Source organism: Lepidochelys kempii, chromosome 4 (genome assembly GCF_965140265.1).
Source record: "Lepidochelys kempii isolate rLepKem1 chromosome 4, rLepKem1.hap2, whole genome shotgun sequence".
Lineage (NCBI taxonomy): Eukaryota > Metazoa > Chordata > Testudines > Cheloniidae > Lepidochelys > Lepidochelys kempii.
In genome coordinates this window covers 132,799,393-132,871,481 of record NC_133259.1, presented here as the reverse complement: position 1 = coordinate 132,871,481, position 72,089 = coordinate 132,799,393, and positions in this window count along the sequence as shown.

The following is a 72,089-nucleotide window of genomic DNA, read 5'->3' as shown; positions in this document are numbered from 1 at the left end:
GGTTGCCCTGTGGTCGTGTGAGGCTGTCACCCCGCATGGGCATTTACTGCAGAGAAATAGGCGCGACACCTTCTCCAAATCAAATCCCAGAAGGGAGGGAGATAAGGGGCGCTGAGGTTGCCATTTTGCCCGAGAGGGTCCCTGACAGGCAACAACAGCAGGAAATCGAGACAACGGAGCTCCAGCACCTGGCACCATCAGAACAAATGGGCTTGCCGCCCCCGAAAGCTGCAGTGCTTATGTTTCAGGGGAGCTGTAGCGGTCCACGCCTCAGTGCAGGGCACCTGAGAGGCTAACTGAACAGGGCTAGCAAGTTTAAATTAACGTTGGTTATAAATATTTGTAATTGGGTGTGTTATATTAATGGTGGGTTTTAAGTGTTATTGCTATTACGTTTTGGCTTGACAGGGAAGCTGTGGTATTGGGATCTGTACCTTAAGGGCTGAACTTCCCAGCCTGAGAGTCTGAGTGGGGCACTGTGAACCTCTTGTTTTGCATCGCCAGTGGGAGTTCACTGAACAGAGTGAACTCTTGCAAGTACCCAAGTGGTAAATGATTCCGGAGTACCGCAGCATGTTAGAAAATAACAACAGAGCTTTTAGTAAGAGCCAAACTGAACTGCAGGTGGTGGAAATGTTCTCCCTGAGTTGGGGGTACTATCAGAAGAGAATCATGCCCACATCCCCTCTTCTTTGTATTCTCCCGGATTCCCCCCACAGGACAACAGACTGGTTCTCTGGAGCCAGTCCCGGCTCTGCCTCTCTTTTGCTGGGGTTGGCGTTGTTTGCTGCCTCAGCAGGTTGTTGGTGGTAGGTGGGAGATGCCGAGAGCATGTGTTATTTTTTCCCTTGCTCCCCATGCTGAGCTTTGAATAGATGCTGGAAGCAGAGACACTAACCTGCCACCCGGAGATCACGCCTAATACCTCTTTATTAGAGCCTGACAACCCTGGATGCGCAATTAAAGCATTTTTTTTGAAAGCGAAAACAAATCAGTATCTGCCTTAACCAACTTTGACAGTCAGTAAATTGTAGCCTTGGGATAGCGTGTGCTGACGCTCAGCATTTAAGGGAAACAACAGGCTGGAGCTGTTTCCCTCGCAGCATGGCATTCTCTGCTCTTTTCAGATAGCGAAATTACAGCCCCACATCAGAGGAGACGGCGCCCTAAACTCCAATCCATTTAGCCGTTGCTCTCCCTTGCACACCGGCCGCTTTCTCTGACGCAAATGTTAATGGGGTGTCTTAATAACGCCAGGCTGCATAATTTATGGTACTCGGGATTTGACCGACAGGAGAGAGTAGCATCTCTGCTGGCAGGTAATTTGGCAATTCGGACTGGATGTCTTTGTCAAATTACATTCTGTGGCAGGGGATGGGATAGAGGGATAGGAAACTGGTCTCAAGACTTTGATCCTACTGGTCTTCCATACAGTGCAGGGTGGTGGTGGTAGGGGGTGTGGAGATGGTTGTTATGCTCCTGCACAAATAGAAGCCATGGGGTAGGATACATGGCCTGCTGTGTCTCTTTTGTGCTACTTCTCGGCACCACGGGAATAGATTGTGGCCCCAACTCTCCTGCTAGACTACCTCCAGTGTTGGGCAGGGGTCTCCAAAAGGCATACAACTAGCATGGGCAGCTCCTACAACACCATTCCTGCAGGCACCAGTGCAGAGGGCGAGGGAGAGATTTACTTGGTGTTGGTCCTGCTTTGAGCAGGGGGTTGGACTAGATGACCTCCTGAGGTCCCTTCCAACCCTGATATTCTATGATTCCATGAGAGTAGCTGGAACACATTACATGTAGCCCTTAAGGACAGCGACCAGCTGGTGCAAGTTAGGGCAGGCCCCAGGGTTGTCCTAATGCGGTGGTGCCCAAACTTGTCCGTTCTTACCAATAATGGAATCTTTCCGAGCCCCCCTCTCCCATTACTGCACAGTTGGCTCAGCAGAGGAGCTTGGGCTGAAGGTGGAGCTGGGGGCAGAACTGGGAACGGGGGAGGAGCAGGAGTGGAGTGGAGCTGTGGCTGGGGGCAGAGCTGGGCTGGGTGTTGCTCCATCCTCACTCCCCGTGGGGGCTAGCCCGGGCTCCACCACATGTCCCCTCTGAAAGCTCCTCCATCCCCACCCCGGGGGGTGCGCCCCAAAGTTTGGGGCCACTGCTCTACTGTCAGGTTTCAGAGTAACAGCCGTGTTAGTCTGTATTCGCAAAAAGACAAGGAGGACTTGTGGCACCTTAGAGACTAACCAATTTATTTGAGCATAAGCTTTTGTGAGCTACAGCTCACTTCCCGGATGCATCCGATGAAGTGAGCTGTAGCTCACAAAAGCTTATGCTCAAATAAATTGGTTCGTCTCTAAGGTGCCACAAGTCCTCTTTTTCTTTTTGCTCTATTGTGTATTGCAGTCAGGGATGGGGAAGAGATTCAGGGAGCTGTAAGCAATTCTCTAGTTTTTTCCCCCTCTTCCCCCTCAGCAGTGCCCAGAGAATCTAGCCCTGTGTGTGGGCATAAGGCCCAGGATGATGCACCAAGCAGGAGTAATTCTCAGGCCCTTTGTGTGCTCTTTCCCGTATTCACAACTGCGCAGAGTATAAAAGGGCTGGGAAGTAGGTGGAGAGTAGGTGTGCTGACAGAGGCAGGTATCCAGACCAATCCTCCATTGACTCAATGGGGCAATGTGGATTCCCACCAGCTGAAGGTCGGGCCCATTATGTCAATTCAACGAGGGTCAGAGGAATTCTAAGAGGATGACTTTACAGCAGGGGGAAATGTCTCATCAAATGGAATCCACAGATCAAAATATAACATGGTTTTATCATTCTTTTGACAGGTAATTTTCTCCACAGCGTGACTAGCCCAAATCTTTGTGAACCACCAATCTCTTTGGGCTGCAGCAGTTAATCTTGCTGCAAGAACAACGAGGAGTCCTTGTGGCACCTTAGAGACTAACAAATTTATTTGGACATAAGCTTTCCTGGGTTAAAACCCACTTCATCAGATGGATGGAGTGAAAAATACAGTAAACAGTATATATAAGAAAAGATGGGAATTGCCTTACCACGTGGGGGGTCAGTGCTAACAAGGGCAATGTAGTCAAGGTGGACGTCACCCATTTCCAACAGTTTACATGAAGGTGTGAATATTGGCAGATGGAAAATTACCTTTTGTAGTGACCCATCCACTCCCAGTCTTTATTCAGGCCTAATTTGATGGTGTCCAGTTTGCAAATTAATTCCAGTTCTGCAGTTTCTCGTTGAAGTCTGTTTTTGAAGTTTTTTTGTTGAAGCATGGCCATTTTAAAGTCTGTTATTGAGTGTCCAGGGAGATTGAAGTGCTCTCCTACTGGTTTTTGAATGTTACAATTCTTGATGTCTGATCTGCATGGCAAAAGGAATCAACTGTTAAGAATAGGCCACTTCCACCTTAATTGAATTGGCGTCATTAGCACTGACCCCCTCCCGCTTGGTAAGGCAACTCCCATCTTTTCATATATATACTGCTTGCTGTATTTTTCACTCCATGCCTCTGATGAAGTGGGTTTTAGCCCAGGAAAGCTTATGCCCAAATAAATGTGTCAGTCTCTAAGGTGCCACAAGGACTCCTCGTTGTTCTTGCTGATACAGACTCACACGGTGACCCCTCTGAAACTTGCTGCTCTGAGAATGGCTCTCAGCATTTTCCTACCCAAATGGCTCTGCACGTGCAGGGACTGTGATGCGGGAAAATGAAGGGTAACAAGTGGTGATCAGTAGGGAATGCGGGGTACCCGATCCTGCATTCAAGGTGAGCTCATGGCCACATGGCTGCCAAATTAGGTGGAGTGCATAGCTGATCAACAGGATGAGCCTCACATGAAAGCCCATTAGTCAGGTCCTCAATTGGTGTAAATCAGCATAGCTCTATTGAAGTCGGTGCAGCTATGCCAGTTCAGACCAGCTCCAGATCCTGACATAAGTCTCCTCAGCAACTCATCCTTCACCCTATTTTTACCTTGCAGTCCTGAGTAAGTGAGCAGCTGTGCAAGGTGTTGGAGCCCCAGTTTTCCTCAGGGCTGAGGACTATGCCTAGCTCTCAGCCTCCCCCGTGCTCAGGCATAACATCCACTTGTGACTTTGTGATGGAGAACCAACACTGTGCGTGCTGTGGGCGTAAGTGTGTGGGCTGAAGGGAGGTGTGCACGGTGCCATGCATCATGCCAAAACAAGACTAGAAGTTGAACTACTTTATTGGATCCCCAATAAAGATTGTTCAAAAATACCCATGCACGGCTTGAAGTGTCAGTCTTCACCTACATATTGTGTGTGTTTGAATCAGATTATCTAGGTCACATTTTGTGCTGATTTGCACTTCATGCAATCGGCTTGACTTCATTGGAGTTTCCTGAGTTGGCACAGAATTCGGTCCACTGTCTCTGATTCAGAACATAGGCCCCTTAGAGCAGGGACTTTATCCTTCTCAGTTGCAAAACGCTGAGCACTAGGGCTAGTCAACAGTTTTCAGCAGAAACCAGGTTTTTGATGGAATATTAAGTTTTTTGACTAGCAACATTTTTTTGAGAAAAGTTTCTGTTTTTTGTGGAAAATTTCAGTTTTTCATAAACAAAAACCCAAATACCAAAAACACAAAACATTTCAGATTGGATATCCTGCCATAATGTCTCCTGGGAGTTGTAGTTCGGCTTCCTCATGTCCCTATTTTTCTCTATAGTCTGGGCTCACCAGTCACACTATATCGCCCATGATGCTCCGTGGTCAGGGACTCCCATGATGAAACTGCCTCCCTTCTCTATGAGGGGTGACCATGGCATATCATGGGAGATGTAGTCTGACCATGGAACCAGGCCCATAGAGGAGAATGCGACCATGAGCTACCTCAACTACAACCCCCCTGAAGCACTGCAGCAGCAGACAGGCCTGTAACTAGAGCTGATCCAGAGAATAGGAGGGTGTGCTATCTTCCAGGTGCTAAGATACGGGATGTGGATCTGAGGGTGAAGAGGATCCTAAAGGGAGCGGGAAAGAATCCACTGATCGTCCTTCATGTGGGAACAAATGATAAGAGTAGATTCTCACTGGAACGTATCAAGGGAGACTATGCCAGGCTGGGGAAGACGCTTAAGGAAATCGAGGCTCAGGTGATCTTCAGTGGGATTCTGCCTGTTGCTAGAGAAGGGAAATAAAGGTGTGACAAAATTATGACTATCAACAGACAGCTTAGGCAGTGGTGCTATAAGGCGGGCTTTGGGATGTATGGCCACTGGGAGGCATTCATGAACAGACGACAGTTCTCTCGGGATGGACTTCATCTGAGTAGGGAAGGAAATAGACTTCTAGGATGGAGGCTGGCACAACTGATCAAGAGAGCTTTAAACTAGGAATTTGGGGGAGATGGTTGGGAGATGTCCAGGTAATCGCCACCCTGGATTTTAGCATTGAGAGGGAAGAAAACCAAGTAAGAAGGATACAGCCGTGGGTAGGAGAATGGACATAAGGAGGAAGGGCAGTGTGGATACCAGTCTAATAGGTTATACTGGCTGTAGAATGACCGTGCCTAATCGGGTACAGAATGTGAGTGAGGCCAAACAGCAAAAATTAAGATATTTGTACACCAGTGCGAGGAGCCTGGGTAACAAAATGGAGGAGCTAGAGCTCCTGGTGCAGGAAGTGAAACCAGATATTATGGGGAGAACAGAGACCTGGCGGAATAGTCGTCATGACTGGAGTACGGGTATTGAAGGGTCTGTGCTGTTTAGGAAAGACAGAAATAAAGGTAAAGGTGGTGGAGTAGCACTGTAGATCAAGGATGAGGTAGAATGTAAAGAAATAAGAAGCGATGGAATGGATCAGACAGAGTCCGTCTGGGCAAAAATCACATTGGGGAAGAAAACTACTAGAGCCTCCCCTGGGATAGTGCTTGGGGTGCGCTATAGACCACCGGGATCTGATTTCGATATGGATAGAGCCCTCTTTAATGTTTTTAATGAAGTAAATACTAATGGAAACTGCGTGATCATGGGAGACTTTAACTTCCCAGATATAGACTGGAGGACGAGTGCTAGTAATAATAATAGGGCTCAGATTTTCCTAGATGCGATAGCTGATGGATTCCTTCAACAAGTAGTTGCTAAACCGACAAGAGGGGATGCCATTTTAGATTTGGATTTGGTGAGTAGTGAGGACCCCATAGAAGAAAAGGTTGTAGGGGACAACCTTGGTTCAAATGATCATGAGCTAATTCAGTTCAAACTGAATGGAAGGATAAACAAAAATAAATCTGCGACTGGGGTTTTGATTTCAGAAGGGCTGACTTTCAAAAATTAAGGAAATTAGTTAGGGAAGTGGATTGGACTGAAGAATTTATGGATCTAAAGGCAGAGGAGGCCTGGGATTACTTCAAGTCAAAGCTGCAGAAGCTATCGGAAGCCTGCATCCCAAGAAAGGGGAAAAATTCATAGGCAGGAGTTGTAGATCAAAGTGATCAAGAAAAAGCAGGAAGCATACAGGGAGTGCAAGATGGGAGGGTTCAGCAAGGAAAGCTACCTTATAGAGGTCAGAACATGTAGGGATAAAGTGAGAAAGGCTAAAAGTCAAGTAGAGTTGGACCTTGCAAAGGGAATTAAAACAAATAGTAAAAGGTTCTATAGCCATATAAATAAGAAGAAAACAAAGAAAGAAGAAGTGGGACCTCTAAACACTGAAGATGGAGTGGAGGTCAAGGATAATCTAGGCATTGCCCAATATCTGAACAGATACTTTTCTTCAGTCTTTAATGAGGCTAATGAGAATCTTAGGGATAATGGTAGCATGACAAATGGGAATGAGGCTATGGAGGTAGATATTACCATATCTGAGGTAGAAGCGAAACTCGAACAGCTTAATGGGACTAAATCGGGGGGCCCAGATAATCTTCATCCAAGAATATTAAAGGAATTGGCACATGAAATTGCAAGCTCATTAGCAAGAATTTTTAATGAATCTGTAAACTCAGGGGTTGTACCGTATGACTGGAGAATTGCTAACATAGTTCCTATTTTTAAGCAAGGGAAAAAAAGTGATGCGGGTAACTACAGGCCTGTTAGTTTAACATCTGTAGTATGCAAGGTCTTGGAAAAAATTCTGAAGGAGAAAGTAGTTAAAGACATGGAGGTCAATGGTAAATGGGACAAAATACAACATGGTTTTACAAAAGGTAGATCATGCCAAACCAACCTGATCTCCTTCTTTGAGAAAGTAACAGATTTTTTAGACAAAGGAAACGCAGTGGATCTAATTTACCTAGATTTCAGTAAGGCGTTTGATACCGTGCCACATGGGGAATAATTAGTTAAATTGGAAAATATGGGGATCAATATGAAAATTGAAAAGTGGATAAGGAACTGGTTAAATGGGAGACTACAGCGGGTCATACTTAAAGGTGAACTGTCAGGCTGGAGGGAAGTTACCAGTGGAGTTCCTCAGAGATCGGTTTTGGGACCAATCTTATTTAATCTTTTTATTTCTGACCTCAGCACAAAAAGTGGGAGTGTGCTAATAATATTTGCAGATGATACAAAGTTGCGCAGTATTGCCAATTTAGAGAAGGACCGGGATATCATATAGGACGATCTGGATGGCCTTGTAAACTGGAGTAATAGTAATAGGATGAAATTTAATAGTGAGACGTGTAAGGTCATGCATTTAGGGATTAATAACAAGAATTTTAGTTATAAGCTAGGGACGCATCAATTAGAAATAACGGAGGGGGAGAAGGACCTTGGAGTATTGGTTGATCACAGGATGACTATGAGCCGCCAATGTGATATGGCTGTGAAAAAAGCTAATGCGGTCTTGGGATGCATCAGGCGAGGTATTTCCAGTAGAGATAAGGAGGTTTTAGTACCATTATACAAGGCACTGGTGAGACCTCATCTAGAATACTGTGTGCAGTTCTGGTCTCCCATGTTTAAGAAGGATGAATTCAAACAGGAACAGGTACAGAGAAGGGCTACTAGGATGATCCAAGGAATGGAAAACCTGTCTGATGAAAGGAGACTCAAGGAGCTTGGCTTGTTTAGCCTAACCAAAAGAAAGCTGAGGGGAGATATGATTGCTCTCTATAAATATATCAGGGGGATAAACACCAGGGAGGGAGAGGAATTATTTAAGCTCAGTGCCAATGTGGATACAAGAACAAATGGATATAAACTGGCCATCGGGAAGTTTAGACTTGAAATTAGACGAAGGTTTCTAACCATCAGAGGAGTGAAGTTCTGGAACAGCCTTCCAAGGGAAGCAGTGGGGGCAAAAGACCTATCTGGCTTCAAGTTTAAACTCGATAAGTTTATGGAGGAGATGGTATGATGGGATAACATGATTTGGGCAATTAATTGATCTTTAACTATTCATGGTAAATAGGCCCAATGGCCTGTGATGGGATGTTATATGGGGTGGGATCTGAGTTACTACAGAGAATTCTTTCCTGGGTATCTGGCTGGTGAATCTTGCCCACATGCTCAGGGTTCAGCTGATCGCCATATTCGGGGTCGGAAAGGAATTTTCCTCCAGGGCAGATTGGCAGAGGCCCTGGGGGTTTTTCGCCTTCCTCTGCAGCATGGGGCATGGGTCACTTGCTGGAGGATTCTCTGCACCTTGAAGTCTTTAAACCATGATTTGAGGACTTCAATAGCTCAGACATAGGTGAGAGGTTTATTGCAGAAGTGGGTGGGTGAGATTCTGTGGCCTGCATTGTGCAGGAGGTCAGACTAGATGATCATAATGGTCCCTTCTGACCTTAATACCTATGAATCTATTTCCACATTGAAATATTTTGGTTTTCAGCCAAAAAAAAAATGGTTTTCAATTTTTTGCCAAAAAGTCAAATTTCTTCTGTGGACAATTTTGCTGAAAACTTTCCCCCCCATTTTCATCAAAATGTTCTGTGAGGGGGAAAAAGCCCATTTTCCAACCAGCTCTATTGGACACACTGTCTGCGCTCAATAAATAATGCACATAAGTGATCTGTTGATCATTCATTATAACTAATGGGACTTCACAACAACATTTGAGGAGATGTACCAGGTGAAGAACACCCAGCCATACTGGTCTAGGTACACACCTGCAGTCCATGTTCACGTGGTGGGAAGGGAGCAACTTCTGATATATGAATGCCAAACTGCATGGGAAATTAAGGGTATGTTTACACTGCCATCAGGACAGCATATATAGACGTACGTGAGCCAGCTGTGATCAAGCTAGCTTGCTAAAAATAGTAGTGTACTACAGCAGTGCAAGGAAAGACCTAGGGTCCCAGGTGGGATTATACTCAGGCAGTTAACCCCTGACGCCATGGCTACACTGCTAGTTTTAGTGAGCTAGCTTGGGTATGCCAATATGTGCCAGAGCTGTGGCTCCCCATTGCAGTGTAGACACACCTATGCTCTTTGTCAGTGCTGAAAACCAGAAGCACCCACAAGGAAACCTCACAAGGTGCTAATGATTCACAATGAGATGCTGTTCTGCAGCTGGATTCTCTTTGTATGGCAGATGTGCCTCCTTGACAGGACACTTCATGCTGAGCATCCATTAGTGAAAGTGCTACGTAAGTGCAAATTATTATGATACAGCGGGCCAGATATTCAGCGGAGGGGAATCAGCATCGCTCTTTGGACATCCATGGAGCTATGTTGATTTACACCAGCAAAGGATCTGGTTCAATGGGCCTAATTCTCTGTCTTTTGCACCAATATTAGTCCAGTGTCATTCTATTTATTTTGATGGGGTCTGTGATAAGTGAAGGGGGAGGGGTAGCTCCCTTATGGACACCCAGCCAGCCAGTTAGCTGTACAATTCCTCTTGGTGTCTGTTGTCTGCTTGCTTTACCTGTAAAGGCTTAACATACCCACAGGTAAAAGAAAAGGAGTGGGCACCTGACCAAAAGAGCCAATGGGAAAGTAGAATTTTTTAAAATTGAAAAAGAAACTTTCCCTTTGTCTGTTTTCTCTGGGCTGCAGGAACATGGAGCAGAAATGCTATAAGCGGGAATGCTGTGCAAGGTTTGAACCAGGTATGAAAAAGTATTTTCCATAACTAGAAGAAATAATTTGGATAGAGAATGTTTAGATAGACACTATCAGGTTTATTTCTTATTTTGGCTTGTGGATTCCTCTGTGCTAACCCCAAATGTTTTTGTTTTGCTTGTAACCTTTAAGCTGGACCTCAAGAAGGTTATTCTTGATGTTTAATTTTTGTAAGTGGGTTTTTTAAATCTAGCAAAAGCCTAAGTTCCAGATGTATTTTCTTTCTTTTTGCTTTTAATAAAATTTACCTTTTTTAAGAACAGGATTGAATTTTTGGTGTCCTAAGAGGTTTGTGCATATTGTTTAATTAGCTGGGGCAACAGCTAATTTCCTTTGTTTTTTTTCTCAGCTCTTCCCCAGAGTGGGAGTGAAAGGGCTTGAGGGTACCCCATAGGGAGGAATTCCCAAGTGCTCCTTCCTGGGTCCAAAGGGATTTTTTTGCATTTGGGTGGTGGCAGCGTTTACTAAGCCAAGATCAGAGAGAAGCTGGAACCTTGGGAGTTTAATACAAGCCTGGAGTGGCCAGTATTAATTTTAAAAATCCTTGCGGGCCCCCACTTCCTGCACTCGGAGTGACCGAGTGGGGATTTGGCTTGAAAGGGCCACTTCTGATTTGTTAAGCAAGGGGAAAATCAGGCCTATTCTGTTTGAAAATGCTTATTCAGCTGCACTTTGGCTTTTTGTCTGCAGACTTTTCTCTGTATAAATCCAGAATGAAACACGTTCCTCAAAGTTAAGACTCCAGGAAGGGGTCTGTAGGAATTTATTCGCAATAAACAGCACATCATCTGCATACAAAACTAATTCCACCCATGACACCAGGGCCCCGAGATCCCTTTCATTAAATTATCTTGTCTCATTAACTGTGCCAAGGATTCAGTGTCGAACAAAACTGATCACACAGGCAAAGGTCAACCTTGTCTTGTTTCCCCATGCTTGAATCAAAACTGCTTAGGGTGATGTTCATAACTGGACCAGCTGCTGTCGGGAAATGTGTGGGGAAAGAGCATCTGCCTAACAAAAACCGTGTGTATTTTGGGGATTTATTTAGCATCTCAATTAGTTGCCATTTAGTGCCATTTAATGCTTCTCAGACTGTTTCATCCCCTGATTCTTTTCTTACGTACACTACTTTCACTTCATTTTAATCATTCAGCTGGCTTCTGTGCAGTTTTATTTATTATTCCAATCACCATAGCACCTACAGCCCTGAGCCAAGATCAGGGCCCCTTGTGCTAGGCGCTGTACATATACAGTAAGGAAGAATCCCTGTCCCCAAGATCTCATTGTCTATACAGACAAGACAGGCAAAGGGGGGATGGAAAGGAAGTATTATTATCATCCCCATTTTTCAGATGAGAGATTGACAGATTAGATGACTCATCCATGATCACGCATCAGGTCGGTGGCAGAGCTGGGAATTGAAACCAGATCTCCCAAGTCTAAGCATGATGCCACACACACAAGACTGACAGGAAGTTACCCTGGACCTTCTCTGTGGTGGAGGGCAACTACTATGATCACACAGCACACTTAACGCTTTAGGTTAGTTAAAGCTTGATAGAAAGGAAAGTGCTGAAAGGGTCAGCATGCAAACTGAAAGGAGATGGCTGTTGCTTTCTGCATGGATAGCTCCAATCACTCAGCTGACTTTGCAAACCATGCACCTTTCCTCTGAGAAAGTAAACATGGATTTGTTCGTCCTTGTCACTAAGGGCATGGAACTTTCCCTCTTATGTCGATGATGAAAGTGCGGTTCACTACTGTTTACAGCTAGTCGTTGTGCCATAGAATGCCATTCATTGCATTAACACAGTGTAGTATTAACCGGGGAGTTATTCTTTCTGGCAGCCAACAGTGTTTGAGACTAAAAATATCACACATAGTAAAATCTTTAAATTGTCATTTTATTCAGTTCATTTTATAAAACCGTACGTTTAGTGGCTTGAGTGTATATATGCTAACTTGTGGGGTTTCAATCTGTCTTCACAAATTTGCACTGGTGTCATAATGAAGTGATTCTCAACCTTTCCAGACTACTGTACCCCTTTCGGGAGTCTGATTTGTCTTGTGTACCCCAAGTTTCATGTCACTTAAAAACTACTTCCTTACAAAATCAGACAGAGAAATACTGACGTGTGACAGCACGCTATTATTGAAAAATGGCTGACTTTCTCATTTTTTACCATAGAATTATAAAACAAATCAATTGGACTATAAATATTGTACTTTCATTTCAGCATATAGTATATACAGTGGTATAAACTAGTCATTGTTTATATGACATTTTAGTTTCACTAGTGCTTTTTATGTAGCCTGTTGTAAAACTAGGCAAATGTCTAGATGAGTTGATGTATCCCCTGGAAAACCAACGCATACCCCCAGGAGTATGCACACCCCTGATTGAGAGCCACTGTTATAATGAAACCTTTTAAAATTTGGGGTACTACTACCTCCCCCCACACAGCTGTTTTGTTAGATACATACAAACAGACATTGTCTTATAACTATTTAAAATTAAAGTGCCCAAATGCAATTTTGTATGGTACTGTACAAAATACAGTTGTGGCTAGCAGAATAGCTGCAAGTACATCACTATTCAGTTCTCAGCCTGACGAAAACATGTATTTTCTTAACACTTAAATTGTTTAAGTGGATATACTGTAAAGACAGTGTTTGTCGTCACATATGTAGTCTTCAAATAGAGGTTATTTAGGGACAAAGAGCTATTAGCAATTTTCAGTCAAGTGTTTATAAAATATCATGGTAAAAGAAAGCAATTGTCTGTTTTTTTCTTTGATGGCTTTCATGCGTGGTGTATTGCCTTCAGGTAAACGGTCGTACAAAAGGTTTCCCCTGGGTTTGAGTATGTTCAATATACCCTTTCCCATGGGCAGGTTTGGTTTAGATGAATCAGCATTTTCCAGTTAAAAATGTTTAATCAGAAAATTTCCAACCAGCTCTACTATTAATTCGTGCAACTGTCTTCCGAGTCGAAGTCTGATCACCAAAGACATTTAAAACAAGATCAAACTGAGCACTAGAAAATGCTATGTATGGACGGCAAGGGTTGGACTGGAGGGTTTTATTTTATATTATTATTTATTATTATTTATGTAGCACCCAGCAGACTTAATCATGGGCCAGAACCTCACTGAGGGATGTTCTATGCAGCCACAGTGCAGAAGACATATCTCTAATTTCCATGAGTGTATGATCGTTAACTGAGATTATATCAGAAAATAGTTATTTACACAGTACCATAAATGAGTCTGGTGCTTTCTGGACAAATAGATAACAGACTGGATCCTCAGCTGGTGTAAATGGGCTGCACTGATTTACACCAGCTGAGGATCTGATCCCAGGTCCCTGCCTTAACATGTTTACAATCAAGATTTAGAGATGGCTGAAAATATTCAGAGCTGTGTGTGTTGGGGGAAGGGAGAGAGGGGATGAGGGAGGACAAGGATTGCGGCCATATGGTCATTTGGTTGCTCTGGTGAGTAATTCAATAATTCAACTATCTTGACAATCTTAAAGACATTGAAGGAAAGATTAGGGCTTATTGACCCCATAGAAGAAGACGTTTTAAAGGGCTTGGAGGGGAGGTGGTAGATATGCACAGTAGGATGGGGAGGTGGCCCCAGGAACAGTGGGTAACCTAGAAGGGGACACAGAAAGGAGGGTGGGAAAGGAGACGAAGATGTGTGTGTGTTAGGCATATGCTAAACTATCACTGGGAATGGGCAGTGGAAAGAGACAAAAACAAATTTAGGAAGGTGCTAAACTGTGCAAGGTTTTGAAGGATGGGACAAGGAGCATGAATTTGATGTGAAAGTCGAGAAGAGGGCAGTGAAGGGTGATGAAGAAGAGGCTCGGGCTCTGAAGCATGGTGAGCATCAGGCAGGTGGATATGGTTGCTGGAGCATATACATGCATAGACTTCTCCAAGAAGCTGGTGTGTTAATGACCCAGCATGCTGCTGTGATCTGCTGCTCGAGGGAGGAACGTGCTTGTGCTGTTGAAAACGTACAAAGGCTAAATGGAAATTGGAATGGGAACTCTGGCGTGACAAGAATAGCAGGTGCTGTGGGATGCTTTTGGGGGGACAGTGGCTGTGGTGCCTGCATGTCTGAGAATCAGGGTCTTGAAGTGCTGCTTATTCAGAGAAAAGGGAAACTCATTACAGTTTAGAACAAATGGAGCTGCCTTTTAGCTTCATTGGAAAAACAAATTCCTTGTAGCCAAAGCATCGGGCTACTGCATTCCACTGAACCCGCCCTCAGTGAAGTTATTAACAGTCGCTCCCTGCTGCTGAACTTCAAGGGCCTCTCCTCTGTCATACTCCTAGGTCACTCTGCTGCCTTTGATACTGGAAGATGCACCATTCTCCTGCAGGACCCCTGGGATCCAGGATTTTGTCTGGCCTAGGCAGGCCATTTGTCCAGTTTTAAGCCAGACAGTCCTGTTTTTGTGTGGTTTGTCCCCTGTTCGGTACTGATATAAAACCAGACATAGTTTTGTCCATATCAGGGGCAAAGGACACCATTTTGAAGAGTTCACTGCTCTGCCCCGGTGGTGTGGTGCATTCTTCAAAATGGCTTCTTCCATGCATGCCATGGGGATGGGTTCAGGGAGGCAGGGCAGGCCCACACCATTCCCAGAAGTACCAAAATGTCTGGTGTTCTGGGGATGTGCCAGCGGCCACCCTGGTCTGGCCTCCCTTTTTGATGACTGCAAAATTGCGGGTGCAATTTTATTCCTGCAAGAGAAAAAGCACCAGGCACCCACAAGTGACATCAACTGTGTCCAGAAAAGTTAGGAGAACAGAACTGCGTCTACAGTTGTTCTCACTTGCAGTTTGCTGGAACAACAACAACAACAACAAAATAATAGAAAAAAGAGGCCAGCAGAATCTGGTCCAGCCTATCTCCATCCATGTTATGCTGTCAAGATGTAATATTATTTTTCAAGTAAAATCTAAAGCCCAGTTTTTCCATCTTTTGGGCTAGGATGGCTGAAAAAGGGATGGCTATTCCATTGGTCCAGTGCATAGACTACACTGGTCTGGGTTTGATGTATGCAATGCACTGGGTGGCCAGGAAAATAGGCACACAGATAATGTTATGAAGTAAATAAAATATTCACACAGTCCCTGCACATCTACCCAAGTGGCTGATTCACACAACCTGGAAAGGGTATTTAGGGGCAAGGCTTGGCTTTGTTTCAGTAAATCAGATAATTGTTCCCTGGGTGACAATTCAGCACTTCCCTATTTTGTCTTGCAATATTATCTGCCTCTTAAAGAAATTACCTATTGCCACCGATCTGTTTCTTTTAAGCATTTAAACTAATTAGGACCTGGGCTAAATAATCCCATATTCTCTCAACACCAACCAGTGGTGCTCCCGCTCTCTCTGATTTTACTTATTTGAGAGGCCTTGGGAAAGACAAACAATCTGCTTGTGTTATTACAGTGCTAGAGACAGGTAGGAATAACACCTAGCACTTTATACCGGGAACCAGCATCTGCCAGTGGATAGGACACTGCACTGGGAATTGGGAGACTTGAATTCTATGTTTAGCTCTGCCACTGCTCACTATGAGCCCGACCCTAGGCCTTCAGTGGAAGGACTTCAGTGGGCTTTGGATCAGGCTGTGTGAAACCTTGGATGACTCAGTTTGGGGTGGGGAACAGGCCACTTTTGAAAATTTTGCTTCTAGCCTCTCTGTACATCTGTTTCCCCAGCTGTGGAATTTCCCCATGGCTCCTGCATGCTGACAGATTGGCAGGGCCAACTCCCATACCTGCTGCAGTATCAAACCCCCCCCCCCCATACCCACAGAGGACATCTCAGACATTTTTCCCATCGAGGGGGAATGATTTGGCCCTATACCATTTTATAACAATATTTTGCCTGCTTTCTATAGTGCACTAAAGCTATTTATGTGCTGTCATGAAAAAATACACACCTTTAAAGCTGCCCCACCCACCAAAGTCATTGAGCAAGAAAAGGGGCCACTCTGCATAGTAGATGCAATCACCTAAATACATTCCATTTCTTTGTGTGTTCTTTGCATCAGGGTTAAAAATATCCTTTGCTTCAAAATCTGCAAAGCATTGGAGGTGCTTTTGTTGAGTGCAATCTGCAAAGGACAAATCTAATTTCCGAGAGTAGCAAAGTGCAAAGTGTCTTGTGAGAAGCAAATCCAATCGCACATTTGGGAATGGCACCAATGCAATTTCCCTGGCAGGGCTCCAGCCCTTGCCTGCATGCCATGTACTAACTCAAGTACTGCTGACAATTCTTGTAGATGATTCTGGGGATGTCAGGGTAGAAGCATATGGAGGAGAGGAGGCAAGTTTTGCCCGAGGAAGTGCCGGAAGATTTTACCCAAGTCATGACGTTACAGTGACATACCAAGACACAAAAAAGGATTCTCTGTTTCCCCTTTGCATGCAGAGCTGCTCCCTAAAGGATATTCTCTGGTGAGTTGTCACGGCTAACTTTAAATTACTTGCTGGGGAGACGAATCTGCAGCCTCCTGCTGTAGAGGTCACTGGTAGGAAATGTTCCCAATATTCAGCTGACATTTTCCATCGCTTACTTTTCTCCCAGCACCTTTGAGAATCAAGGCTCTTACCTAACTGCCTCCATGTGGATTTAGGGGGCTACATTTGGAATAAAGCATGTGAAGGGGGAAACACCAAGGAAAGAGAGGAAATGTTTAGTTTCCCAAACAAGGACATCATGTGCTGTGGGGTAAGGGAGGCAGTTGCTCCCCCTGCTCCCCAGACTTTGGTATTCCCCTTCCCCAGACTTTTCCTAGGTCTATATGCTCCACTTTTTGCCTCCTACCTGACTTTGCAGGATATAATATAATCACATGGAATGTTCTGTATGCTAACTCAACATTTTCCATTCCTACCCCAGAATTTTTCTGAAATGGTGACTTTGGCCCCAAAGGGGTAAAGCTGGTAACTGGAAATTTAAGCAGAACATCAGAAAACATTTCTTAGCAGTGAGACCTGTTAGGCTGCAGAACAGACTCCCAATGAGAATGCTGGTGGAGACGTCATCAACTTTAGGAGCATTGCTCTAGACTTAAACTACAGGTGAATATACTTTGGGCAATGGCCTTATTGTTATTATTACTAATAATAATCCTGCCTATGGGCCAACTCCCATAGTGGTGCCTAGGGACTAATCATTGTAGCCCTATTTGCATGCACTGAGTCTGTGTATGAAAGGAGGAAAACTTTTTAGTGGGGAAAGGGAACACAGCATCAATTTGGGAAAACACAGCAACAATATAGCTCTATGAATGATAACTAAAACTCTTCTCCATGGTAACTTTTGCAGTAGTCAGTTAATTCAGTTCCCCACTCACCAGTATGAATATCCACTATGCAAATGTCCCTTTACCACATGACTGCCCCATTTCCTGTCCACCAAACCTCACTCACAGTTTGGTGTCAGTTCTAGATTACTGAGATATACTTGGGCAGACCTCCTTCCAGTCCCTGAAGGTTCTACCACCTGACCCAGCTGTAATGATTTCAGCTTTTAATGACTGGGTAGAATAGACCTCATCAAAATACGCTCTGTTCTATTACTTCCCTCTGCGGCTTTAGCTAAGAGCCTTCTCTGCATCCTCTCTTGCCAAACAGTCATCTCAACACTACCAAATTCTCATAGAAGTGAAGCTGTGGCATGTGGGCTCTCTGAGCTGAATTCTTGAGCAGAACCTCTTTTCCATTCTATCCTCACTTCAGTTCTACTACCCAAGCAATTTTGAGTTTGTGCACTGTTATGGTGACTCCCAAAGTGCCACTGAAGGAATTCTGGGTTGAAAGCTTATGCAAACAAAACTGTCTTTATAACGGTATGTCCCCCAGTTCTCTAACAAATGGAGGAAGAGATCTCCTTCCCCATCTGTCCAGCTGGAGTTCTGGTAAATAGTTTATGCAGATTAAGTAGCTGTATGGCCATTCTTCCTCCTGCTCACCAACAGATGGAAGCAGAGGGCTCCTTAAGCTCTAGGCTTCAGGTCACAGGGTTTACACTAGTGTGATGATAGTAGGAACCAAGGTCACACATAGTGTTGTATGGGGAAAAACGCTATGTAGTGAATCTTATCAGCAGAAGCATGTTGCTTGCATCTGAAGCCAGGCAGGCCAGCAGGCAACCCCTATCTGTACAGTTCTAAGGAACAAGTTAAATAAAATGTTTACTATTACTTGAAAAAGTCTCCAGCATCTTTCTTACGTTATAGTAACATATTGGCAATAGCTATTACATGGTGTCAGATCAAAGCACAAAGAAAGAAAGGAGTAGAACCGACCTGAAAAACAAAATAGACCAACTAAAGCCTCCAGGAAAGTTAGCGTTTGGAGGAAAGGCAGCAGAAAACTGGAGAGAGTGGAAGCGAGGATTTTAGCTGTACAGCATTGTGACTGTTGCAGGTGAAAAAGATGAATGGCTGCAAACAGTATTATTTCTTCATGTGGCCCTGAAGAGGGAAGAGAGATATTTAACACCTTTCAATTTGATGATGAAGCAAATAAAGAAAAAATATAGGTCTTAAAGAATAAGGTTCGAGGCATACTGTGCACCACAAAGAAATGCTACATAAGACAGGCACAATTTTTTCACCTGAAGTCAGACAGATTGGGAAAGTTTAGACCAATACGTGACTGATTTAAAACTGGCAGCACAATCTTGTGAATTTGGAAACCTGTGTGACTCGCTCATTAAATGCCACATCATGTATGGTACTGTGGCAGACTCAGTGTGTGCTCAGTTGTTGAGTGAGACTAATGTAACTCTTGAACATGCTGTGGATATATGTTGGGCAGATGAAATGACTGCAAAACAATTGAACGGTCTGGGTGAACTGGGAAAATATACTGCAGCATAAGTCCACCTTTAGTAAGCACCCAGACATGCAATCATGGACTGGAGGGTTTCCACCTGCTAATAGAAAAGGAGGACTTGTGGCACCTTAGAGACGAACCAATCTACTTGAGCATAAGCTTTCGTGAGCTACAGCTCACTTCATCGGATGCATACTGTGGAAAATACAGAAGATGTTCCACGGTATGCATCCGATGAAGTGAGCTGTAGCTCACGAAAGCTTATCCTCAAATAAATGGGTTAGTCTCTAAGGTGCCACAAGTCCTCCTTTTCTTTTTGCGAATACAGACTAACACGGCTGTTACTCTGAAACCTGTCACCTGCTAATAAAAACCTGCCCAAAATGTGAAACTCTGGAAAAGTCCCAGGGTTATTTAACCTCACAGGAGCACTTGCAAGATGTGATCCTCAGAATGATGAGTACTGACCCTCGCAAGGAAGAGCGGACTGTGGATTTGCTCATTAATGATGATCACGAGATCAAGAGTTTTAAAATCAATACTGTTGCACTGGCCAGTGTGATATCTGTAAAGTTACACAGCACTTTAAGGGCCAAACCACTTCACAGCTCAAGTATCTGGCTGAGAACCTATTCAAGAGGAAAACTGCAAGTATGTGGTAAATGCAACGTGAATGGTCAGTACTGGGATAAGGAAGCACAAAGGCAAACTCACAAGTACCACCTGTAGTTCATATACCACATAAGGTTCCAGTGGCATTAAGGGACAAAGTAGAGAAAGAATTGCACCACCTGAAACAGTTGCAGATAATAACAAAAGCACAAAAGGGCTCAATTCTATAGTAACTGTGGACAAATCAGGTCAAGATGAAAAATACGGCAATACCAAGGAAACATTTTCTGTTGCCTGCTGTAGAGGAAATCGCCAGCAAGTTAGCAAAAGCTGCACTTTTCATTGTCTTAGATGCCAGTAGTAGATTTTGGCAAATACAACTGGATGAGAAAAGTTTTAGGTTTTCTGTAGGTTCAACACATGATTTGGCAGATACAGGTTCACCAGACTTTCTTTTGGCATCTACTCTGCTTCTGAAATGTAGCAAAGAGTGACCCCCAGATATTTGAAGGTCTGGAAGGAGTTGAATGTTATATGGTGTTGTGTTGTATATAGCGTGGCATGGGGAATTACCAGACAAGAACATGATGAGAGGCTCAGGAGAGTTCTAGACAGGTCCTGAGAAAGGAATCTGCGCGTGAGCAAGAACAAATGCAAATAAAATATTTGGGGCATCACTTGACAAAAAAAAGGTGTAAAACCTGACAACTCAAAAACTGCTGCAATAACTGAAATGGCCACACCGGTCTGCATGGCTGAGTGGCAAAGATTTCTTGGAAGGGTTGCTTAACCTGGGAAGTTTATCCCGCACATGTCGACAGCAACAACTCCTTTGAGACAACTGTTGGGGCAAGACATCCAGTTTACCTGCACAACAGTGCAGAAGGTGGCATATGAGCAGTTGAAAGAATTACTTCCAAGGGACCCCATGCTGAATTGCTTTTAATGTCAAAGAACTGGTTACTGTGTCAGTGGATCCACATTCTACTGGAATAGGGGCTGTATTTCTGCAAAACAGGGCTGCTGTTGCTTATACCGCTAAACCACTGACAGCTACACAACAGAGCTATGCCCAAAGAGAAAGAGCAATGCTGGCAATAGCATGTGGCTGTACTCAATTTCATCAGTTTATCCGTAGAAAAAAAGTCACCGCAGAAGCAGACCACAAAGATCTTGAGGCCATTTTCAGAAAACCTTTGTACAGTGCTCTACCAAAGATAGTTGCTAATGCTCCACAAATATCACGTGGAAACTGGATACAGATCAGGGAAAGAGTTAGCAATTGCTGATGCTTTATCCAGAGCATGTAATACGTTGCACAGTGAAGGAATACGTTCAGATGAAGCTGATGCTGCATCTCCTGATGTCTTATTTGCCTATTTCAGAACAGAAATGGAAGGAATTTCAAGTCGCTATTGCAACTGATATTTTCCCGCAAACCTTCAGATGAACTATTTTGCAAGGATGGTCGGACAGGAGAGCTGAAGTATCAGAGGATAGCTATGTTTATTGGTCATATAGAAAGGAGCTAAGTGTGTAAAATGGACCTGTCTTTAAAAGTGACAGAATCATAGTATCGGAAAGTCTTCCCCCCACCCCAAAAAAAGACCTTGGCTATTATTCACAAGAGTCATCTGGGAGCAGAGCTATGTAAAAGGAAATCTTGAGATGCCGTCCATTGGCCAGTCATGTGAAATCAACTGAGGACATGGTACAGTCTTGGTACAGTCTTGTGTCAAGCCTTCAGAAACAAAAATCAAAAGGAATCAATGCTACCATATGCGGTCTCAAACAGACCTTGGCAGAAACTTGGCAAGAACCTATCTGAGTTTCAAGGTCCAGATTATCTTTTTCTGGTTGATTATTATGTAAGCAGGGTCTGAATGAATTCTTCCCTGACAGCTAGCTGGGAGGGGGAGAGACTTTAGGTGTGTTCATGTAAATACAGTTTGCTCCTGCTCTACTTAGATACTCAGCTGATAGAGAAGTGTGTTACTCAAAGTAATCAACTTTGGCTGGTGTTGAATTCCAAATCACTTTAGCACTGAATGCAGGGGTAGTGAAGTGCTGTTACCAATGTTGTCATTATTGTATGAATAAAGGGGAGCAGAACTGGGTTTAACCTGTTCCAAACGAGGGGATAACCCTCAGCTGAAAGGACCTTGTTAAGCCAGGGGCTCGAATGCCAGAGCCCTGCAAAAGTAAGAGGGGTGGGGACAGGAGTCCCAGCCAGGAGGTGTGGCCCCTCCCTCAAGGGTCCTTCCTGGTCTGGACTGGTTTAACCTGTCACTCCCACCCACTGTTCAAAGAAAGAGCTAAATAGGCTTTATTAGGAGCCTCTTTGTTATTTTAAATGCTCAATCAGAGCTGAAATCAATTGTGGTAGGACTGTGTTTCTGTCCAGGCTACTAAGAGCTAAAAATCACTGGAGCTGAAATCACTTGAGATGGGGCAGTGTTTCAGCCCAGTCAGCAAAGAGCTGAAAATTACTAAGAGACTGATGTGCAGAGGTCACAGCAGAGAGGCAGGTGGCAGCAGAAGGTGACTGACAGTTGGCTGGTGAATGAGTGGCTGGTAAGGTGGTGAGCAGAACGAGTGGCTGGAGATGCAGTGAGGAACCATGGCTGGTGGGATGGCCAGCTGAGTGGAACCATGGCTGGTGGGGTGGCTAGGCAAGGAGGAGGCCAGCAGGGTGGCTGGCACAGAGGTGCAGCGAGCGGCCAGTTGGGTGGCTGGTGGAGAGGGCCAGAGCAGAGCCCCACAGAGAGGTGTGGCGATTGGTCAGCAGGGCGGCTGGCAGAGAGGGGTGGCGAGTGAGTGCCCGAGCAGCAGAACAAGTAGGGTGCCTCCTTACCCCCACCCCCTCCACCCAGGAGAGACTGTTTGCATTCATCAAAAAAGAGCATGGAAACCTGCAAAGGTGACTGACCAACACACCATTCCAAGATGTTATCTTGCTAAAATAGAGGAAGGAGGGGTATATAGAAGAAACATAAGGGATTTAATGAGCACTAAAAGAATTGTGCAGGAGGGGAATAAAAATATGGAACAAACAAACTGTGTTAACATGCAAGTCAGAAATGCCAGCAGGATCTGACCAGTCTGCTGCATCTACGCGTCTCAAGGGGTCATCTTGAAAAGACAGAAACAAATGGGGAACCGATACTGCTGTTTATTACCTCACCCCCCTTGTCTCTCTCATTACCCCCAAAAGCAGAGTAATAAGAAAACCTGCTAGATAGAGAGACTCATGGTTCTGCACTCTTTAAAGATTCAAGTTAGAGTTATGGCTGCTAAATTAAGTGGATAAAAAGTTGAAATTTAGATAAATTGTACATATTTTAAAGAACAGTGTGATAATAGTAGGAACTTTGGAGTAGGAACCAAAATTACTCATAGTGTTGTATACGGGGAATGGTTATGTTGTGAGCCTTATCACAAGGAGCGCCTTGCTTCTTGCACTTGGAACCAGGCTGGTAAGCCAGGAACTCCCATCAGTACAGTTTTCAGCAACAAGTCAAATAAAGTGTTGACTATTACTTAAAAAAAGCCTCCAGTATCTTTTCTTACATTATAATAGCAAGGTGGCAAGAGCAATTGCAACAAGTAACGGGCATTTTAGAAATGCAGGATCAATAGATTAGTCTGGATCATGTTATCCAGAGCTGAACTGCAGCCACCTCAAGGATAGAATGTGTACCTTGTTAAACAGCGGCCAGCAGCCAATATGCTGATTCTCCTCCACCTCCTTGCAACTGGCTGGGTGTAGTGTTGCTGTATACTATTGAAATAATTGCTTCATTGCGCCCCAGAGGTTGTCGAATGGGAAAAATGATTCCTACATGATTTGAAAAGCTTGCAGAGATCTTTCAGGGCATAAGGCACCGTGAAAATGTAAGATATTCTTATTTATTAATATAATTGCCTCCCCCTTGGGCTGGAGTTCTTTTAAAGCCAAATAAAGTTTCATTAGTAGTATTTTAAATTGTGGTCCACACTAGGTCCAGTTGCTAATCCGCTTCTGAAATCACACATCCACTTCCCCTAGTTAATGCCCGTCTCTTGCTCTGATAAAAGGCTTTATTGGCCTTGGATCATCATGAGGCTTGCTCTTAGAAAGGATCATTTTCTCCTCTACATGGCATGCCTTTTATTCGGCAATCTTTATTGCACGGAAGTCAAGTGAACATTTGACAAGAATATAGCTCAACGCACTGTCATTTGTCATGTGTCTATTATTCTCAGTGTTCCGGCTTCAGATGTTTTCCTTCTGTATTACATGCAAAACCACTTTAAAACTGAGCAAATTGCTTGCCCTTCTTTTCTAGGGGAAAAATAAAAAGCACAAACCAGCTGCACTGGAACCTTTTGATCTGACCCTTTAAAAGGCCTCAAGTGGAATTACTTTGATTGTTTTTCATACTGAAAGAAATTCAATTTGTGCCCTTTTGTTTTACCAAAATGGAAGTCTGTCAGAAGGGAACTTAATCAGAGGCATTGTGAGGATACTGCCTCTTAGGGCACACTCAAAACAATCTCTCACTGTTGTACATCTCTCAGGGCTCACTACCAAGCCCATTTTATCCATCTTAGGTGATGGTCCCCATCGCCACAGCACTCCCCGGGGAGTTAGGCACCTAGATAACTAGATAAAAACCTGGGCCTAAGCGATTAGCTCAAGGATAGAGCAGAGAATTGTACCAGGTCTCCCAAGTCCCAGTCTAGTACCCTAATCACCGGACCATCCTTCCACTCCTTTGAAGCTAATGTAATTGTTTCCATTGACTTGAATGAGCTTTGAATGACCAATAGAAGCAAGGTGACAGGCCCCCTAGAAGAACCCAACTGTGGATAAGCAGATAAGAATATAAAAGTATGCCTGAGAGAACGAATCAATCTCGTGGAGGTAGACAGTGTAATTGAAACACTGTGCAAAATAGTATCTCAGGCCTGATCTTGTGTCCCTTACTTAGGAAAACTCCAGCTGAAATTAAGTAAGAGACCTACAAAGTCTGGTCCCATCCAACAAGATATTTGCTTCCAGTTACTGGGTTCACATGCCATGTGGATCAAACATGACCAGTCTAATGAGTTTCTCTACTGGCCAACCCCCAGGGCCTTGAAGCAGGGGCTAGCTTAGAGTTCATGTAATAATGTGCTGTGAGTAACAGTTGTGAGTTTTATGCAGTGTTGTTGTAGCTGTGTCAGCCCCAAAATATTGGAGAGACAAGTTGGGTGAGGTATTATCTTTTACTGGACCAACTTCTGTTGTGAGAGAGACAAGCTTTTGACCATTCGAGGTCTCTTGAAATGTGTGTTACCTACTTATGCTAGACAATCTGTTCCACCTTGTATTTTAGCTATGACACTCTGAGTATATTTCCCAGACCTGAAGAAGAGCTCTATGAAAGCTCAAAAAGCTCAACTCTCTCACCAACAGAAGCTGGTCCAATAAAAGATATTTCTTCACCCACCTTGTCTCTCATGAGAGTTTTGACAGTTTTCTCATCAAATAATTATTTGTTAATATATTTGCCTTTATTTCGCCTGCTTTAATCTTACAAACCTATGAGATGCCCAAGGCCCAGCTTCAAAAATAACCTTGGTTGAAGAGAGGGGACAGAACTCCCATTGACTTCAATAAAGCCAGGATTTCACCCTTGCTCTCAGGATCCGTGGTGCTCAAAAAGCATCACAGAAGTGAATCAAAGAATTATAGGGCCAGATTCTTGTAGCTGAGCATCTGCAACTTCCATGAACTTCAGTTGTGATCATTTGCATACAGGCTTCAGGGCTTTAGCTGATCATCATCTGTGATCAGTAAGAACTTTCCTCCCAGGACAAAGTACATCACAGTTAGTTGAGATGCATTATGGTTTTATGCCTTCCTCGGAAAAACGTAGTACTAGCCAGGGAAAGAGACATGACAATAGACTGGATGGAATGTTGGTTTGTTCTCTGATGTCAGCTCTCAGGCCTTAAGATTTTTAAAACACAAATACACACAAACAAATATATTCCATAGTTTGTTCATGCTGAAAACAGATTTTGTTTGTGAACTTTCATGCAGCAGGGATGGGGTTACCCTTTAAATTCTCTCCTGCTTATATTAAATCACTCTTGATATCCATTTTTGTTTGTAAATACCCTATATCTCTCCTCCTTATATTAAATCACTCTTGATATCCATTTTTGTTTGTAAATACCCTATTTGTGGCTGCACTGATGGATGTATGAGAAGCTTGCTGAGGTTTAAAGTTCAACAGTGGGAGTAGAATATATGCCATTCATTAGTTGATAACTACTGAGAAGAATTTATTTGTCTGAATTAAATGTAACTGTCCACTATAAATAGATTCTGTCTAGACAGACACCATGTAATAGCAGCGTCAATATAAAAGGTCCTAAGAGTACCAGCTTCCTGAAATTACAGTGTGTTTAGCATTTAGTCTGAGGGAGTTTCTGCAGTGAAATTAATCGCTAAATGATAGGAATCCGGAATGGTTTACTATACATTCTGATATTGTCCACTTTCCTACTGAATTAAAACACAGTCTGGCAGTTGGATCACAGCAACCCAGTTGGAGCTAAGTTAGAATGTGCACCGTAAAATGGAGTGAAAACAGCAAAGGGTTAAAGGAAAATTGGTTTGATTCTCCATTACAAACAGCAGTGTAAATGCACTGAAGTCATTGGAGTTACACTGGCATAAAACCAGGATAGCAAGTGGAGGATCAGTCCCTGTAACACCTTAGATTGTTTAAATTAGATAATTTCAAATGCCCAGTTCACATTTCACTACTGATGCCACTCGTTTGGGCTTTGCATTGCAATGAGCGGGGACAGTGAAACTAGATCAGTCCATCTCACTTTGATTTCTGGTCAGTTTCCAGGCCCCTTCTGGTTCTTATGCACTAGGACAATGGCAATGCTTGGGCTGCAAAATCCTGAAGACGGTTCCTTTCTTTCTGGGAGAAGGGAAGATTCCTTTCTGAGTCCATGCAGGGAATCCAGTCAGCCAAACCTTCCAGAACAGCTCATTAGAGATCATGGGATTCCAGAGTAAGCTAGAGAAAGCCTAGTGGATGCTCTAACTAGTGTTGAAGGGCCCAGGCCCACTACTAATTGGGCCCAGGGGCTGTAATGATGGCTTAAAGCTCCCAAAGCTGCTATCTCTACCAGTCTGGCACTGTCCAGTGGGTTTGCTCAGTGATTATATTTTCTTCCAATTGATAGAATCATAGAATATCAGGGTTGGAAGGGACCTCAGGAGGTCAATTAGTCCAACCCCCTGCTCAAAGCAGGACCAATGCCCAACTAAATCATCCCAGCCAGGGCTTTGTCAATTCTGACCTTAAAAATATCTAAGGAAGAAGATTCCACCACCTCCCTAGGTAACGCATTCCAGTACCTCCTAATGAAAAGGTTTTTCCTAATATCCAACCTAAACCTCCCCCACTGCAACTTGAGACCATTACTCCTTGTCCTGTCATCCGCTACCACTGAGAACAGTCTAGATCCATCCTCTTTGGAACCCCCTTTCAGGTAGTTGAAAGCAGCTATCAAATCTCCCCTCATTCTTCTCTTCTGCAGACTAAACAATCCCAGTTCCCTCAGCCTCTCCTCATAAGTCATGTGTTCCAGTCCCCTAATCATTTTTGTTGCCCTCCGCTGGACTCTTTCCAATTTTTCCACATCCTTCTTGTAGTGTGGGGCCCAAAACTGGACACAGTACTCCAGATGAGGCCTCACCAATGTCGAATAGAGGGGAACGATCACGTCCCTCAATCTGCTGGCAATGCCCCTACATATACATCCCAAAATGCCATTGGCCTTCTTGGCAACATGGGCACACTGTTGACTCATATCCAGTTTCTCGTCCACTGTAACCCCTAGGTCCTTTTCTGCAGAACTGCTGCCGAGCCATTCGGACCCTAGTCTGTAGCGGTGCATTGGATTCTTCCGTGCTAAGTGCAGGAATCTGCACTTGTCCTTGTTGAACCTCATCAGATTTCTTTTGGCCCAATCCTCTAATTTGTCTAGGGCCCTCTGTATCCTATCCCTACCCTCCAGTGTATCTACCTCTCCTCCCAGTTTAGTGTCATCTGGAAACTTGCTGAGGGTGTAATCCACACCATCCTCCAGATCATTAATGAAGATAGTGAATAAAACTGGCCCCAGGACTGACCCTTGGGGCACTCCACTTGATACCGGCTGCCAACTAGACATGGAGCCATTGATCACTACCCATTGAGCCCGACAATCTAGCCAACTTTCTATCCACCTTATAGTCCAGCCCATACTTCATCCAGCCCATACTTCTTTAACTTGCTGGCAAGAATACTGTGGGAGACGGTGTCAAAAGCTTTGCTAAAGTCAAGGAACAACACGTCGACCGCTTTTCCCTCATCCACAGAGCCAGTTATCTCATCATAGAAGGCCATTAGATTAGTCAGGCACGACTTGCCGTTGGTGAATCCATGCTGACTGTTCCTGATCACTTTCCACTCCTCTAAGTGCTTCAGAATGGATTCTTTAAGGACCTGCTCTATGATTTTTCCAGGGACTGAGGTGAGGCTGACTGGCCTGTAGTTCCCAGGATCCTCCTTCTTCCCTTTTTTAAAGAGGGGTACTACATTAGCCTTTTTCCAGTCGTCCGGGACTTCCCCCGATCACCATGAGTTTTCAAAGATAATGGCCAATGCTCTACAATCACATCTACCAACTCCTTTAGCACTCTCGGATGCAGCGCATCTGGCCCCATGGACTTGTGCTGGACTCGTCCAGCTTTTCTAAATAGTCCCGAACCACTTCTTTCTCCACAGAGGGCTGGTCACCTTCTCCCCATGCTGTGCTGCCCAGTGCAGTAGTCTGGGAGCTGACCTTGTTTGTGAAGACAGAGGCAAAAAAAGCATTGAGTACATTAGCTTTTTCCACATCCTCTGTCACGAGGTTGCCTCCCTCATTCAGTAAGGGGCCCACACTTTCCTTGACTTTCTTCTTGTTGCTAACATACCTGAAGAAACCCTTCTTGTTACTCTTAACATCTCTTGCTAGCTGCAACTCCAGGTGTGATTTGGCCTTCCTAATTTCACTCCTGCATGCCCGAGCAATATTTTATGCTTTTCCCTGGTCATTTGTCCAATCTTCCACTTCTCGTAAGCTTCTTTTTTGTGTTTAAGATCAGCAAGGATTTCACTGTTAAGCCAATCTGGTCGCCTGCCATATTTACTATTCTTTCTACACATCGGGATGGTTTGTCCCTGTAACCTCACTAAGGATTCTTTAAAATACAGCCAGCTCTCCTGGACTCCTTTCCCCCTCATGTTATTCTCCCCGGGGAGCCTGCCCACCAGTTCTCTCCGAGGGAGTCAAAGTCTGCTTTTCTGAAGTCCAGGGTCCGTATTCTACTGCTCTTCTTTCTTTCCTGTGTCAGGATCCTGAACTCGAGCATCTCATGGTCACTGCCTCCCAGGTTCCCATCCACTTTAGCTTCTCCCACTAATTCTTCCTGGTTTGTGAGCAGCAGGTCAAGAAGAGCTCTGCCCCTAGTTGGTTCCTCTAGCACTTGCACCAAGAAATTGTCCCCTACACTTTCCAAAAACTTCCTGGATTGTCTGTGCACTACTGTATTGCTCTCCCAGCAGATATCAGGGTGATTGAAGTCTCCCATGAGAACCAGGGCGTGCGATCTAGTAACTTCTGTGAGTTGCCAGAAGAAAGCCTCGTCCACCGCATCCCCCGGGTCCGGTGGTCTATAGCAGACTCCCACCATGACATCACCCTTGTTGCTCACACTTCTAAACTTAATCCTGAGACACTCAGGTTTTTCTGCAGTTTCATGCTTGAGCTCTGAGCAGTCATACTGCTCCCTTATATACAGTGCAACTCACCCACCTTTTCTGCCCTGCCTGTCCTTCCTGAACAGTTTATATCCATCCATGACAGTACTCCAGTCCTGTGAGTTATCCCACCAAGTCTCTGTTATTCCAATCACATCATAATTCCTTGACTGTGCCAGGAGACTTGACAGTTCTCCCTGCTTGTTTCCCAGGCTTCTTGCATTTGTGTATATCTCCTTGTATGTAAAGTCATAAGGTTCAAATCTACCCAACACATAAAGTAATGCAATTCCCTTGAATTTGGTCTGTGAACTGGACTGAGTTTCCTTTTGTAAAGTTGCATATGTTTGCAGTAAATACTCTCAGCATTATATATAAGAGGGGGGGACTGTATCTTGGAAAGTAGGGACACTGAAAAGGACTTAAGGTAATGGTAGAAAACCAGTTGAACATGAGCTCCCAGTAAGATGCTGTAGCTAAGATGGCTCACATGATCCTTGGATGTAATAGCAGAGGAATATCAAAGGAGGTGGTATTACCTCTTTATATGGCATTTAGAAGACCATTACTGGAATACTGTCGATTTCTGGTGTCCCTATTTTAAAAAAAGATATTGAAAAATTGAAAAGATTCAGAAAAAAGCTGCAAGAACGATTCACGTTCTGGAAAACAGGCCTTATAATGAGAAACTAAAGAACTTCAGTCTATTTAGTTTATTGAAAAGAAGGCTGGGGGAGACTTGATCACAGTCTACAAGTACCAACACAGGAAATAGATTTCTGATCATTATTAGCTTTTTAATTCAGCAGAAAGAGGCATAACAAGATTCAATGGTTGGAAGATGAAGCCAGTCAAATTCTGAATAGAGATAAAATGCAAATTTTTAACATTGAGGGTAATTAACCATTGGAACAATTTAAGAAAGGTTATGGTGGATTCTCCATCACTTGAAGTCTTTAAATGAAGAATGAATGTTTTCTAAAGATATGCGTTAGCTCAACTAAAAGTTATGGGCTTGATGCAAAAATCATTTTGCGAAGTTTTCTGGCCTGCGTTATGCAGATCAGACTAGATGATGAAGGATAATGGTTTCTTCTGTCCCTGAAATCTATGACGCCATTGATGTCAACAGAAGTTTTTTCATTGACTTCAGAGCTAAAAGGATCAGGCCCTGAATTCACTCACAAAGTCAACATTACTTGATTGTTTCTATGAACAAATTTGTAAATTCCAGCATCCTGGAATGATAATTAGGTCACTTAGGTCATAGTCATTCCTTTACGTTTGCAGCTGATGTGCAGGAAATCCTTGTGTAATGAAGAGCTGTTTGTTTGTTCATTGCATGGCTGTTTTCCTATGGATTCTTTTGTGTATCATTATTATCCTTCTGGGGTTTTAAATACTATCTTTGAAAACAAAGTAGAAATGGCATGTTACTTTTAACACAGTTGATGAAAGTTTGTTACTGCATCTGCGTCACTCCTGGCTGTTTTATTGTAAATCTCACAAGGTAAATAGATTTCAGGCTAGTCACTATTTGGATTGGAGACCTCCCGAGAAAAGCAGAGGTGCTACAGGAAGTCGTATTGGTGATTCAGTAGGTGGCGCTGTTCCATCTGAGTTAATAATAAACCAATGCCCCAGCCCGGTGTTGGGGGCATGGTGCTGGTGTAAGTATAAAAGGCAAATCTAAGATTTTTCAGAGACAGTGTCAGGACCTTTGTTTGACGTCTCATGTAAGAATAGGTGTTTTAGCCTCAGTTTTCTGGCCAAATTCTAACTCGCTAAATGTTATGCCTCGCTAAATTCTCCCTGCAGTTTCATTCAGATAAGGTGACCTTTACTTGCTATCATGAAGCGCTGTGTAGAGTGGCTTTGTGTTGTTAAAGAGATGTTGCCTTCCCTCAGTTTTAACCAACGAACAAGACTTCAGTACCTAGGCAAATGACAGAACTAATAATCATACTTTGTGGTAAACAACACTGCGCCTCTGAACATCTCAAAGCACCCTAATAAAAATGGGTGAGTATCATTAATCCCATTTCACAGACTGAGAACCCTTGTGTTAGGATATTAAGAAAACCCTCTTATCCTACTTGGGCCTGATTTGGACTGAAGTCAATGGACTTACTCTGGCTTTGCACTGGTGCAACTGAGAGCAGAATCTGGTTCCTTGCCTTCACGGATGCCAGTAGAAATGTAGATAAATGTGGGTGTGGCTAGGGGGCAGGATTAAAACAGCTGGGACGACGTAGGTCAGAAACGAATTCCATTGACAGCTCTCAGGGGAGACATGAGTGGAATAGCAAAGGTACTGAATGAGGACATTTGCAAATTATCTGCCTTATGCCATTGCTGGGGGGCTTCACTCATGTGAGCTCTAATCCAGCACTGCTGACAGCAATGGGATCTTTGCCATTGATTTCAGACCAGGCAGACTCAGGCCTTGAATTCACTCACGAAGTCCAAGGATGAAAAACAAGTGAGTGTCATCTTATAACCACACATGAGCACCTTTCCCTTTGGATCGAGGCCATGCTGGTAGCTGGAATAAATTAGGGATGTGATACTTCTACAAGAAATGGCAGCACCGTGTGGAATTAAGGAAGATTTATTTTACGCTGGCAGTTTTTAACTGCAAATCAAAAGCTGCAATTAAAAAAGGATTTTCATTACACACCAAGGAAAATGGTTCAAATTCTGCCTTGATTTACACACTGTGCAGGCAACTGGTGTAAAATCACTTTCTGATGCGGTTGCACTCTCCAGATTTTGTGGGGCTGTGCAGATAAATTGGCAGGACGACTCAGGGATCAAGCTAAGGAGTCGGATGGATGATTTACCAACCAGCAATCATTTCAAAAAGACATTCCTGAGTTGGAGAATTAACAGTCAGTTGATTTCCACTTGAAGTATCATTTACAAAGGTGTGAAAATAATTCTATATCTGATACAATCGGCAAATTAGCTATTGAATGTCATCAGCATGTGAATCATCATTTATCCCAACTGCAGAATTGCTTTGGGGTATTAATTAGAAACATACTAATTAATTAACTCAGAGTCTTGGTGTTGGCTCTCAAGCAAAAGAAATGTTGCTCTGCTCAGTTCACTGAAGTTATGAAATCAGATACTTTCTGGGGACCAGAAACACCAAATCAGAAACTTCATGTCACTCGTTTACATATCTCTGATCATCATAACATCATAGGATTCCCATGGGATGACTCCAACACAGGACATGATCCTGTTCCCATCGAATCAGTGACAAGATTTCCATTGTCCATTCCGTTCAGTGGGAGAACAACCAAGCCCATAGGTTTTGGGATCAGACACCCAGGACACAACCATAAGAAGTCACCAGGAAAACCCAAGCCCTCTTTTCAAGGTGTTGTAGAAGAAGGGTGTCCTGGGGCTGCCTTTCATGGAGGGTTGGGCCCAGTCTGCCCATGACTGCCTTATGAAGGTCCCACCTGGCAGTAATTGACTGCCACAGGTGGCTGATTAGAAAACAAACGAACGGATTTGATAAATATTACCCAAACTTACTTAGAAGGGAACTCCAAAGGGAATTAGGAAACTCCTGTGGAGAGGAACTCCCAGAACAAGCCTGAGCCAGAGGGCTGAGCAGGGAGCCTAGAGGATGAACTCTCTGGGGAACCCACAGAATGGGGAGGCTGTAAAAGGTGTTTCTGGAGAGAGGAACCTCCTAGACAGAAGGTTGCAGTAAGCAGGCATCCAAGAGGCCCTGGTTTCATTCAGGTGTCTCCCAGACACTGGCTGGAAGCCCGGCTTGGCAAGGATCACCTGTTGTCCCCAGAGAAGATTCGCAGTGGACAGACCTCCCCTGACTCTAGGGAAGGATCTTATTGCAGTAGAGACAAGAGGCCTAACACTAGGTGCAGAGGCTGGAACTGAGAGAATCTCAAGAGAAGAAGCTGGGTTGAGGCACGTGGTGGACTCAGGTGGGGGATAGATGGACTAAAAAAGGCCTGGTCACTCAGCTGATATGTTGGGCTCAAAGTTTTGTTCATATTCTGCTTTGCTTTTCTGTTAATAAATGAGACCCTCTATGAGGGGGTGCTCTTTAGCATTTAACAGTATGTTTGGACTCGTTGATACCCTGTGTGAGGGAAAAATTAAGTAAGGACTCACCTGCAACACCACGTTCACCTTGGCCACTCACACCTTCCCAGAATACTGGACATTCCAGTACTTCTGGGAATGGCCTGGACCCACCCTCACTGGCATGACCCTGCACCCAGTGACGTGACCTCACATGTAACATCACCCACAGGGTATGTGCGATGTCACACCTCATGGAAGATGCCATTTTGAAGAGCTCACCACTCCACTCCGCTGATGTGACCTCACATGTAGGGAGCGGGCAAGGTTATGCCAGCTGGGGCAGAGTGACACGCTTTTCAAAATGACATCCTCCATCCGATACCAGGCAAAACCACATCCGGTTTTGTCTCAGTGCTGGAGGAGGGACAAACCACCCAAAAAGAGGATTGTTTGGTTTAAAACTGGACAAATGGCCTGCCTGTGCCCACCTGCAAGGACGCGTACCAGGTCAGCCTGAAATGGTAACATAGGGGTATTGAAGGCTGAATATCAGTAGAAAACATCTTGTTGGTGAGATTATTATGTGGTTCCCTGAAATTAATATTACTGTTATCAGTTAAGTAATTATTGATTTTATTTATATAGGAACTTAAAATGTGCTGGAATAGTCTCTCTAGTGAATGGGTGAAAGCCCCATAACTTATGACATTTAAAATGAAAAAAGTTTTGGAGGATACACTGGAAACAATGCTTTATCAGAGAAGTGCGTGTTTGCAAACTATATGACTGCATGGCTCTTTTTCCATGGCAAATGTGGTACTCTTATTATGACTGAGCTATGGTCTGGAACAATGGACAACCAAAGGAATTTTGGGCATTCAGGGTCTCTGAACAGATTCCTAGCTATTTACAGCCCAACTGAAGTTAATGACAACACTCCCGTTGACTGTAGCATGGATAGCACTGGGCCTGTAGTTTGTGAGATGCTTTTGGATAAACATAAGAGGCCATAAAACTCTATTGAAGTCAATGGATAGCTGAGCATCTGGCCCAAGTTGTTGTTAACCACACTTGCATGTTCTATTTTAGAAGCAAGAAACTTAAAATGGCATGAAAAATAACTCAAAGATGACCTGGGATGGAATCCTGAATGAAATCAATGGGAGTTTTGTCACAGGGTTTCATGGTGCCAGGGTTTCACCCCAATATACCTTACACAATCCTGATTTTATAACGAAGTTTTGCCAATAACTCTATAACTGTAATTATTTCTCATTTTAAGCCTGATTTTTACACATCACTTCCAGCAAAAGATCTGCTTTCCCCCTGACATTTCTCAAATGCAGAGGGGTTTTCCTGTACAAACTTTGAGAATTACTCAAACGGGGCCTTTTGGAGCCTGGAGAGTGTGAAAATGTGAGAGCGATCACTTTGGGAAAAGACTTCTCTCCCTTTTTTGTATGGAACGATCTTTTAAAAAAACCCTGACTTGATCGAGAAACCTCAAGTGTGTTTTATTTTTGTATCATCAGTGGGAATACGGAAGTATTTTTAGGAAGGCTGCTGGTTTATTTTAGAGTTATCGTTAAAAAAAAAATGAAACACTACAGACTCCTGGCAGGGTTTATAAATGTGAACGGTTAACCTTTAAGACCTCAAAGCTAACATAAGCTTTTAAAAACTGTAAGTCCCTGGCTCCTTTTGGTGCCTTGAAAATATAAATTGATGGCTGGGGTTGAATGTTTGGTCTAAATTCTCTGCTGGTGTACAATGGCACAGTCGCTTTGAAATCAATTAAGGGTGGGGTGCAAAAGTGGCTTTCTTCCAGCTTTCCCTCCCCAGAGCCTGGGAGCTGACCCAACTTCATACAGAACTAGAGAGGATATTTCACCTCTGTATTTGGCACTGGTGGGACCACTGCTGGACTCCTGTGACCAGTTCTGGTGTGCACCATTCAAGAAGGATGTTGATACATTGGGGAGGATACATCAGAGAACAGCAACAAGAGTGATTAAAGGATTAGAAAAAATGCCTTTTAGTGATAGACTCAATCTATTTAGCTTAACAAAGAAAAAGTTAAAGGGTGTTTTGATTACAGTATATAAGTATCTACATAGGGAACAAATATTTAATAATGGGCTCTTCAATCTAGCAGAGAAAGGTATAACATGGTCCAGTGGCTGGAAGTTGAAGGTAGACAAATTCAGACTGGAAAATAAGGCATAAATTTTTCACAGTGAGCGTAATTAACCATAGGAACAACTTGCCAAGGGGTCATGGCGGCGTCTCCATCACTGACAATTTTTAAATCACGATTGGATGTTTTTCTGAAAAATATGCTCTCGGAATTATTTTGGGGGAAGTTCTGTGGCCTGTGTTATACAGGAGGCCAAACCAGATGATCACAATGGTCCTTTCAAGTGTCTAATAAAAGTGAGATGTGGTAATGATGCTTTGGACAGTAGTGGTGATGATCACATCTCTTTGACTCTTCGGCTGTCATTTCCAATGTCTGTGGATGAGGATTTCTGAGCTATTTTCATAAGCGCAGCCATTCATCACCAATGATGTGATTATTTTAACTGGAGAAAACGATACACATGACAGGGCAGCACGTCTTCTACGAACTGTTAGCACACCCAAGTGCTGATTGCGAGAGTATCTCAGTCCAAACCACAGGCCAATTCCAGTATTTGAAAACATAGCTCCCCTCTGTCAAATGTCAGTCCTTTGGGATTTCCAGTGCAATGGTGCTCTCTCTCTCTGAAAAATAGACACCTTTGTCCTGAGAATCCATCTCTATCCCCGCTCTTCAAGAGGAGACTGCAGCAGCTAGGAGTCATTCCAATGCCAGGGCCCTCCATTCACAGTACTGATTTCCCTGACATGGTAGAAAATGGCTGAGCCTTTAAAATCTTCCCAAATTCTACAGCTTCTTAATTGCAATTTTCCCACAGCCAAATCCCACAGCTGACTATGGGCTGGAGAAAGTGGTAAAAGACTCATCATGGTGAGTCAATTACAGGACAAAACGTCTGAGAGTCATCTGAAGACTCTCATTGTGCAAATGCCTTTTTGCCATAGACCAGGCTCAAATAACTAAGTTTGGGGGTGAACAGAAAGGGTAGAGAAAATGACAAAACAACCCAGCCCACTGTGACTTTTTCCTGTGAGGCACGGCAGGTGAAATGGAGTTGAAAAGGCCTGTTATATAATTAGAGTCTCAAAGAGCATTTTAAAAAAAAGGAAAGGAGGAGAATTTATACATATAAAACCACCCGCATGAAAAGACGAACCTCAAGAAAGGAAGCACTTTTGGCCGTGAATAAGGAGCCATGAATGGAGCTGTAGAAATGCATTCCTCTGACTGCCAGTGGGTTGCAGGAAGCATTATGAGGATAAAGGTGTAACAGGCATGAGGCTCAGTTCTGCTCTCATAAAAGTGGGTGCAAAGTCATTTCTGAATGAGAGGAGAATCTGTCCCAATATCAGTGAGGATTCCCGACGAGAGAGATACAAAGAGGTTAGAGGGGGTCTCTTCTGCTGAATCTTCAACTTCTCATTCACATTTCCCCTTCTCCTCTTCTCTTCCATCCTCACCCCTTCCCTGCACTGGGAGCAGGGAGAGAACAGACCCTATGGGTGGGATTTCCTAATGCCCTTGGTGTTGGCTTATCTCAGCTGATACGTCAACAGGAATTTTACCATTTTTAGGCCAACCCTGAGCACATTTGGAAATCTTGTCCCATGTGCTTTAGCCAAGACCTAGAAAATGTCCTCCCACCCATAAGTCCTTTGCTTTATTAAGGTCATTCCTTGCAACAGATGCTGGTTCTCTCTAGGAATTGGAAGACTACGGATTATGGGTCTGATTCTCATTTAACTAACGTCCCTTTGCTCCAGACTTGGTGTGAATGGGAATGAGTTTAACTGAACTCCATGCTCAGTTTTGCTATTCATCTTTTCCCATCTCTCCTTTGACCACCTGCCATTTTCACCTGTCTTTTATGCAGCAGGTGGCAGGGGATTTATTTTTCCAAATCTTCTTGACCCAGAACGTAAGCTGAAAGGTTAAGCATGGAAGTGAGTTAAGGACAGAGAAAACCACTCATTTGTTTTTAATTCAATGCTTGGAGAAAAGACACACCATGGCTGTTCAAACTAAGCATGTAAGCTGCATCAAAGCCAATTAAAAGGCAACATGAGAGAGGAAATAGGGACACTCCTTTAGCCTTCCTTCAAATACTCTGGATTTGATGAAAGTTTTGGAGGACCAGGAATAAAAAACACAAATAGCCCATTTTTCAGTGGGCAAAAGTTCACCTTGCAAGAAATTCCTGGTAGCTTCAAGAGAGTGTCTTAGGGACACATGGGCATGGAGAGTGATACACTCTTTCACTTCTGTAGTTGGTCCGTCCATGTCAGGATAGCACCACATTGCTAGGGAAGATGGGGAGGCTTTCACTACTGCTGCCCATGATTTAACAGATTGGTGGATGGAAACATGTTTAGCATGGCATCTTTCATAAGCTATCTATCTAAATAGCTAAAGTACGTACATGGCTCCCACTACCATTGTTAGGTTATGTACTCTAACAGCACCTCTGTTAGGTACTGCAGTGTTATTATCCCCATTGTACAGATGGGGAACTGAGGCACACAGAGGCTAACTGATTTGTCTGAGGCCACATAGGAAGTCTGGCCAAGTAGGGAATTGAGCCCAGCTCTCTCAAGTTTTAAGCTAATGTCCTAACCACTTAGCCACCCTTCCTCTCTCATTGTAAGGATATATGGAAGTGACTCATTTCATACATACACCCCCTTCCAAGACCCTTTGGCTAGTTTGGAACTCAGAGCAAACTCTAGTCCCCACATATATCGACGATACATATATGTAAGTTGGAGGAAGTTTATGGGACGAGTGACATATAATGATCACTTTTAAAGCAGAAAGCAATGGGATTAAATTTAAAAGGTTATTTTCCATGACATTATTATTCAGCTGTGACACCTTTCGCTGGCAGAGGTATTGATTAGTTAGAAGCAGAGGTTTCAGTATGCTCTGTGCTCTCTATAGTGACAATAAGCTGATTACATCTCAGACTTTTGGCATAATTAAACTAGCCCAAGGATGTGGGGTGTTCTGTAGTATACATACACGATTGCTTGGGCTGGGTTTGATTTTGGTTTTCAGTCTGAAAAAGGTGTACTCCCTGCAAAGGTCCAGGGTGTAAACGATTGCAAAGTAAATATCAGGTACAGGAGACTCTACAAAGTAGGCTGTGAGCGAAATTCGTCGTGTGAGTCCAGTGATGTGAATGGAGTCACACCAGGGATGAATTTGGTCTCATAGTCTATGTGAATTATAAAGAAGTCGAAGATGGTGTAACTGTAATCATCTTCCAGTGCAATTTTGTGCATCAGCCAGGCCTAATTTAGACTCCTTAGGCCACATCTGGCCATTTCCAGAAAGAGCCAGAGGATGTCAGTCAACAGGAGTTTGTTTTGCATGGCTTTTCCCCATCAGAATTTTGACCAAGAGAAAGGCTGATCTAGAGATCCAGGGCAGTGGTCCCTGGGAATTTCACCTCCAGCATCCTTAGGAGGGAGCAGGCTATTGAGTTCTAGATGCCCTTCCATGAAATCCAAGGCCAAAGGGAGGAAAGAGCCATTATATAATGTATAAAGAGAACCTATGTACATTTGAGATGCAAACAACCTGTTAAGTGATCTAATAATCCATCTCCCTTGGGCAGTGCAAGATTGTTTCCTCTATTATAGTCTCCAATGCCTTGGAGGGGAAAGGAGTGTGACCCACGGCCATTTCAGCTTTGCATTCAATTGGCACAAATGTGAGTGATGGAGAGTGAAGTGTAAGATAATGGAGAATAAGGCCCTTTATCTGCGCTGGTCTAGTGCTGCTTTAAAGCATGTGAGTAGTGGGCTCTTGACACTTCTTTAGAAACTCCGTAACTTCTGTTTCTTTCACAAAGTGACTGTGATTCAGAAAGGCGTTTTGATGTGCTATATTGCCACATTCAACAACGTGTTTAAAACAGAGCTTTGGCAGAAAAGGGCAAGCAATTTTTTATTGTATGAAGAGCACGGCTTGTTAACCGCTATAACAAAATAATCATCGTCACCATGTCTCATGAAATTCACTACCACTCTCTTCACACCAAAGCACTTTACAAACGATACAAAAAGATCACTTCCTCAAGAACTGGAAGGAAATCTGATGAATTAACCGCCAAAAATGGGTGACGACTGTTTTGTCTGATCTCAGTTCATTTCCATGAATATTCAGAACCATAGAATTATAGAAGATTAGGGTTAGAAGAGACTTCAGGAGGTCATCTAGTCCAACCTCTGGCTCAAAGGAGGACCAACCCCAACTAAATCATCCTAGCCAGGGTTTTGTCAAGTTGGGCCTTAAAAACTTCTAAGGATGGAGATTCCACCACCTCCGTGGGTGAAATCCATAGATAAGGTTAGAAGGGATCACTATGATCATATATTGGACCCCTGCATAACACAGGCCACAGAACCTCATCCAGTGATTCCTGCATCACACCCATAATTTCTGAGTTGAGCTAGAGCATAGTTTCTAGAAAGACATCCAGACTTGGCTAAGGACATCACTGATAAAAATCTGCTCCTTACTTCTTGACCAAATTTGTTTAGCTTCAGCTTCCAGCCACTGGATCTCATTCTGCCTCTTTCTAATAGGTTGAAGAGCTGATTACTATCAGAAACCCCTTTGCCGTGTAGGTACTTGTAGACTGATCAAGTCACCTTTTAGGTTTCTCCTGCATAAACGAAATAGATTGAGCTTTGTTAGTCTCTCCCTGTAAGGCATGTTTTTCAGAACTTGAATCAGTTTTGCAGCTCATTGCTGAACACTTACCAACTTCTTTTGTAAAGTCAACACAGTATTCCAGTAATGGTCTCACTAATGAGATATACAACGTTAATACGAGTTGTTAAGGGGCTTATTCCTTCACCCTCCCACTTCCCTGGTCTTTCTCGCGTGAACAGAGAGCAGCAATTCCCGAAGTCTGAAGGTGCAAACGATTCAATGTTTATTGGGGTGAACTTCCAGCAAGCTTAAATCCAAGTTCCTTTTTCCTTATTTTCAAATCCCAATTTACTTCCGGTTTGCCCCTAATTTATATAGTAATATTCTCAGCTATACCTTAACCAATCATTTTACTGAAATTTACCTAACAAATCCTAACATATTGTAACATGATTAGCTAACCAATTATATCCCACCACTTTAATTAATTTACACCCAGCAAAATTAATTACACAGCAGACAGAAACAATCACAGAACCAGACAGAGACCGTGCAAATAAACAATAGCAAAGTGGGAACTATAATGCCAAAACAATACAGAAGTGAGGATTTTGCAACTACATCTATAAAGACATAAGGGTTTCCCAGCTGTGTCTATTGACAAGTGAGTTCTTACCAAACAGAAAACTATCAAATTAAATTTCCTTTTATATCTTCTAGTCTCTTCCCTTTATCTGGAGGTGATAGATCGGATCACCTTTCTAACAGCCCTAGATTGCCTTATTTCAATATGACTGGTTTGAAATGTGTGAGGACGTGACCATACGCTTTCCAGCTTATGGCTGCCTCCACCAGGTCCTTACTCTTACTTGATATTTGCTTGCCTTCTTAGCTATAGCTTTGTGCTGGGAGATTATGTTCCACTGGCTAGCTACGGTTACCCCAAAGTCCTTTTTCAGAATCACTGCTTCCAGCACAGAGTCCTGCATCTTGTAAGTGTGACCTACATTCTCTGTTCCCATTTGTATCACCTTGCATTTGGCTGCATTAAAATGCATGTCATTCAAATGAACCCACCGTTCCAAGTGAACCAGATCAGTCTGTATGACTGACCTGTCCCCACTGTTACTTACCACACCACCAAAATATGTGTCATCTACAAATTTTACCAGCAGTGATTTTATGGTCTCCCTCTCCCCCAACAAACAAGTTTATGGGAAACAGTGTTTTCTACGCTAGTTAATATTAAGCAAATATGTATTAAATGAGGGTGGCATTCACACCTGTATAGAGGATCAGCGCTAGATCTATGCACTATTTAAATCCTATTTAAGCCCTTGAGACATAAATGGTATGTAGGCATTGGCTGGCTTTCTGCATGGGTGTGAATTTCCCCTGGAGAGCAAGTTTGGAATAGAATTGTTTGAAAAACAGGAAGATGGTTTCACGAAAATTTCAAAGTTGTTTCCTTTTCTCAGGTTTGAGATGGACCCATTTTTCATTGTGTTCACAATTTTAATTAAAATATCCCTAAGAAAATCACAGACATTTTTGCAAGCAATGGAAAATATTCATAATATTGACTTGTTTGTTTGTGAAAAGTTTTGGTTTAGAATAAAAGGTACATTTTTGACCATTAACTTTTCTGCTGGAAAAACTTAGGCCAGATCTACTTTTGAATTTGTAATTGTAATCCCAAAAATTCATATGAGAAACCTGATTTCAAGAACAGTACTTATGCAACCAAGGAGGAAAAACACAAAACAAAACCAAAGCCCATACATATGACCTACCAGGACATTCAGAGCAGCTCAAATGTAGAAAATTGAATAGTTCCATTGAACTGCTTTTGCCAGGGAGCCATAGATCAAGAATGATTTGGCAAACAAATCTGTTTAAGATGCTATTTAAGGAACTTATGTCCCCCCCCATTATGACAGTATCGGAGAACCTCACAATTTTTAATGTGTTTATCCTCACAGCATCCTGCTGTGGCAGAGCAGTGTTATTTTTCTCTATTTTACAGAACCGGAACTGTGGCTCAGAGAGGCTAAGTGACTTGCCAAAGGCAACACAGGAAGTCTGTGGCAGAGCCAGGAGCTGAACTTGGATCTCCCAAGTTGCAGGCATGTGCCCTAACTACGTAACCTTTCTACCTCGCAAGGGCAAAATCCCTGCCCCTTGACTCAGGTTAGTAAGGACTACTATTCATGTGACTAGAAGTGAGCAGAGTTTGGCTCTAGACTAGAATCAGAATGTAGGCTGAGTCCTGCAAACACTGTTGCAAGGGGGTAACACTCCCTCATGCCAGCAGTCTCCTGGAAGCCAGCAGGATGGCTTGCATGAGGAAGATTACTCATATTGCATGTTTGCGGGATTGAGCCCTGTCCTGCACCACTGACATAGGTATGGGAACTATGGGTGCGGGGGGTGCTGCAGCACCCCCAGGTTTTATGCGGGGTTCTGCTTCTAGCCCTACCCCCAGCTGTGGCCCCAGCCTCGCCCCGCTTATTCCTGTCTGGGTCCCCCCCTCCTAGAGATACAGCCCCGCTCCCAGCCTTAGGTGGGGCACAGACAGGGATAAGGAGGCTGTCTTTCAGTACCCCCACCATTAAAAGTGTTCCAGCACCACTGATTCTGATGCGAGCATTGCCAGTGACTTCAGGGCACTCAGAATCAGGCTGTCCATGCAGCTGTAGACTGTACAAAAACATTTCCACGTGAGAACGCATCCAGACTTGAGTTCAAGGCTCTGCTTCTCCACCAATGGCAATGAATGCGACCACAAACACCCCAAGCCCTGCAGCGTTTAGATATGATCGACTCTAGTCCAGGATGGGCTAAGTGAAGGAGACAGTGATTTTTTCAGGTGATTTTTGAGTATACCCCTAAAATTCCTTTCTCAATTTAGGACTCGATCCAGCTCCCACAGAAGTTAATGGTAAAATTCCCATCGACTTAAATGGTGCAGGATTAGGCCCCTAGCTTCTTAAACGTTATTTTTAAAAAAATGTCTTTGGTAACTCATGAAGTGAGGTACTGCACTCGCGGTGAGACGCATCCCGTCAGTCCCCTGCATCTGCACGTAGCCCCATTGATTCCACAGGATCACTGTGACCAGAGAGTACACCAGTGAACATATGAGAGAGAGAGAGCGAGAGAGTCCCCTCATAGCCCCCTCCCATTTGAGACTGACCTGCCCCCCTTAAGCGTGAATCCAGGCTGTCACGTCCCCACTGAGCAGAGCTGCAGAGTTGGGAGGCAGTCACTGAGGTCACCAACTCCTACCTCATTTACAGTTCTATAAACAATGGCCAGGCCTGGAACTGGATTAGTCGGGACGCTGTGGAATGCAAATCACCCATGTGATGTGCTCTCGTTTTTATGCTGCACCTCGCAGACAAAGTAATTTCTGAGTGATTTTCTAGGCCAGTCAAAGCTAAAGCCACGTTGCCGTAGGCCACTGTTGACTGTAGCTATGTCACCGTCTTGTCTTCGCTTCTGTTACAGATGGCTCAGGACAGAGAGCACGTCTTTCTGTGTGCGTGTACAGTACCTCGCAACATGGAGCCCGGATACAGATTAGGGCCACAGGTCGCCACTGCCATACAGATAAGTAATAATAAATAACAACATCCTGTGTCCCTCACCATAGTATCTGAGCATGAGTGCCACAGTGCTGCAGCTGTTTCTGCTGCAATGATTCATTCTTGCTGGATCACGTCCAATTTTTTTTTTTTAACCGGGAAAACTAATTCTGAACGCATCCGAACATTTTCACGGGGAGATTTACGCTGTGCTTTTGACATGGCAAGATTACTTTTGCCAGGCCTTTGAAAGGCCTAGGTGGAAAGTGATGCATTGATTTAATAATGTTTTGACTTTTCTTTGAGCTGTTGCATTGTCCACTGTAAGTCTGAAGCAATCTGGGCCATGACAGAGAAATGTAAATGAAATCTCAGAATGATTTAGACGTGCCAAAGCCGGATTGCAAAGGTAATAATGTAGGGATGTGTTAATTTGTGTCTCTGTCTGGGTGTCTGGAGAGGAGATTATATATGGATTTTTATGTTTTAATAAAAGTATTTTTACATCATCTCCTTCCAAATGATGAACTAGCCACACCACCTAGATTTCTCAGCTCTTCCTTTAAGGATGTACTGGGAATTCTAGCTAATCTGTAACTGCTCTGTGAACTTTCGCTATTGCTTCTCCAGCTGCAATGCAACCAAACCTTATTCCTTTCCCTGGCATTTGGAGTAAGCGGATGTCGTGCCGATGAGAGGTGAGGGACTGATGGCCCTGCAGACGCAAGTCCTCTAGTTCTTCACAGGGACAGCATCAGAAACAGCTCTACCACTTTCCCTACATTCCCTTGCCAATCTGCTTCAGCTTTGATCAGAAGACAACCCCATCTAGGGACAAGAAGGTAGCTCAACATGATGTCTCGCTTAGCCCTTTACTTCTCCACTGTGACTATAGCAATTAACTAATGCCAATGGTGCTGTATTTCGTTTTTGTAACATGGGCATCTATGCCGAGTAACTAGACCGGGGTGAAATCAGTCTCAAGATGTGAAATTCACTCCTGTTCAGGGCTTATGGACCATGTAAACCCTTAAAATGGTGCTTAGGAAGATCTTAAATGATGTATGGGCTTGATGAGGGCTCTCTGTACAGGGGTGAATTTCACTCAGGGAGAATTTCTAGTTTTTAAGGCCAGAAGGCACCATTTATGACCACGTAGTCTAATCTCCTACATAACACAGCCCGTAGATGTCACCCAGTGGTTACTGCACCTTGCCCAATCATAGACTCATAGAATCATAGAATATCAGGGTTGGAAGGGACCTCAGGAGGTCATCTAGTCCAATCCTGTGCTCAAAGCAGGACCAATCCCCAACTAAATCATCCCAGCCAGGGCTTTGTCAAGCCTGACCTTAAAAACTTCTAAGGAAGGAGTTTCCACCACCACTTGCAGCTGAACAAGAGCACATCTTACAGAAAGACATCCAGTCTTGATCTAAGGAACCCCAAGTAATGGAGAACTTACCACATCCCTTGGTAATTTTTTCTGAGGGTTAATTACCCCGCACTGTTAAATCTGTTGTGTCTTATTTCCCACTGGAATTCTGTTCACTTGAACACCCAGCCCAGGACTCTGGTTGTTATAGGTGAAGTGATGCCTATAGTTAAGGATGCTTCGCCCTTTCCATTGTAAAGGTCTCTTTTTTGAAAGCTGTAACTGAGTGAATTTTTCGTCATTTCTGGTTTAATTTGGCACAGTTAGGATCGGTATGGGGTTGACTGGGGGGGAGAGGGGAATTTGATGTAAAAAGGAGCTCTGTTTCCAAGAAACTGTTGTTTGAAAAAGACATTGTTTCCCCATTATAAAAAAATTCTTGGGATGGGAAATTTTGAGGGTTTACATTTTTATACATTAACTGGGGAGTGGGGGGAGGGAGAGGAAGGAATTTAATCAGTCTCAACTAAAATCCCTCAGCTTTCCATGGGGCAAAGAGCTGTGCACACGCACTACCATTAAATTCCATGCTCCCAAAGGATGCCAGGAGGGAGAAAGGGGAGGGGTACAAAGGGGAGTTTGTGCAGGGGAAAGACAGTGGGAGGCAAAGGGAAGTGACAAGGGGTCCACAAGACCTCTGACCACTTCCTTTTGTGGCTGGCTGTACATTTCTAATGTGAGGCAAAAGGAAGTTACCCCGAAGCCAAGCTGCTGGCTGCCCCAAGACCAACTCTCTGTCCCAGACCCATCATTTCCCTGACTCTTCTCCTGCCCTGCCTCTGGTAGCCTGGCCAGCTACTGGAGAGCCTGGGTTTCTAGGATCAGAAGCCCAGGGATCTGGGAAAACTCGGCTGCAGGAGGCAGGGGAGGAGGGGGTTGGGGTGTTGCTGTGGCTGGGTCAGGGAAGAGGGATGCCCTGGGGCAGCAAGGGGCAGGGGAAGAGGGTCCCATCCCTCTGCCCATACCCATCTAGGGTGACCAGATGTCCCGATTTTATAGGGACAGTCCTGATTTTGGGGGCTTTTTCTTATATAGGCACCTATCACCCCCCACCCCTGTCCTGATTTTTTACACTCGCTGTCTGGTCACCCTATATCCATCTACATGTGCTAATTTTCTGTCCTGTATTCACCCTTTGTAGCCACTTGATGGCTACTAGATACATTTTGTGGAGGCTGCTGGGGTTAAATAAAACAATAACAGAGAACAATTATTCTGTGTTTTGTGGTCCCCAAGGAAACTCAGGCAATTTACTGCGTGCCAATAAATACTACAGAAGATAGTTCTGTAATAACATTAATGCACCCTCTGTTCTCTGTGACCACTGCCAAAGAGATTCAATGAACGCAGGTGAGTGGGAGCAGCCCACGGCAGAACAGCATGAGAGACATTTGTGCGGCCCTTCTAAAATTGTTAAACTATGAGATTGTGGTGAGGACACTCATGCTTGGCTGGAGGTCTGTAAAGCTAAAGAGTCAGCTCTTGATAAGTAGTCTGTAATGAAATGTTTTGTGCTCTTACTCTGGGGTGGCCGAGTTTGCCTTCCGCAGACCAAAAGGTGAAGACCTTTTATTGCAAGATCTGTCTTCTGAGCATTTTTCATGAGAGGAGAGGGGAATAAATTGGCATGAGTATCAAAGAACACCTGAATGGTGTTTTGATCCTCTTTTATATGATAGCATCTGGGATGAGGAAGATAATTAAATACACCCACAGATGTGTCCCTACAGATCTTAGCAGTAGCACATACATAACAGAAGGAATTAATGCCCTGAGACAATACAGGCCAAGAAAAATACAGTATTTTTTTTTTATTAGCTGTTGCTGGGTTGTGGGAACTGTAGCCGAAAAACGGAGGTTGTCTCCAAAGACACAAACAGCATAAAGGCCAACAGCTCCATTTAACTAAAATCTACAAGCCTTTTAAATTTAGATCTTGCAAGAATTAATTTGTAGGTGGAACTCATGAAGCACTCAGAAGTTTGGAAATGATTAAGTTAAAGTTGCAAACATCATTCTGGGATTTATTAGCAGGAGTGTTGTAAGCAAGACACGAGAAGTAATTCTTCCGCTCTACTCCGTGCTGATTAGGCCTCAACTGGAGTATTGTGTCCAGTTCTGGATGCCACATTTCAGGAAAGATATGGACAAATCAGAGAAAGTGTAGAGAACAACAACAAAAATGATTAAAGGTCTAGAAAACATGACCTGTGAGGGAAGACTGAAAAAATTGGGTTTGTTTAGTCTGGAAAAGAGAAGATTGAGCGGGGACATAACAGTTTTCATATACAGATGCTCCCTGGGTTACGCAAGACCTGACTTAACGCAAATCTGCACTTACGGAAAAAGCTCCATAAGCTAGAAATAGGTGGTGGTTTTTTTGTTTTGTTTTGTTTTTGCACGAAATGGTCGGGTATACGTTTCCGACTTATGCAAACCTTGAGTTACGCAAGGCGTTCCAGAACGGAACGATTGCGTAAATTGTGGAGTGTCTGTCCATAAAAAGTTGTTACGAGGAGGAGGGGGGGAAATTGTTCTTAACCTCTGAGGATAGGACAAGAAGCAATGGGCTTAAATTGCAGCCAGGGAAGTTTATGTTGGACATTAGGAAAAACTTCCTAACTGTCAGGGTGGTTAAGCACTGGAATAAATTGCCTAGGGAGGTTGTGGAATCTCCATCATTGGAGATGTTTAAGAGCAGGTTAGACAAACACCTGTCAGCGATGGTCTAGAGAATACTTAGTCCTGCCTTGAGTGCAGGGGACTGGACTAGATGACCTTCAAAGGTCCCTTCCAGTCCTATGATTCTATGTCCCTGCCCTTACACATAGTCTCTGTCTGTTATTATCACCTAGTCCAAAGTTTCTCTCAGGTTTAGGAATAACTGAAATTGCAGCTTCTCTTAGAGGAGGCAGGAGAGTTTGCTCATTCTTGGCCTCATTGACCATATGCAGTAACCTAGGTGTTTACGTTTCAGAGAACATTTTGTATAATTCAGCTGGGAACCCATCTGCTCCTTCACTTCTATTACAGGCTGAGTCAGTTCATGATTTCTAAAGGGCCATCTGAAAGTTCCTTCTGAGAGTCAAGATCTGTGGCAGAGACACTCAACTAAAACAAGTTATCTAGAGCATCTTTGCTGATTCCCTCTTCAGCTAAATATAGTTTTGAATAAAACTGTTGACATTGTTTATTAATGTTGGACTGAGTTGTATATAATTTATTGCTACTATTGCAAATAGCAGCAATCTTATTTCTGTTAGCCTTTTATTTAAGTCTGTATGCCAACAGCTTGCCAGCTCTCTCACCAGATTTCTAATAGTTTTGCTTCAAATAGAATAAAGCAAACTCAGCCCTTTGGGACAGATGTTTGTTGAGTTCCTATCTTAGATTGATGGGGGTTCTGAGTTTCTCTGGGGAGGGGGCAGAAGCAGAGTCTACGTCCAAGGCCTTAATTTCCTTTGCAAGGGTATCAAGTCTATGTTCTCTCCATTTCTTTTTAAAGAGATGATACAGCCTCTGATGCAGGCTTTAAAGGCTTCCCAAAGTGTGGCAGCTGATGAAGCAGTGGGGGCATTTGTTTTAAAAAAGAACTTCAGACTCCTGTTGGATGGAGTTAACAAACGATGCATCAAACAGCAGAGAGGTATTGAATCTCCACATTTTAGTTGGGGGGGTGCATACCCTGGGGGCCTAAAAGACACACGTATAGGCACATGGTCATATAGAACAGTACCAATGCCACAAGTGGTGACAGAACTGATCAAGTCTTGTAACACTAAGAAATAGTCCAAATCTTAAATATGTTGAATGAGCGGTGGGGAAAAAACCTGTAGTCCGTGGGTTTAGGATTACCCAGTCTCCACACATCCTGTAAACCTAGATCAGCCATGTATATATGAAGTACCTGACAAATATTTGTGCTTTTATATGAAGATGGAGAAGATTTATAAAGGACTGGGTCTAGATTTTCATTAAACTCTCCAGCTATAATAATAGGATGGTGGCCCATGCCATTAATACTCCTGAAACATTATGAAAAAAATTGGGATCATTCTGGTTTGGCCCACAGAGATTGGCAAAGATGATTATAGAATTGCCAATTTCAGCCTTTAGCAAAATCTGTCCTCACTGCCAGACCCCATGCTCAGAATATTAATATCCAACTTTTTATATATTAGCATGGTAATGCCCCCTGCTTTAGAATTAAAGCAACTAGAAATCGAGAGGCCTATCCAATCCCTCTTCAGCTTACAAGCTTCACATTCAGTCAGATGTGGCTCCTGGAGCATGGCAATGTCAATAGAATCTTTTTTAAGCACTGAGTTTTTTTTCTTTTAATAGGGTTATTAAAACCTTTTATATTCCAAGAGACACATTTAATTATTGGCACCATCATTGTCAAAATGTACCCGATAAAATATAAAGTCGCTTTGTGAATAAATGAGACATTGCAGATTTTCCTGAGCAGCATATCGTTTTTACATAGGTAAATGCAAACGTTATATAATTCAGGGCTAGGGAGTCGCATCCCAGTACATATTCTACAGGAGTGGGAAGGAAATTCCCAGCATGTGAGCGTAACAAGGGGGGCAGACAGAGGAATTAAATAAGTGAAAAAAGAAAACAGTAAGGACAAATTCAGAGGAATTACATTTCTCTTATCCTTCAGGGACACCCACAATCCTGATGTTACATTGTTATGAGCGGCTTTCTAGATCAATTAGTTTGGTCTTAATAGTCTTGTTGTCATTACAGTTCTTCATAACCTGTCATTTGTTCTATTTACAGTCGTCTTCCACTTTAGGTATTCTGTGCTTTGCTCCACCCGTCCATCTCAATAGAGTGTGTAGTGTGCTCTGAATCATTGTGGTCTATAGGGTGGAAGCTGGAGATTTAATTTCAAAAGTATCTGCGGCCACCTGTTGTAGTAAAGCCATCAGCTGCGTTCCATCAGGTTCAGGTACCCTTTTGTTTGTAGAAGTAGGGGAAGCAGATTTCCTCTGTTTTTTTCCAGTGCTTTTGGATTTGGCGAGGATGCAGAACTAGACGGCATCTTGAGGATTTTGGTAGTCAGGTGCAATGTTTCTTGGGGTTAGATAGTGGCTTTTAGGCGACGATGTTTGGGGATTCCCTAGGGCCCACTTCAGAGCTCAAGCACCCAGCATCCACCTTGATGGCAGCACTTTCTGGTGTCCTCAGAGCTTTTACCAACAAGAAAACTGATTGTTTTCTTTTTCCAGCATTGTTGTCAAAGTATGCTTCTGATTCCATTTACGTACTGGGAAAACACATTTTTATCAGCGTTTATGTACCATAGCATAGAGCCCTGATCAAAGCCCCAGTGTGCTAGATATCGTACATGTGTATCATAAACCCCAGTGCTAATATTTATTATTCCAATACAAGGACCCTTTTGTGCATTTCAGTTCTGCTACTGGAAGGCCTTGGCTCACTGCTTCCCATGGAATAGTCCTGGATTTTCAACCATTCTTGACATGCTTTTCACGGAAACTTCTCTTGCTTCGCTAATTAGTTTTACCTGGGTTAGAGATTCCTGGGACATGGATAAGAAAAAAGTCAAATCCACGGCCACTGATTCAAACTCAGTCACTGAACCTGGATATAATGGATGCCAGATCCAATCATCCCTGAGTCCAAATCCCAACATGGCAATCTTTTGCATAAAAAAACAACAAACCCCCTAACTGCCCTCAGTTATCTCCATGTCTAATGTGAGTGTGAATACTGCTGGGTGTGGGACTGAGACCACCAGGCTCAAGGGGAAGCTGTTTTAAAATATTTTGACAGTTTGGCCCTTGAAAATTAAAATCAAACCTTTTCGTATCTCCACAAGTGTCACTGTAACAGGGTGACTCGCCCCTAAGGGCTGGAGCTAACCAATCCTGATTTCAGAATGTATTACTCCTGGGTGAGATCACTGTGCTAGCCCTGTAATGAGCACCAGAAGGCTACAATGAGGAGGGGGGAAAGCTCAGGAAATGGTTGAGAGGCTGCAGAGAAGGCCCTGAAACCAAGGGAGCTGTAAGTGAGCAGGAGGCTGTTAGAGACCCTGTCTGAGAGAAAGGTTAGGGACCTGGAAGCCAGAGTGCTGAAGAAGGCTGAGCTCCAACCAGTTAAAGTCTGAGAGACTTTGTATTGGGACTTAGTTCCAGGAAGAAGGGCTGGGGACTCCCTACCTAAAGTGAGAGTGTGACTGAAGTGGGGGCTGGGACCTGGAGGGCCAGTATTTAAGCACTAAATACATGGAAACCCAGGAAGGGAATGTTTTAATTACCCGTAGCCTGAGTTAGGGGCCCCCAAAAAGGGCAGAAATCTGGTAATTTGTTAGCAGGGTGCTGCAGAGTGACCTCTGGCCAGGAGGGGGTACTCAGAAGACAGCCGGCCCTGTTACAGTCACGTTCCCCTTGCTTTGAGTTCTAAGTGAAAATGGGTAGTATCGTTTGCATTAGAGTAATGCCCAGTCAAGGATCAGGGTCCCATTTCACTCAGCACTGTACAGATGAACAATAAATAAGACAGTCCCTACTCCAGAGAGATCATAATCCATGTAAGATTCAGGTCAGACCTTGTTTTATGAAAACTGCTTCATGCATCCCTAGTACAGGAGTTGGTCCATAGGAAGCCATTGAGCTCTTTGAAGTCAAGAGTGCTATTTAAGGAGGGCAGCAGAGGGCTGCAGCTCTCCCTGCCCCCCGAGTTTCTCACAGCTAGCTGTGAGCAACACTGCTTGCTCCTCTGCCTCCCTCCACTCCCCAGCCCCAAGCGAGAGCAATGCAAGCTGCTTGCTTCACTTACTCCTCTCCCCACACTTTCCTCACCAGCCAGGAGTAAAGTGGCCCACTATTCTCCCTCCTCCCCACTCTGGGCTGGCTAATTTTTGCTCAGCCAATAGGAATGCAGAGAGCATTCATGTTCCTGAAACAAAGAGCCTCAGGGAGTGGTGGGGGGAAGGAAGCTCTGGCCTTAGGTCAGAAGATGCTTGCTGCAGATTTCCTCGTCATCTGTCCCTCACCTTCCAATGGTGACATGTTATAAAGGCAGGAGGAAGCCCCTTGTGACACCAGTAGACACAGGCCGGGGAGGGGGCTGCGGCCCCAGGCATATTTAGGGGATAATTATCCCCACAGACAGCCCAGCTTTGGGGGTTTCAGGCTGCAAGAACCGCAGGGCAGAATGATCACCTGAGATCTTCCCCTGCTGTCAAGAAACAAACGTGCTGAGACACCACAAATATTGTTTAAATTACACTTAAAATGTTCCCATTTCTTCCAACTCTCTAATTTTTGGGGGGGAATGGCAGTACCCCAGTGTGGCCATTTAGTCTACTGTTTAGTCCCACTTGTCTGAGAGCGTCTTTCCTTTGCTTACAATGGGTTTTGGGTCAGGGTACCAGGTAGGGCCATATAGGCTGTGACACACAAATGCTGATTCCTCTGTGAATGCCCTGGTCTTACCAAATCTCCCCAGGGTTGCACTTTTCTAGGATCTTTTCCCTTAGAACACCTTTGGAGGAGCTGCTGGTCCTTTGCATGTGCAGATACAAGCAACTGCTGCCCTTAAACACCTGTTTTATAGCTCCTTAGAGACTAACCAATTTATTTGAGCATAAGCTTTCTTGAGCTACAGCTCACTTCATCGGATGCATCCGATGAAGTGAGCTGTAGCTCACGAAAGCTTATGCTCAGATAAATTTGTTAGTCTCTAAGGTGCCACAAGTACTCCTTTTCTTTTTGCGAATACAGACAAACACGGCTGCTACTCTGAAACCTGTTTTATAGCTATGTTCTGTCTTTTCTTCCAACTCGTAAGAAATCTTAGTTCCTGTTTACTTACTCCTTAATATTTCTGAGGGTGGCAGAGTCTCACAAAATTGAGTACCATCTGTGAATTTCATTGAAGCGATGTTTACTCTCTCAAATCCTTCCAATTTAATCCTTTGTATTTCTCATAACTATTTGTACAAAACCCTTCAGTGCACACAAACCCAAACCAATCTGAACAATTTGTCCCCCAAAATTGATTATAGATCCATGCTGCTAACATCCATCATTTAATTACACTCTACATAGTAAAAAGAACGAGGAGTCCTTGTGGCACCTTAGAGACTAACAAATTTCTTTGGGCATAAGTTTTCGTGGGCTAAAACCCACTTCATCGGATGCATGCAGTGGAAAATACAGTAGGAAGATATATATATACACAGAGAACATGAAACAATGGGTGTTGCCATCCCAACTCTAATGAGAGGTGTTGCCATACCAACTCTAACGAGACTAGTCTCATTAGAGTTGGTGTGGCAACACCCATTGTTTCATGTTCTCTGTGTATATATATATATATCTTCCTACTGTATTTTCCACTGCATGCATCCTATGAAGTGGATTTTAGCCCACGAAAGCTTATGCCCAAAGAAATGTGTTAGACTCTAGGGTGCCACAAGGACTCCTCGTTGTTTTTGCTGATACAGACTAACACAGCTACCACTCTGAACTCTATGTAGCGACTTTTTAAGAGATTTTTTTAAAAGTTTGGTACCTCAGCTACTTTTGAGCCATCATTAATTTCATCCCCCCCTTTATTTGTTAATTAATGCACATAATCTGTCTCTAATACTACTTTCCGTCTTGACAAACTTTTAAATGTTCATCTTAACCCCTATAGTTTAGCATCAGCTCATTTATGTTAGTGGTGAAAGATCAAGTTACAACACATAATCTGAAAATGTCTTTCATGATGAATTAGAAAGATCTCCAAAAATATCATGCCCAAGAATAATCTAGAGATCATGCAACCACTGGGCTGGCCCTGTATATGATGGAAACCATTTCAAGCCAGGGGGTGCTGCACCCCCAATTCTAGCATCTATAACTTATTAAAAAAACCCCTAAATTATAAAACCATAAACTACAAAAAAGGTTCCAAAACCTTTTTTTTTTTTAAAAGGCTACATATCTGACTGAAAATAGTTCTTAAACCAAGATTCCTGGGCAGTGTTTGAAACCCAAACATTGGAGCACTAGGATATTGAAAGTGAAATGAATTAAAAGTTGTAAAACTGATTTTTCCCCCCATTGTCTACACTTAGATAAATGGAGAAAGTAAAGCACAACCAGGCTGCAAGAGCCGCACTGCAGAATAGAAAACCTGTAATCTTTCCCTGCTGTGAAGAAACAAGCTGCCACCACCACAAAGATTGTTTAAATTACACTTAAACCTTTCCAAGTTTTTCCAACTCTCTAATTTTGTAGTGAATGGCAATACCCCAGTGTGGCCATTTATTCTACCAATTAGTCCCACTTGTCTGTGGGAGTCTTTCCATTGCCAACAATGGGCTTTGGCTCAGGTCCATAGGCTGTGACACAAACACCCGATTCCTCTGTGAATGCCTGGAGGATTTTACCAAATCTCCCCAGAGTGCGGTTGCACTTTTCTAGGACCTTTTCCCCAGGTACCTTTTGAGGCGCTGCTGCCCCTCGGCTGCTCCCCTCAAGCAGCCATTTTGCAGCTTTTTGCTGTATCTCCTCTTCCAGCTGGTAAATATTCTTATCTCCTGTTGCACTTACTGTTTAACATTTCTGAGGGTGGCAGAGTCTCACAAACTTGAGTACGATCAGTGAATTTCATGGAGGTGATGTTTACTCTATTAAATCCTTACAGCAACACACTAGAAACCTCCTTCCAATTTAATCCTTTGTATTTATCATAACTGTTTGTATAAACCCTTCAGTGAACATAAACCTAAGCCAGTCTGAACAATTTGTACGATTTGGCTGCCAAGATGTGTTTGTTATAGATCTATGCTGCTAACATCCATCATTTAATTATACTCTTGCTAGTGATTCTTTTTAAAGGTATAGACTAGTGTTAAAAATTGTTTAAATAAGTAGATTGGGCTAATTTGGGGTTAGTTTTTAAGTGACTGTAGACTATTGACACAGTAGAAACCCAAACATTGGCCCTGTGAATCATGGTTAAAGTTGCCCCCCTGCACCAAAATCTGAAGTGTCGCCCCTGTTTGAAGTGCCTGTATACTGGAGGGACAGGAGGGGTTGCATCAGTGGCTGAATAGGTTGGTTTTTTCCTTACAATTGTTAAAATTTTCATTTCGATGTGTCCTTTATCCCTACCATCCCAGCAGGAACACTACTGTTCCCAAGAGCATTCAGCAATGTGGAAATGGTGCACAGCACATCATATGGTGTGTTCAGCCAAGTTGTTCAGAGAACTCTGTAGCTTGCCCATACGATCTTTCCATTATTTGGGAACAGTTCTCACGCTACACAAGCGGTCAACTTAAAGTGACACATCTGCTCCACTGACCTTGCTTTAAGACTGTACATTGTTGCATGCGTTGTTGTTTGGAACACTGTGTCTAGCTCCCACTTTGAAGCAGGGAGGAAACGGCACTCTCTATTTACAGTGTCCTGTGTGAACTTTTCCTTTACAGGATCACTAAAAAAATTAAATTGGAGACCAATATTCTCCATCTGTTATGCACATTTAAAATTCATCCATGGAAACTTCTGGTCTTCAAACTGGAAATGAGCTTTGCAAAATACCAGAAAATCGGGAGGGAGTGTGGTCTTATTGCTAGTCTGATTTATTTATACTCCATTGAGTTAATATTATTATTTGTGTTGTAGAGGTACCCACTGTGACAGACTCGGGGTATGTTTGTTACATACCCCTCTGTAGGTCCTCAAATATAGGCTGTGTCTAAGTCTTGCATATTTTTTCCGAATAACATCTCTGTGAGATGGCCTTTCCTATCCATCCACACAGGTAAAACTCTTGTCCAGGCTCTCATCATCTCATGTCTCGATTACTGAAACATCCTTCTTTCTGGTTGTGACAAATACAGTCTTGCCCCACTCAGATCCATTCAGAATGCTGCTGCAAAGATCATTTTCCTAGCCCATGACTTTGACCATATCACCTTCCTCTTTGCATCCCTCCACTGGCTCCTTCTTCTCCATCGCATCAAACAGAAGCTACCTATCTTCACTTACAAGGAACTTCCTGGCCCGTCCCCACCTTGCCTATCATCTCTCATTCAGTATCATAAGGTTGACTCCCATCTTTGGTTGGCCCTTCATGCCAGCCTCCATCACCCACTTATTACATTTTCAAACAAGCACCTTTGTGTTTTCTCCCACAGTTGGGAGGAGCTGCTGTTAACCACCCACAAAACTCACCCATTATCCTCCTTCCAAACTCTCCTTTGCTATGAGGTCTACAATAAGTTTGACAATGACAATAGTTAGCCTGCTGGTGTGCTGAGACCACTACCTACCATGCTGACCAATACTGTCTCCTAGTTTCCTTGTTCTCCCCCGACAGTTGGCCCGTAGCCGTCTTTTATCTTATACTTGGAGTATGCCTATGTAACCCTCCTGGGTGTGGTGTTCTGTCCTGTATAGTGGCACCAAGACCACTTAGAGAGAGAGGGGGGGGGGGGGGGGAAACCGAGTCTGCTCTACAGCGTTAGCTGACAGCCAGTTGGCTTTTAGTTCATGCGGTAGAGACTCATGCACTGAGCTCCAGAGGTCCCCAGTTTGATTCCGCCTGCCGACGACCAGGGTCTGTTGGCGTTACACCTACACTACAGCCACTAACAGCTATGGGTGCTGCAACAGTGCCGAGTGTAGACGCGTCTTCCTGCGTCGACGGAATGGGTTTTCCCACTGACGTAGTTAATCCACCTCTTCGGAAGAATTCTTCTCTTAACCTAGCCACATCGAGCCTGGAAGCGAAGTCAACCTAGCTACGGAACTCCGGGCACGGAATTTTTCACAGCCTGAGTGACATGGCTAGGTCGAGCTAATTTTTAAATGTAGACCAGGCCTAACATTATAAGCTCTTTGGGACAGGGACCATCTTTTAGTTTTGTGTCTGTACAGCACCTAGCACAATAGGAGCTCCAGTCATGTACCATCCCTAGGCGCTATGATAAGACAAATAATTAATATTATTAAGCCATGCAAAGGGAAGTTACAGGGAAGGTTACAAGCAAAATGGCATTCACAAAACAAAACAGAGTTTACAATTTGACACAGCTATACCCCTCAATCTGTACCACTCACAAGACCCAGTCAAGCTCAGGATCCCATCACGGTAGGAGCCATGCACAGAAAGAGACAATCCCTGCCACCAAAAGCTTACACTACATAAACAAGAGAGACAGAATGCTATTATCCCCATTGTACAGATGGGGAACTGCGGCACAGAGAGGCTAAGTGAGTCGCTCAAGGTCACAGAAAATCAGGGGTAAAACTAGGAATTGAACCCAACTGTCCCAAGTCCAAGGCTACTGCCTTAGCCATAAGACCATCCATCCCTTTCTCTCCTAAAAATAAATGCAAATACTGGAGCAGCAGTGGCCCAATCATCTCTCAGTATAGCACACATGCAATTGATGGGATGATCTGGCCCTGGGTTATCTCAATCATTAGCACAAATGAGTAAAATTCACTTTCGGATGGAGGGTTGGTGCAAGGTACTGTGCACTACTTAATCCTCAGGTTGTGGGGCCTCAGCTTCACCTGTGTGCCAAGCTGGTCTCATATAAGCCTGTGTAGAAGACAGTGAGGCCATGCTGCAGATGGGCAAGTGGAGGGGCCATAGGATACATGACCTATCTGCTGGCCTTACTACATTGCACAAGTGTGTTGGAGGGGCTGCAGTTACTGTAGTAGAAAGAGAGTGCCTGAGACATGAGGCCTGGTAGAAGGGGCCTGAACTAAAGTAGTGGTCAGGCCTTGCTGATATAAAGCAAAGTTAATAAAAGACAGGCTATGAGCAGAAGCCAGGCCCTGTTATAAAACATGCCAGCTTGCAAGTTCACAGAACCTGGCAACAACAGGGCTGGTCTTGCAAAAACCCACACATTCCAGTACTAGGCACAGGACGCTCACACAAAACATATTCCAGAAGGGTGGTACCAGAACACCCTGATACAGAGTTATGGTGTAAACACACTCCCTGAAGATGATACAAGGACACTGAAAGCCCCCCGCTCTTAAAGGTTAGGTCAGGATGACAGGGTGACGGATAGACATGTTTTGATTGAGCCAACATGTACAAGGTAAAGGGTGGTAACTAACTGCATCAGAGGGGCAATGAATAACTTGTTTGTATTGGTGTATAAAGAGGGCTCTCAAAGGGAGTGTCTTTGGCCAGCTGATGGGGGAATGGAAAGTCCTGCCATTCACTGAGCTGAGTCCATTGCAACAGGCATACATATGCTAGTGTGACTGTAGACGTTGACCCGGGGAGCTTCATTGACAATAAATCTCGCTGAGTGCCTTCGCTACGGAAACCAGGTCTGTGGTCTCTGTGGGCAATCTGATCGAGGTCTGCTGTGTCAGCTAGCTGCGTAAAGCCGGCACAGCATACACCGGGAACACACACACACAGCCAACGACTAACTACAGCGATTATTCCAGCAGATAGTCTGCAACCTTATGCTTTAGTCCAGGTTGGTGAAGCTAAGGGCTGAGCTGGCTTGGAGGCTGGACTGCTACTCTCTTCTTAGTGTACTGTAACTGTTTGTTACAGAGAATCTAATTTTTCCAGGACTTTCAGTCCACCACCTTTCACCAGAGCTAAATAAATTTTCTTTCTTGGAGACCAGAAAAAATCTCACAGATTCAGGTTCTGCCTATTATTTCTCAGGCTGCCTTTCTGAAGTGAGCTTCTACAGTACCTAAGCGGCTGTCTCATCCCAATGGCTTGTACTTAGCAGCTCTCAAATAGAATTAATTGCTATGACACATAATTAAATGGTGCATAGGCCAGGATGCTTCCATGGCATAGCTCAGGAACCTACGGAAAGCAGGCAGTGAGTATGCACAGTGTTCCGTCTAGCAGAAGAGCATATGTAAGACATTTCCATTCTGTTTCAATGGAGGCCTCTTGGCATCATGGCCTAGACTGGCAGTTTTCTCCAGAAGGGTTTTGCTGAGCCACAGGACAGTTGACTTCCAGGCTCAGGGTTTCACTTGTGCTTCATTTTATAACATTTCGTGTCCAGCGAGCAACACATCGTTTTCCCAACCTAGGTCATCTCCAGAGAAAGCCATGAAATGTGGAGGATGCCTTGTCCTTGTGGATTTTTTTCTATCACTGCTGAGGTTTGACATGAAACAGAGCTGGGAGGTTAGATCTGATGCACTCGTGCAGGGGCTATTTAAACAGCTGCATTTAAGAACTCCTAGGAGACGCTGTCCATACAGCTAATCAGTCAGAATTTTTACCATAAATGTTTGTAAATAAAGGCTCCTGTCACAGCCAATTCCAATTAAGATGGACTCGGGCTGTCCAGACGATTAGACAAAACACGTTACCAAACAATGCTGACTTCTGCATGGTTTGTTCATTTGCTTCAGTCTATGGAGAAAGTCAATCAATGCAAATAATGTCCAAACCTTTCCCTAAATAACTGCACTGCAAAGTGGCTTGGAACCAAATGAGTACATGCTTTCCTGCGGGAAATTCTACATGCACATACACCCACAAACCTCACTTTTAAAAAAAGATCTTCGGGTAACAACGCCCTGCCCCTCAGATCACTGATCAGCCAATGAGGGTTTTCTTTACTCAAGGGCCTATGGATATGTCTAAACTGCAATAAAACATCCATGGCTACCCATGTCAGCTGACTTTGATTTGGGCTGCGGGGCTATAAAATTGCAGTGTAGACATGTGAGCTCAGGCTGGAGCCCAGGGTCTGGGAACCCACAAGGTGGGGAGGGTCCCTGAGCCGGGCTCCAGCACCAAAAATTTACACTGCCATTTCATAGCCCCGCAGTCCAAGCCCGAATCAGCTGACACAGGCCAGCCACGGACATTCTATTGCGGCGTAGATGTACCCTAAGACTCCCTATGCATAGCAGCCGTCAGAATAAGGCTAATGGCATCCCACAGGGGAGTTGGGTGGCTGGAACTGTGAAATAAATCAGTATTGTCTTGTCCTGTTTCCTTGTGTCAATTTCAATGAAATTCAGTGCTTAGCTTCTACAGCAGCTCGCAATCTATAGATCCCATAGAGAACGTGACAGACTGGGCAGGTCTAAATAAAAAGCGGTTGTTACAATTCATCTCCAGACTCTAATATTGCACCTCAAACGTGTGTAAGGTAATGAATCCCAGTGGAAATAATCAGGTTATGTTCTGCAGTAGCGAGGACCCGGAAAGACTTTTCAAAATGAAAACTCTCTGATTCCATGGAAGGTGCCCTTTTGCTTTAGCGTCTAAGAAGGTCAGATGTGATTGGACGTGTTTACGGATGTTCTCTCTGACAAGAGCATTAGGGAGAACACAATCTCCTAGCAAATGAAAATGCTCCTGTCCATTAGCGCTTCGGTTGTGTAGAATTTTGGGAATCGTGACTGGGATCTCTTTTCACCTCAGAACTGTTAAATACTCTCATTAATAAATTACCAGCAGATTGAACATTGCCAGCAGATCGAGGGAAGTGATTATTCCCCTCTATTCGGCACTGATGAGGCCACATCTGGAGTATTGCGTCCAGTTTTGGTCCCCCCACTACAGAAGGGATGTGGACAAATTGGAGAGAGTCCAGCGGAGGACAACAAAAATAATTAGGGGGCTGGGGCTCATGAATTATGAGGAGAGGCTGAGGGAACTGGAGTTATTTAGTCTGCAGAAGAGAAGAGTGAGGGGCGGGGGTTGATAACAGCCTTCAACTACCTGAAGGGGGGTTCCAAAGAGGATGGAGCTCAGCTATTCTCAGTGGTGGCAGATGACAGAACAAGGAACAATGGTCTGAAGTTGCAGTGGGGGAGGTCTAGACTGGATATTAGGAAACAATATTTCACAAGGAGGGTTGTGAAGCACTGGAATGGGTTACCTAGGGAGGTGGTGGAATCTCCATCCTTGGAGGTTTTTAAGGCTCAGCTTGACAAAGCCTTGGGTGGGATGATTTAGTTGCAGTTGGTCCTGCTTTGAGCAGTGGGTTGGACTAGATGACCTCCTGAGGTCCCTTCCAACCCTGATATTCTATGATTCTCTGATAAATGGAGCTGTATGCACTCTGCTGTTCACTGAGGGCCACAGTCAGACACTGAGTGAGGTGCTCAGATACTAGAGTGATGGGGGCCAAATAAGTAGCTAGATACATATATACACAGGCAGACTGAGCGGCACCTGACTCCTCAAGGAATCCGATTGAAATAAATGGGACCATTCATGGAGTGTGTCGAAAGTCAAGCCCTAGAGCGATGCCCCTCCCCACCCCCCATTTCTGTACACGGGTATGAAAGCTGAGCTCTAGCATCACCCTTGTATGCACCTGTATGACTAGTGCAGAGTCCTGGTGTTTAGCATTGCACAGAGCAGCTTGGCCTTGTCTTGTCTCCCACTTGTGTTTCCAGTTTAAGCAGAGGTCAGAGAGACGCTCATTTTACTGCTCAGAAAGGAAACCCTGAGCTATCTATAACAAATCTAACGTTCCCTGAGTTTATATTTGTTCTTTTAGGGAAAGCAAACAGGGTTCAATAGAATGGAGTCATAAGGACTGGCTGGCTTCCTGCCCTTGGTATACAGTCCAACCACGGCAGTAGTCTTTTTGCTGACCTGTCCCACTGCAAACTCCAATTTAACATATTGGCCACTGTTATCTTGATCTCTGTTTTTTGACATTATGTCTTTCCAGGTTTCCCCGTCCTGGATATATGGGATTTAGATGACTTTTCCTCAGCTGTATTAGCTCACAATTGTCCAAGCTGATTGTCATTTCCTGCTCCCATTTCTAATATCTCCAGGTCCTTTAGTACTATTTCCGCAAACACCTGGGTGTGCACAGCCCCAGTTAATTTTGCTCTAGATCTGCCTTTGATACATAGCATTATTGTTGTTGTTACTTCTGTTATGGCAATGTCAAAGAACTCTAATCAAGGATCAGGACTCCACAGCATTCAGCAAACTGGTAAAGAAGACAGCCCTTGGGAATCATAGGACTGGAAGGGACCTCGAGAGGTCCTCTAGTCCAGCCCCCCCGCAGTCACGGCAGGGCTAAGTCTTATCTAGACCATCTCTGAAAGGTGTTAGTCTAATCTGCTCTTAAAAATCTCCAGTGATGGAGATTCCACAATTTATTCCAGTGCTTAACCACCCTGACAGGAAGATTTTCCTAATGTCCAACCTAAACCTCCCTTGCTGCAATTTAAGCCCATTGCTTCTTGTCCTATCCTCAGAGGTTAAGAAGAACAATTTACCCAGAGAGCTGATGATTTAGGTGTCCGAATGGATGCAAGAAGTGGACGACCACACAAAGGAAATATTTAGGATGAAAGCAGAGTTATGCTTGCCTAGCCAATGCCAGGTGGGAGTGACGTGGAGGCATCATGGCAGAGGTAGTTTTAAGAGGGGTTTATAGGAGGATAAGGTGGTGGACTTACACATTTAAATGGGTGTGTTTCCCCAATGCTTCTTAGCACACAGGAACCAGAAGGAGAAAATGCCAGACAGGCCATTAAGGCTGAGTAGTAGCTTGACTATTAATATCCAGTGGCCCCTTTCCACTTTCACTTAGTCCTTATTGAGGCAAACTCCCATGCATTGGCCTGAGTGGGGAGTTTGTTTCGTAAGGGCTGGACAAGAAGTTCCTGGGCTAACATTGTCACAAACAGACCAAATAGTTCTCTTTGGGATTCCAGAGGAAGTAGCCTGAAGCAAAACACTTCTGTCCCTTTATGGCTTTTATTCAGCACAAATCCAGGCAAACACAAGCAGTTCTATAACCAAGCAGCACTACAGAACCGCAAGGTCTTGAGTCCCGTCCCTCAAGTCTTGTAGTCCTACTGCTAATACGGGTTACTCTAAGCCAAAACTGCTCATCAGAGATTAATTCAACACTTGTTCTACTTTCAGATCCTGATCATTTTCCAGTTCTTTGCATATAATGGTGACTACCCCAGAAAACGAATAGTTGGGTCTGATCTATTACTTTGCTGGGCCAAAGAAGTTTTTGAACCTCAGAAGTAATTGAACCTCAGTGTCAGAGCACAGCTAAAACCCAGGTGTTCCTGCGCCCAGACCTAGGTTCAATCCACGCAGTTGCCTTTCCCTTTCTCACATTTACCCAGCATATGGTGCAATGCAAATAAAAAGTTATGACTCAATAAACACCTGCAACCATGTTTTACTAGAAATAATTATAATAAAATACAAATCATGTAAAATTTACCAACAGGTGGCGCCAGTAATTTATGCATTTGTTTCTGTAACTGGGCAAATGACTCACAATGCAGATGAATTTAGCTGCAGTGAACTCCTAGCAAACTCATTATAATGAATAATTTGGCTGCAGTGAGCTGCTAGCAAATTCTGATTTTATAATGGCAACCACAGTCTTTGTGGGGGGAGATTAAAGGACACATTTTAATCAGACAAATTATTATTATGAATTATGTGTATTAACATAGCACCAAGGAGCCCCAGTCATGGAGCAGGACTGCATTGTGCTAGGTGCTGTACAAACAAAAAACCCAGTCCCTGCCCCAAAGATCTTACAATCCAAGCATAAGACAAGAGATGACAGATGGGGGAGGGCAAGTGAATGAGACAGTACTGGTCAGCATGCCAGGCAGTGGTCTCAACGCACCTGTGGCCCACCCATTGTCAAGCTTATTTTTAGGTGTCATGGCAAAGGAGAGTTTTGGGACAGGACTTGAAGGTGGATAATGCGGTAGCTTTGCGGAGGTTTACGAGGAGCAGCTCCTAAGTAAGTGGAGCATCATGGGAAGAAGCACAAAGGTGCTCGTACGAAAATCTAGCATGTGAGTAGGGGAGGCTGGCATCATGGGCCAATCAGATGCCAGCATCAACAGCCTGAGTGTGAATGCGAGATGATAGGTAGGGCAGTGGGCTGATTGTAAAGGGCTTTGAAAGTGAAGACAAGCAGCTTTCCACTAGTCTAGGATTTGGTTTATTTGTGAGATTCAGAGGCCTTCTTTCACTTTTTTGGTGAGGCTCATAGACTTAGACTTGTTAACAGCAGGGGTCATTCATATCTGCAAGTCAGCACTAGTCCTTACTCTCCTGCTAAGTCAATAATGGTGAGCTACAGAGGTCAAGTAGGCATATACTCATCATAGGCACGGGAACTAGGGGTGTGTGTGGGTGCTTCATCACCTTCAGGTTTTGCATGGGGCTGTGGCCCCAGCCTCGGCCCCCTTACCCCTTTCTGTGTCCCCCCCGCCCGAGACACAGCCCTGCTCCCCGTCTCAGCTCTGGAGGGGGGGCATGGACAGGGGTAAGGGAGCTGGCTTTCAGCACCCCCATGATTAAAAGGGTTCCAGCACCTCTGATACTCATTCATTACAAGGGATTGGTTCAAATGTTCTTTCTTGGGAGGTTTCTACATTAAACACTGCATCTGGCGTTCCTTTTGTTCCACGTGCCGATTTCAACGATGTAGCCAGATGCCAGGGCTTTCTTCTGGAAGTTGGATAATACATTTTCAGTTACATACCATTGTTATTATTTTTCATTTTTGGCGTCTTGATGGATTAAATTGCTTTGGGCTCCTTGGTAACTGAACCCAATTGTGCCCCTTGAGATACTGGCTCAATCTATAAAGTAAGGTAGAAGCCACTAATTATGCAGGAGGGTAAAACATGCTTATGGGTCTTCACTATAATAAAAATACAATAGTTATTAGCAATCAAATAAGAGGCCACAATTTTGAATTTCTGATGGCGTAGAGAAGGATAGGGAAGAATTCCAGAAGAAACAGAATTTATTTGACAACATTATAGATTGTCCTCTAGAAGCCAAATTCTTAGTTTTAAAGTTAATAAGTAACTTGGGTAAGTTCTGTGTACAAACTCACTAGAGAGCCCAGGATTTGGCTCTATATTTGTAAACTTTTAAAGCAAACTGCCTTACAGCACTGAAAGTCTCTTGCTTCATCAGCTTTCAGCTGGGAGCTACATATCCCAAGAACCAGGGCTGTACTCTTTAGGATGAGAAATCAGAGGTAAGAGTCAGGTACATTCTTGATGTAATTTTTTTACTTACAAAAAAAAAAACGTAGGTTTCAGAGTAGCAGCCGTGTTAGTCTGTATCTGCAAAAGAAAGGGAGGACTTGTGGCACCTTAGAGACTAACAAATTTATCTGAGCATAAGTTTTCATGAGCTACAGCTCACTTCATCAGACACTCAGTCCTATTTCCCTGAACACAATAGAAACAAACTGCAGGCAGTTTCCTTGCTCAGAAATCATGACATCTGCCCCTCCAGTGAACTCTGTGCCCAGAAATCCACCTCCTTCTGCTACCTGTCAATGTCACATTCACAACTTCTGATCTATCATGCAGCCGAGTGCCTTGGCTGGTAGTCCCTCAGCATTTTCTCTTCTGTTGAGCCTGAAAGAGTGCCTGGCAGGCCACTGGCTTTAACCAGGTCTGCGATTGTCTCTGGATCTAAGACCCACCTGAATGGCAGCCATAAGCACCTTTCAGCAGAAAAACACATACTCCCACTGGACTGTGGATCTTCTGCAGGAGAAGCAGTAAAAGGGTAGCTCCCATTGAGAGAAATTTCACCCCATTCACAGTTATGGGGCTAGAGGGACAGAGACAGACATTTCATGTCCAAGATGAATCCTTATTAACCGAGAACGTGAGGTATGCATGAAACCACGAGGGACCTTGCGGTGCCAATCTAATTCATTTATTTTTCAAGAGTTTAACATTTATAGGCACCCACACAGTGCTCTTGGTCTTTACCCCACACATTAAAGTTACAACAAACAGATGACAAAGGAGTGCTAGAAACAGTTCATTCCCACCCTGTCCTCAGCAGCCTTAACAAAGAGGGGGAAAAGATGGGCTTCACAGCATGCCCAGAAGGCTAATAAATCTGGATTCTGGTGGCCCAGGGAGGGGAGAGACCCCTCACAGAGAATGTCCTGCCAGCAGCTCCCTCTTGTTTATTTTAAGGAAGCTGCAGCTTATGGGCCTGCTGATTAACAACATGGCGGCACGTGAAAGGGAGAGAGCTGATCTCTCAGGTAACCTGGGGCCAAAGCATGTATGGCGTTATGGGTTAAAGCCAGCATAGGGCTCTAGTACAAAGCCCTAAGGCAAATAGAGAGATGAAATATATAGTCTATCTAAGGAACTATAGCAACTAATGACAGTAAGTGCTGTGGCTTAGACTGCAAAAGTTTCTGTTCATGTCCCTGTTTTTCACTCACTCACCATTTTACAAACGTTTTTCTGACAGGGCTGAAAAATGTCATCCGTGGTCTCAACTCCAAGGTGAGGGGATTTCTGGAACAATGGAACAAATTTCATTCAGTTCAGATGATCCCAGGGTAGGGAGCTGCAGGAAGTAAAGTTCTACAACACAGAGACCCTGTTGCTCCCAGCTATCCCCTCTGCTCCCTAGCAGCCTAGCTACGTGGGCACAGAAATGTATATTACCCTTTCTGGGATGGTGGCTGTTATGTTCATGATATATACACAGAAGTTAGATTAAAAAAAACCTAAAAAGACACTTGCTGAAAGGTTGCAATGTAACACGACTTGGTTTCTGAGATTTCAGAACGATAACACACAAGAACCCACAACAGCAGGAGACAAAGCAGGCTGCTCCCCAAAAATAGAGAAGCACAACACACCCCACCTTACAATAGGCTAGCTGGCTGCAGACTGACTGATTGAGACCCAGATCATAAGCTTCTCTACAGAGCTCCCAGCCTGTAAGCAGTACCAGGAAACCCCTTACTCTTAAAGTAATACTGTTTCATTTTAACACATTTTTCAATACACTACAGTGGCGTGATGAGAGGAAGACTGATTCAGTGGTTAGCGCACTTGCTGAATACCTAGGCCAGTCTTTCTTTGTGACCATGGGTAAGTCGCTTAGTCTCCCTATGCCTCAGTTTCCCATCTGTACAATGGGCATGACAGCACTGCCTTGCCTCAGAGCAGTGTTGTGGGGATAAATACATTAAAGACTGTAGACACACATGAGACGTTAAAGAGGTGGTAATGAGGATATAAGTGCCTTGAATAGATAGATACATTGCTCTCTGGCTTTTACAATCTCCTTTATCTACACAAGGTGGGGGGATCCATATATGGAGGACTCCTTTTCAGGCCCCCTGCTATACTGCAGTGGTCCATGCCATTCAGATGGCACTGTAGGTCTTTCTTGGAGTTTCTTGGGATATTCGGCAAATGCCAAGGGATTACTCTTCATCTCACCTTCCTGCTATCCCTGAACTCCATTTATCATTTTCATTGTGATACAGCAGGCTGGATATTTCTGTGATTAGCCAAGGGCCATTACAACACAATTCTGCTGTGTTCAAGTCTCAGGAAGCTTTCAGAATTGAGGCACGTCTCTATGAACGAATCTGCCTGGACACAAGCTTAATAAAAAAGGAACTATTCCAAAATGTGGCTTTCCAGTGCTGAATTCAGGGGACTTCTACAGATTTACACAAGCTGAGGATGTGGCCCTGTATGACTTGGTTTAATTGATTATCTGCTGGGACAAGTTTTTCTAGTGCCGTATACTTTACACTGTTTCTTTATTCAAATATACCAGTGAAAATTAAGATTAACTGCAGTGTTTTAAAAATAGCTTCTACTTATACCAATTAAATGTGAAAATAGCCTGGAGGTGAACCTGTGTTCTTTTTATTGTTTGTTCTTTATGGCGTTACAACTTTCTCACTCACATTTGCTTCAAATATTGATCTCTCTGTGATCCCTGGAGGAGCCTCACAGTGTGACAAAGAAAACAATTGAACATCAAAAGACAGAAAGAGGAGGTGGGAGAGGTTCTCTGTTCTTATACATAAATAGCAGCCAGGATGAAGAGAAGCTAGGACAAAAGTAAAGGCTCTGGGAGAGAACATACAGTGTACGTTTGTCTCCCCTGGAGGAGGTTGTTGGCTGAACACAAAATGTCCGGTGCTTCTGGAGCAGGGAAAGGGGATTTCTCTCCATTGGAGGGTAGAGAACACAGAAAGCAAATCACAATAAATACAAACTACCATACTCCCCAGGAAAGTCTTGTAACATATATTGTCATGGGTTGCGTTAAACCTCGTCTCAGCCATCACCTCCACATGTCATTTAAGATAGCCTAAGATTGAGCTAAGTGGCCCAGCCTAGACAAAGGGGGTATGCGAGCCTGCTCAGTAATTTGGACTTTGTGGGGGAAAAGGGCTCCACAGGGTGTTGTCTTTGGATAAGGGTGTGTGGGAGAGAGACACAAAGCTCAGGCTGAAGGACCAGAGAGAGAGAGAGAGAGAGAGAGAGAGAGGCAGAAGGAAAGCCAGACACATACAGCCTGAGGAAGTTGGCTTGTGCTGTGAGCAAGAAAGCTATCTCCTGATTTTTGGTTCCTCCTGTGTTTGAGGAAACAGGATTTTGTACATGCTTTGTAAATAAACAAGACTTGCATCAAAGAAACAAGACTCCATCATCAGTTTCTCTAACAGGTACAATGCACAGGCCCCCAAAATTTGACTAGCCACGTGAGTTAAAAGGGGTAACCATGTCACAAAATATATATAAGAGATCGTTTTCACTAGGTAACCTCCTGTACTCCCCAAATGTACTGATCTAACTTTATAAGAGCACCTCCACTAACCAAACAGTCACTTGCATAATTGATTTTGGTAATACTCACCCTGTGTGAATTTCCTGGTTACTGCAGCAGGATGCAGTGGTTAGCTATGGGCACGAGATGCAATATTCGAACCCAAATTTCAGACAGCACAGATGCTGTGGGGTAGTGCAGATCTGCGCTTTTGGTTTGGCTATGTCTCCCTGCTTTGTCTTCCAGCTGCCAGAACAGGCCCTCATGGCCAAAGGCAACAAGCATCAGATAGAACAGCTTCAGGACTGTTGAACATTATTTTGGGGCAAGGACTAGGGCTGGTTCTAGGATTGGGGCCTTACAGCCATCTTTGCTGTCCCTTCTACCGATTTGCACCAAGCACGGCTTGTTCGGTCCAGGAACTCTGAGCCACTCGGAATATACCATAAACCAGACACCTCCTGGTCTTTTATGGGTGGGAGGGGTCTTCTGTCCCCAATACACAGCGTGGGCTTCCCTCCTTCTAGGTAAGAAAACATGGTTTTAAATAGAAACTCCCTAGGGAAAAATATTTTAATTACAAGAGGAAATGGTTCATGAAGATGAATAATATATTTTGTTAATCAAAATATTATCTTTTGAGAGTCTTGCAAACTTCCCAACTCTTTACATCCTTACTGTCCATTGGCTCACTCCTTCCTCCAGCTACCAGGAAGGAAAAGAGGAAGGTAGCAATTATTTTCTTCTGCCCCCTGTTCTCCAGGAGGGAAGGGCAGAGTATGAAGGGATCTGGTCAGAATCACACAGTGCTCCCCAGCTATGTAACAGGCAGCACCAGGACTTGCTTTGTTTATGCACCAGGGACTGATGGCCCCACCTGCCCTACAAACACAACTGGGTCAGGACAACAGGTTACAGCACTTCTGTTCTCTGCCCATCTACATTACATTTCCAGCTTCTGGGATTCTCAGTATGTATGCTAATTGGGCTACAGTCTTGCCTTAGCTGTGTGATACATGGCTCGCCTGGTTGGGTTGTACTTGCTGTGTATATGGGCCTTGGAAAAGCTGCTTAGATTCACAGATTTTAAGGTCAAAAGGCAGCATTAAGATCACCTAGTCTGACCTTCTGTCAACACAGAGCACCGGACCTCACCCCGTAATTTCTTCATCAAGACCATAACTTCTGTTTGAGCTACAGCGTATTATTTAGAAAGATATCCAGATTTGCTGTCAAGACTTCAAGTGATGGAGAAAACACCACATTGCTAAGTAAGTTGTTCCAATGGTTAATTATTCACATGGTTAAAAAATTGTACCTTATTTCTTCTTTGAATTTTAGCTTCACAAACTGATGATTGCATCTTGTTATGCCTATTTCTGCTACACTAAAGAAGAATCTGCTATCAGAAATCAATTCCCCATATAGGTACTTGTAGAGCATGATCAAGTTACCTGTTAATCTTCTCTTGGATAAACTAAATAGATGGAGCTTCTACTGTAGCTCCGAGTTACGCACACCTCAGGAACGGAGGTTGTTTGTAACTCTGAAATGTCCGGTTTCAGAGTAACAGCCGTGTTAGTCTGTATTCACAAAAAGAAAACTCTGAACAAGATGTTATGGACTTCAGCCACCGAGCAGGGTTGGGGCTGCAGCCGCAGTGTGCATCGGGGGTTAGGGCTCGAGGGGAGGGAGGGGAGCTCAAGGCTTCTTCCCCATGGGAGCACCGGGGTTCAGGGCTTTAGATCCGGGGGGACGCTGGGGCTCGGGGCTTCAGCTCCACAGCTCCATTCCTGGCTTCAGCTCTGTGGAGGGCACTGGGGCTCACGGCTCTCCACAGATCTGCTCCAAGTTTCAGATGGGTGGGGGAGGCATCGGGGCTTTAGCTACGGGGGGAGCTCTGGGACTGAAACCAGGAGCAGAACTGCAGGGAGCCCTGGTGCTCCCCCTGTAGCTAAAGCCCCAAACCCCAGCACCCCCTGTGGTGCTGAAGCCCTGAGCCCCCTGCCCAAAGACCCATCGCTCCCCCAGAACTGCAGTCCGGAGAATTCCAAGCCCACCTTGGCTGAAGCCCCAGCCCCATAGAGCTAAAGCCCTGAGGCACACCCTCTGGGACCTGGAGTTTCCATAGCATGTTGGAGGGGGCCCTCAGAAAGGAAAAGGTTGAGAACCCTTACTGTACACTATTTGCCTTTTTTTGTGTGGTTTTTTTGGTCTCCACTACTGCCTAATTGATTACTTCTAGTTCCACATGGTGTCCGGTTGACTGATCAGTCCATAACTCTGGAGTTTGTGTCTTTAAGGTTCTCCTGTACTTTAGTCTCAAGTTAATTAATCGCACTGTTAAACAGTAACAGAATACCATTTATTTAAATATTTTGGATGTTTTCTACATTTTCAAATATAGAATACAAAGTGTACAAAGCTCACTTTATATTTATTTTTGATTACAAATATTTGCACTGTAAAAAACAAAAGAAATAGTATTTTTCAATTCACCTAATACAAGTGTAACATACACACACCTCCTGGCTTTGGTGTTCTGTCCCCCCTAGTGGCAGATTACTGACACCATTTACAGATTAACGAGTCTGCTAAAGCCTTAGCTAAGGGCCACGTGGTAAACTCCTGTTCTCACTTTCAGGTGACGTAAATAAGAAGAGGGCAGCATTATCTCCCGTAAAGGTAAACAAACTTGTTTGTCTTAGCGATTGGCTGAACAAGAAGTAGGACTGAGTGGACTTGTAGGCTCTAAAGTTTTACATTGTTTTGTTTTTGAGTGCAGTTATGTAACAAAAAAAAATCTAGATTTCCCAGCAGGAGGAGATGTGCCTGATATTCTGTTTGTTTTCCGGCTCTCTGATGCCTGCTGAGAGGAAAAGGCATTGGGGCAATGAAAGTAAATCTGAAAGTAAATCCCAGCAGTGCTGTGGGAGGAAAACGCTTCCCATCCGACTGGAAAGGAGGCGGTTATGGAGCCTGCTGGCTCTCGATTTCGTGGAGTGGGGCCCCAGAAAGCAGACAGCTCCAGGAGAACTAATGAGATTTGAGATCCTAGAAAGATACAACACATCCTGCTGGAGCAGCACACACCCTGCTCTGCTTATGGAAGCTTGAGGAGTCCCAATCACACCGTCAGTTCTGGGGGAGGAGGTGACCAGCCCTCTGTGGAGAAAGAAGTGGTTCAGGAAGATTTAGAAAAG